We start from the raw sequence: 72,089 nt of genomic DNA, 5'->3' as shown, positions 1-72,089 counted from the left end.
ATGTATATTTGTTCAAGACTTCAATGAAACAATGACATATTTAAGTTATATATATTCAACACAATATTTTGTTTTCTTTAGCAGGGGACTCTGTGCGATGCAATATGAACAAAGTTATTATGGAAATTAAACGTTGTATGACCAAGGAATGTATTGATGGTAGATGACAAAAGACAGAACAGAATGAGATTATAAGTCATTAGTAGAAAGGAGTTTCCTGGTTACTGAAAACATGAATTACAGAGCAAGCACATCTGGTAAATTGCTGTAATATAGTGTAGGTTTAACGGTGGTCCCCATCCCTAAGCAGTTTAAATGACTCAAATAGGTTTAAATATGTTGTTATACTAAATATGATTGAACTTTGCAATGTATTTCAGTAGAAAAATACACAGAATTTGTTATAGTATTTCAGTGTCCTGGTCCCATTGTTGCCTTTTTCTTTGTCCTTATCCCACCAATTATGGCGCTGCCCAGACATGGGCACACACATGACGTAGTAAAAATTATAAGTGTTTAAAGGGTAGATGGAATTTTTTTTGCCTCTCGATAATTCAAATAGAACTCTTGCCTGAAATTGCCTGCTGAAGACCCAGAAACACATCATTGCTGGTATTTAACAGATATGTTCATAAAAACGGACCTTCTGTAACCATGGTTTTGGGATAGACAGATAGATAGATAGATAGACCTGATATAGATAGATAGATAGATAGATAGATAGATAGATAGATAGATAGATAGATAGATAGACCTGAGATCGATAGATAGATAGATAGACCTGAGATAGATAGATAGATTGATAGATAGATAGATAGATAGAAAGACCCGAGATAGATAGATAGATAGATAGATAGATAGAAAACAAACAATCAGATATATAAAATGGCGCTCACAACCACAACGTAGTCACAATATTGCAGTATAATAAGCAGAAAAGTTCCAGACGTATAGATAGCTCAAGTATGAGCGGCAGCCACGATACCCTGTAGCCAGATGGTTAATCCGGAAATGAAGACACTGTAACAGAAGACAGGCAGGGCGCCTCAATGTGTATTACCACTTGTATAGTATAAATGGATATAATATCATGCGTACCATAAGGTATTGGTAGGTCGTTTAATCAGAGAAGGAAGATCCTCTTCATAAATTGTTCCTCCCAGTTGGTGAAATAATGGACAATGCAGAAAACAGAACACAACATAGAGTAGTATTGTCAGGATGTGCAATCACACCACCTGTGGAATATACACCACCTATAGGACTTCCTTATCGTGCAGAAACACATATGCCCAGAAATCAACAATTATGATATATAGGACACCCGTGTGTACCAGCCCAAAAAAGGGTATAAAAATATAAACTGCGTACCAGATGGTCTCTTCAAATTGGCACAAAATCAATCCTTTGGAGGATCAGTTGTATAGTCCCTTTCTTCAAATCTCAGTCACATGTAAATCAAAAATTGCAGAGTCTGCTGCAAATGTGTGCAACTGAGAATCCTGCATTTTTATGTACAAATAGAAATAGCAGCTCCTTTGCTGTTTATAAGATAGATAGATAGACCTGAGATAGATAGATAGATAGATAGATAGATAGATAGATAGATAGATAGATAGATAGATAGATAGATAGACCCGAGAAAGATAGATAGATAGATAGATAGACCCAAGATAGATAGATAGATAGATAAATAGATAGATAGATAGACCTGAGATAGATAGATAGATAGATAGATAGACCTGATATAGATAGATAGATAGATAGATAGACCTGAGATAGATAGATAGATAGATAGATAGATAGACCCGAGATAGATAGATAGATAGACCTGAGATAGATAGATAGATAGATAGACCTGAGATAGATAGATAGATAGATAGATAGATAGAGAGATAGACCCGAGATAGATAGATAGATAGAGAGATAGACCTGAGATAGATAGATAGATAGATAGATAGATAGACCTGAGATAGAGAGATAGATAGGTAGATAGATATATAGATGGACGGATAGATAGATAGACCTGAGATAGATAGACAGATAGATAGATAGATAGACAGATAGATAGATAGATAGATAGATAGATAGATAGACCCGAGATAGATAGATAGATAGATAGATAGACCTGAGATAGATAGATAGATAGATAGACCTGAGATAGATAGATAGATAGATAGATAGATAGATAGAGAGATAGACCCGAGATAGATAGATAGATAGATAGATAGATAGATAGATAGATAGATAGACCTGAGATAGATAGATAGATAGATAGATAGACCTGAGATAGATAGATAGATAGATAGGTAGATAGATATATAGATGGACGGATAGATAGATAGACCTGAGATAGATAGACAGATAGATAGATAGATAGACAGATAGATAGATAGACAGATAGATAGATAGATAGATAGGTAGATAGATATATAGATGGACGGATAGATAGATAGACCTGAGATAGATAGACAGATAGATAGATAGATAGATAGATAGACAGACAGATAGATAGATAGATAGATAGATAGATAGACAGATAGATAGATAGATAGATAGATAGATAGATAGATAGATAGATAGATAGATAGATAGATAGATAGATCTTTGTGTGCAGACACTGTTATTTGTACCTGTTTTTTGGCCATTCGTTCTGGTGTATGTACATATACAGAGTGTTTTCATTATGACATTGGAGAAGCTGGTGGAACTATATGTGATAATCACATTAATCTTTAACTTGCATTTTATGAATAAATTGTTATGGTCCATTAAGCACATTTTTGTTATCCACTTATTATTATTATTATTATTATTATGATTATTATTATTGTTATTATTATTATTATTATTATTATTATTATTATTATTACATGTGAAGGATATTCTGCAGTGAAATAAAATGCAAACAAATTGCACACAGATCATGTAATAACGCTGTCTCTGCCCTCAGGGTTTTACAATCTACATCAGTGTTGACAATTATTTCAATTATATTATCTAATGATAAATCTAATTAATTTTATTGCTAATTCCACTGACTTCTTATTTGATAGAATTATTCAGGATACATGTGACTGGTGAGATCTCGCAATGATTTCTGGCCAGTTTTACTCCACAGTTGGATCAGTAAAACCTGTGTCTTTAAATACACATATTTTGCCTCGTGAAGAATTGGCCGTAAAATGGGCAGATTTCACATTAAAAAAAAGCCGGAGGTAAAAGAGCGTCTTTATGCCCATATGCTGATTAGCGCACACCTTAAGATAGCATATCCGAACAGATAATGTCAGACCCAGAATTCACCTCTAGGCATCAATACAGTTTCAAAAACCTCTCTAGTACAGCAGAAACAACTTATGTACAAAAAACAATAAATTTGTTTACTTCAACACGTATACAAAAGCATAATATACAGCCATGTGCATAGAAAGTGCTGATCAGCATCATCGGAACAATCGCAACTGGACAATCACAAGTGGTTCGCTAGTTCTGGAGACCGTCATCATCATCATCCGCTATCTGCAACCTGCCCCTGACCACCCGCAGATAACGCGGCTTTCTCAGGCATTTCTCTCCCCCTCCACTCCACTGAAACTGCCTTGGCCAAAGTCACCAATGACCTCCTATCAGCCAAATCCAGGGGTCACTTCTCCTATCTTATCCTTCTTGACCTCTCCGCGGCCTTTGACACAGTGGACCACCCCCTCCTTCTGCAAACTCTTCTCTCTCTCTGCCTCTCTGGTTCTGCTCTTAGCTCGCAAACCACACCTTCTCTGTCTCCACGTCCGGCTCTTCCTCCACCCCTCCCCCCTCCAAGTAGGAGTCCCCCAGGGCTCCGTCCTCGGCCCCTTTCTCTTTTCGCTCTACACTTCCTCCCTTGGTGCGCTCATCTCCTCCTTTTGTCTTCAGTATCACCTCTATGCTGACGACATTCAACTCTACATCTCCTCTCCTGATCTCTCGTCCACCCTCCTCTCTCGTGTATCTGACTGCCTCTCTGCCATCTCCTCCTAGATGTCTTAACGCTTTCTCAAAATTAACATCTCTAAAACGGAACTCATTGTCTTTCCTCCTTCCAGACTCCCCTCTCACCACAACCTCTCCATCGTTGTTAACAACACAACCATCTCATCTGTCACCCAACTCTGTTGCCTGGGTGTCACCCTTGACTCCTCTCTCTCTTTTGCCCCCCACGTCCAATCCCTTGCTCAAGCCTGTCACTTCCAACAGCGCAATATCGCCCGCATCCGACCCTTCCTCTCACAAGACGCCTCCAAAACCGTCATCAATGCACTCATCATCTCCCGCCCGGACTACTGCAACCTCCTCCTCACTGGCCTCCCTCTCTCCCATCTCGCCCCGCTCCGATCTGTACTCAATGCAGCTGCTAGACTCATCTTTCTCTCACGCCGCTCCTCCTCTGCCTCCCCTCTCTACCAGGCCTTACACTGGCTCCCATTTCCCTACAGAATCCTCTTTAAACTCCTTACTACCACTTACAAAGCTCTCTCCCAGTCTACTGCTCCCTATATCTCTAACCTCCTTACCATTCATACTCCTGCCGCTCCCTGTGCTCTGCAAATGACCGTCGCCTCTCCTTCACTCTTATTACCTCTTTCCACTCCAGAGTCCAAGACTTCTCCCGAGCTGCCCCCCTGCACTGGAATGACCTCCCTCACTCCATCCGTCTCGCTCCCAATCTGTGCTCCTTCAAATGGGCACTCAAAACTCACCTGTTCCTGAAAGCCTACCAACCATCCACTTTACCCTCTTCCACCCTGCTTGTTCTCCCCCCTCTCCCCTGGTCCCTTTTTCTCCCTTGCACCACTGCCTCCCTTTGTGCCTGTTTTGTCCACCCTCCCTTAGAATGTAAGCTCGCATGAGCAGGGCCCCTCTCCCCTCCTGTCTCCATACCGACTCTTCTTCTCCGCCCTCTCTCCATTTGTCTGCCCGGAGTTTCTGAAGCATTGGTACTTAGTGTTTATTGTTCTGTAATTTTTTACCCTGTATGGTCTACTGTTCGTACTATGTAAGGCGCTGCAAAAACTCTGTGGCGCCCAACAAATAAATGATAATAATAATAATAAAAATACATGCGTGTTTTTCCCAGGATGCATGCGTTTCCAATTATACGAATACGACCTTACTGGGCCCACATTACAACGCCCCCATCAGTCACAGGCTGGAGTAAGTGGCAGAGTCACGCCAGTCTGCATTAGCGCATATAAGTGCGGCCACTGTCTGGCATGCACAGAGGGAAGATAAACTACATAGACTGGCTCAGTCCTGGCTCAGCTTAAACCCCATTGTTAATAATATTTTAATCCATTGCTCCTGAATGAATGGGGTTCCAGAATGGTATATTGTTATGTTGAAACTATTAAGCAATACAGCAGATTGATATTGGTCTTTCAATTATAGCATGCAATATAAAGTATATAAAGCATTCATACTGCTAGAAGTTATGTAAAATACAAGAGACAAAGATAATTCTATACAAACGTGCCAATTTCTATGGAACACAGAGGGCACAGTAATGAAAAACTAAAATTAAGTATCGTTTAATAATATATTTTTAATGTGAGGCAAAAATACAACATTTCTCTATATATAACATATAACATTTTAATCCAGAATTTGAGGTAATATTTTGAACCTCAGTTTGTCATTTTGCCTATTTGTGCTGTTTTCTTCATTTTGTTTTTCAAAAATTAAAGTTGAATGTAAAAAAAAAAAGTTAAATGTTACAAAGCACAGGTCAATTAGTGAAAACCTGGTCCAAAATGAATCTGTAAGCTCCTTGGGCAAAGCTTGTCTTCTGATCTAAGATCTGATCTTGCTGCTGTCTTGAAAAGAGCCTGAATGATGAGTAACATAAATACATCGGTATTCTCTCACATGTAAGTCTATTCTTGCTGTTTTTTCCCTCTCCAGTGTTTATTCCAATATCACAAAGTTTCCATCCAAATCCCCTGCAGACTGCTACATCATACCTGTAACATCAGATCATTTATTTTTTAGTTCAATTATTTGACCAAATAAATTGCCACAATTTAGACTCCAACGGTTCAAACCTCGGTCTTACAGCTTGGTAGATTATATTATTATAACGAGACATCATCATTGTAACATAAGAACATTGTGGATTAATTCATTCTTGGTTATTTCCGTTTTCTGGACACCACCTGTGTTTTGAGCAATGATATTCTAATGTAACTAGTAAAGATCCCACTGTATAACTTGTAGCGTCATGTTTTGGAATATGCAGTAAAAGTTTGACCAGTATTTTGGCAACATACAATACATGACAATGGATAGTTCACAATAACGTTTGCGGAGATATGAAAATAGATGCAGCTGCAGGTGGAATATTTGCGTGATTTTATGGTACTTTGTAACACCCGTAGCATAATGTTCCAGGTGTTTCCTTAGACATAAGTCAGACATATGGTAACTCCACTGTATAATCACAGCTTCACCATGATAAATACTAAAGATCTGTTGAAATGTACAACAAGGGTTTGTGACCATTTTAGCCAAGACACAAATTATGTATTTGCATCATCTTAGAAACTCATGGTTCATTTTCTATGAATAATGCACCACTTTTTTCTATATTTTACTGTTGCATACAAATTGAGTATATTACTGTTATTAAACATAGCTAAAAGAAATGTAGGAGTTTTAATACATTTTATAATATACAATTAGCCTTCAGATTATTTATTGGTAGTAAGTACAATAATCAGTTTGACACAAATGGTTCATGATGACCTATGGTTTGCAGTAAGTCCCGCCAGGATTGGGGTCCCGACAGACAGGATATAAACATCACAGTTTTTTTGGCAACAGTTTCATAGTATAATCTAAATCTTATCACAATATAAAATAAAAGTAATCTTTAGAGGTCTGGCTTTAAATTGTAATAGAAATCTGAAAATATAACTTTTGCAAATATGTATGGTATAATGCACTCCCTACTGTAAATTATATAAAAATAAGAAATTACTGAGCAGTTCTGTTATCATATAAATGCACAAAGCTGCAACCCGAATTCTTTTAGAGAGGTCACAGGGATCTAAGGTGACTTCTAATATCCATATAAGATACAGTAACATTATTCCTTATAACACGCACCTGCCTGATGAACACGGATGTGATGACATCATTACTCACTGATCATAGGCTGTTTTTTACACGGATATTGATTACAGGATTTTATGCACATATGGGGTCTGGTTCATCTTTCAACATAAGTCCATTTGTGTGCAATATTTTACATGAAATTGCTCTGCGCATACGGCAGAACAGGACTTAGGCCAGTGAATGCAACTGCATGCAATTCATGGACGCACGCGAATGACACTTCATACAGGCTACGACCTATGGTTAGGTCGGGCTAATATAGGCAACGTACAGTAAGGGCGTGCGGAGGTCTAGCGCATGTACATGGCGCTGACTCAAGCTCTGGTCATCTCTGAGGTACGTGTTTATTAACCTTATCACGCGCACCAGATACAGGGTAGGTGTCAGTGCCGACTGATAGTGATGACTACACGTATGCATGCCAGAGCGTGTTTTGCAAAAGAAACCATAAAAATGCATTTTATGTACAATACGCATTAAGAACACCCTGATTTATGTATTTCATGTAAAGAGAAAAAATGAAGAAAAACTTTTTTTTAACACACATTTATTTTATTAATGATGATAGTATTAAGAGTTGTAAATGAATTCTATGAAATCTTATATTTTTGCATGCGCTCTTTATATTGCATATATGCAAGTCCGCATCCTGCACTATGTTCTGTCTGTCTGCATACAGCAAATAACTTATAGGCAGAGCGCACTTATACCTAGGGCTGCCAAGAGGAATTCAGGGCCCCGGTACAACAAATTCATGGGACCCCCATCATAGTCGAGTAAGCCCAAAAATTTTTGCGACGCCTGACGGCGGCCCAAAACAGTTCGGGGGTTTAGTCATACATTCAGGGGCGTGTCAATGCACAGTTGGGGCGTGACTAGCTTAACGGCGGTGCAATTTTTTTTTGAGGGTGTGGTCATACGTTTGGGGGCGTGGCAATGTGCCGTTGGGGCGTGGCTAGCACATCAAAGTCAATAGGTCCTGATTTCACCAGAGCGTGAAATATGTCCCAGCACTCCTGACTTTTATGACATCTAGCACCACTTTATAGTATAGAAAGAATGCAGTGTGTACACAAAGAGTTCAGTCTTGGCCTGCACCTTACATTGGGCACAACACTCACCAAAAATTGCCATTGTCCCTACTAGAATCACAACATTTCACACACTCTGCTGCTCTCTCCTACCTGTTCTTCTCACTTTCACCACCTGTGACTGCTGCTTTCTTTAGTTGTGTCTTGTCTGGATCCTGGAATGTTGGAGGACCTTTTTGGGGAAAAAAATATCTACATTTAGAAAATTACAGCCAGCCCCAGTGTTAAATCAATAGCACCCATGATTAATATTTAGGCCTTCCTCCAGCCCCAACATTAAAATAATAGTAGGGTCATTCCATGTCAGTTCAACCAGGATTGTCCACCACCCGTCTCAGATTTCTACGATTTTTTTTTAGTTAAGAGAGGATGTCAAAACAACTATTTCTGCCAAATATCTCGACTGTCTGACAATTAGTTGATTATATATTGATTTTTCAATTTATTAAATAATTTACTAATCGCGGCTTCTTTATCCAGTTTATTTGAAGTATTACGGGTGTTTATTAAGGAATCGACACAAAATTTGGACCCCTAAGGTAACTCTTCCTCCCTAATGCAAAAATCCAAACCAAATTACTGTATCTGCCTCATGTTTAGCGTTACGGCAAAAACGCACATTTTTCAAATATCATTAAAAACGCTAGATTCAATTGACATTAGGGATCCCATTTTTTTGGGGGTGTTTAAAAAAGGTATAAATTACTAGCAGAAAAAAAATCAGCCGGGTACTCTGTTTCATAGTGGAGAAAAAAAATAATGAAGTTGATGCTCGATTACTGTTGTACAGCATACATAATTTACACATTGTTAAAAACCATACCAAAAAAAGTGAACTAAACTGAGGCAATGGGATAAACCTCCCATACAGGAAATGAAACAAACAAACTGATATGAAGGGGATTCCCTTTAGAGAGACCAAAACTGAAACTTTCCAGAGAAAGAGAGAGGGAGACACAGAAAGAGTCAATCATGGCAGCTGCTCATTTGGTAGTCTTTTAAATACGGACTGCCATATTACTATCTACTCAAAAACCATTGGATTACATATCTGGGACCACTCTACAGATGAAGAAAAATAACTTTTGATTCTGAGAAATGAAGTTTCAAATGCAGTAACCAATGATCCTGAAACCTCAGTCTGCTACCATCATGAAAAGCTTCTGCTGCTAAGATCATACTTGCCAACTCAAAGGGGGCGTGACTGGAAGGAGGGAGGGGGAGGGGCAAGGCCAATTGCACCATTTTGGCCCCGCCACACCAGCCACCCACGGGGGTGGGGCCATTTTGACCCCGCCCACTCCTGCCCTCCAAAATGGCGTGAATCACAGAGAATCGCGTCAAATGACGAGATTCTCAGTGAAACCTGGGATGCGGGAGAAATGCCAGCTCGCCCGGGAGCCCGGGAGACTGACCCAAATTTCGGGAGTCTCCCGGACTTTCCGGGAGAGTTGGCAAGTATGGCTAAGATATGAAGAATTTCAGAATACATGCTGTAATCCTTTTTTGGACAAAAAGGAAAGAAAAGAAGTGTATAGAAGGGGCACTCCGATTAGGTCTATAATAAAATAAATCTTTATTGGATATGCATTAAAAAATATTCTGGTTAAACAGGAGCGAAATATTTAAAAATACACATATAGGACAAACAAGTGTGGAGGTGAATTAAAATGCAAATACAATTTGCATTGCCTCTGCTATCTATCAGAATGCACCTTTATAAGTGCAAAGATCCCACCCTGAGTAAATGCTCCAAAGTTGGAATAATTACCATATGAGGTCACAAGAGCCAAAAGGTGATTCTAATAATATTACTAGTTAGTGTAGCCCAATAATAGTGGCATAAATAAGTTCCCTACGATCGCAAATATAAGGGAATCCCTGCCTGAATAGGTAACTTAGAGCGATCAGGGAGAGATATGCTACCTATCAAACTGCCCCATAATAAGTGCAAAAATCGAGTAGATACTCAAAAAATTAGCATGGTTGCCATATAAAGTTTGAAAAACCCAAGGTATTTCTAGTAGTATTAGGTAATATAGCCCAATAGCATTGGCATCAAAAAATGAATGAAGAGACAAAGTATTATTAAGTCCCCTATGATCGTGGGTTTATGTGAAAATCCCTGCCTAAGTAGGTAACTGGGGAGCGATCATAGGGAGAAAGGTGCAGGCTGGATGATGAGGATAGAGAGACAAAACGCCAACGTGCGTTTCGCTCTGTAGCTTTTTCAAGCCTGACTGTTTTTTCATGTAGCACACAAATATCAACTTTAAATTTCAGTGTACAAATAAGCTATCAAGTATTTGTGTGCTACATGAAAAAACAGTCAGTATTTAACTTATGTGCAAAACAGAATACTAATTTGCACCCCTTGCATTGAAACATGGTTTGGTCCAGGAGACTGAAATAAGAAGTTTCTCAAGTTAAGATCCTAAATGAATCAGGCCCAAGATGTGCTGATACACTTAATGAAACCAATCAACAAATGTGCTGTCCTGGCCTTCAAGAGATAAGTGTTTTGTTCCGTTTATTCACGTCCTCTGTGTAACGGAAGTGCACACTATCCAAGGAAGTACTGAAAGGCAGTATACACTTTCTGCTGACACTTTAAGGAAAATTACAGACCGTTACAAAAAAGGGAAAAATAATGAGATTGTTGACTCAACTTCAGTTATGGACTTAAGTTATGTTAAAGGTTTTAAATTTCATGATTTCTTGTGTTAATTATGTATGCGGTACAACAGTAATCGAACATCAGCATCAACTTCATTATTTTTTTTCTCCACTATGAAACAGAGTACCCGGCTGATTTTTTTTTGTGGTAGTAATTTATACCTTTTTTAAACACCCCCCAAAAAATGGGATCCCTAATGTCAATTGAATCTAGCATTTTTAATGATACTTGAAAAATGTGCGTTTTTGCCGTAACGCAAAACATGAGGCAGATACAGTAATTTGGTTTGGATTTTTGGATTCGGGAGGAAGAGTTACCTTAGGGGGTCCAAATTTTGTGTCGATTCCTTAATAAACACCCGTAATACTTCAAATAAACTGGATAAAGAAGCCGCGATTAGTAAATTATTTAATAAATTGAAAAAATCAATATATAATCAACTAATTGTCAGACAGTCGAGATATTTGGCAGAAATAGTTGTTTTGACATCCTCTCTTAACTAAAAAAATGTCAAAAAAATCTGAGATAGGTGGTGGACAAATCATGTTTTTTTGGGTGATCTGATGTGGAATGACCCAGTATTCACATTTAATAAATAAACCTATTTCCCTTCCAGCAAACAGCCCCAGCAATACCTATTTCCCGCAACCATCGCTGCCATTAAATAACTCATAGTCACATTTAATAAATAGACCTCATTCTCCCTAAACTCACCCCAAGATTCAATAGCCCCCAAACCACCCCATCTTAAATTAATAGTCCCCACTATTAAATTGCCTCACCATCACCCTACAAACAAAATAGCACCAATTAATTAGCCACCACCTACCTCACACACACTACATTGCAACAAGCCCCTGTGCCATCACACACACATTACTGTGCCCCTTCATCACAACTACACTGTGCCCCCTTATGCTCACACTGCGCCCTCCATGCTGCTCTCCACCCTTCTTTTTCCCTCTGTGCCTCTGTCACCCTTTTATTTTCCTCTGTGCCTCTCTCCCCCTATTATTTCCCTCTGTGCCTCTCTCCCCCTTTTATTTTCCTCTGTGCCTCTCTCCCCCTATTATTTCCCTCTGTGCCTCTCTCCCCCTTATTTTCCTCTGTGCCTTTCTCCCCCTATTATTTTCCTCTGTGCCTCTCTTCCCCTTTTATTTTTCTTTGTGCCTCTCTTCCCCTTTTATTTTCCTCTGTGCCTCTCTTCCCCTTTTATTTTCCTTAGTACCTCTCTTCCCCTTTTATTTTCCTCTGTGCCTCTCTCCCCCTTTTATTTTCCTCTGTGCCTCTCTTCCCCTTTTATTTTCCTCTGTACCTCTCTTCCCCTTTTATTTTCCTCTGTGCCTCTCTCCCCCTTTTATTTTCCTCTGTGCCTCTCTTCCCCTTTTATTTTCTTTAGTGCCTCTCTTCCCCTTTTATTTTCCTCTGTGCCTCTCTTCCCCTTTTATTTTCCTCTGTGCCTCTCTCCCCCTTTTATTTTCCTCTGTGCCTCTCTCTCCCTTTTATTTTCCTTAGTGCCTCTCTTCCCCTTTTGATTTCCTCTGTGCCTCTCTTCCCCTTTTATTTTCCTCTGTGCCTCTCTTCCCCTTTTATTTTCCTCTGTGCCTATCTCTCCCTTCTTTATAGTACTGTCCCTTTCTGTTCTTTCCTCCCCTTGCCTCTCCATTTCTTTGCTTACCTTCGTCAGTTTCTTTATTTTCTCTTCTTCTCTTCTGTCTTCTCTTCTTTCTTCTGGCTTGGTCCTGGCTGCGGCGCTCCTCACTGACTGCTGGACGTCAGTGTGAATGGATAAGAGAGCAGAGGATGGATGCTGCCGCCGCGATCGCGTAAGTATGTTTTTTTTTTCTTTCTTCCAGCTACTGCCACCAACGGAACAGTGGCAAAAATATGTAGCAGAGGGGCATGATGACACAAATGTGGAAATAAACAAGGGGAGCAAAAATATGGAGGGCACAGTGTGATGGTGAAGGGAGTACAGTGTACTAAAGGGGAAGTGTGAAGGAGGAGCAAAAGTGATCAAAGTGATGAAGGAGGGGACATTTTTTCTCTTCTGTACTTCAACTTATTTGGCCAAATACATTTTTTGTAGGAGGGAGCTGTGAGAGCTTACACAGGCCCAGTGTGCTTGGACTGGGTGTGCAGGGACTGAAGTGACATCATACAGAGGATCAAGGTACAGTGCGCAGAGTTGGACCAATAATATCAACTGTCTGGGACTGAAATAACCTTTCTTTTCATCAGCAAACGTGAGTAATGAAAAGTTATCATTCTAACAGATTATTGAAAAAACTCCTATTATTTAAATGTAATTAATTAAAGCTATGTATAACATTATTTGTGCGTTGTTTTATGTAAGGATTCAATTAAAAGTTAATATTTATTGGTATATCATTGTCTGCACTATCTTCTCTAGTAGGTATTAACAGTTAATATAATCTATGCTTTTAAGAAAAAAAAAAAAAAAAAAAGCATTCCTATGGATTGTTTCACTGGGGGAGGGGGGGAGGCGGCGGCAGGTGGGGGGGGGGGGGGCAAACCAGTATCTTGCCTAGGGCCCTATGAGGTCTAAATCCGGCTCTGTGTGGGGGCCCCAGAACCAGGCTAGCCCCCACTGATGGATACATTAGATACAGGCAGGGCATCTGGGTAAGGTACAGGTCACAGAGCAGGCTGGGGGTTTTCTGATTGGTGGAGGCTGCAGGCGAGAAGGAGAGGTGACATCTATGACACAGTAGATGCTCAGCACCCTCAGAGGCCAGACTCTGCCATTGGCTGCTGTACAGGAGACGCGCTGACAGCCTGTAGGTGGGACACTGTGTATACTGTACACTGACTCAGCTGCATGCATCTAGCACCCAAGCACCCAGCAAAGATGAAGCACCCTGCACTTAGCTGGCTATGTCTCTGCTGTTGGTTCCTTCTCATCTCTTTCTGTGCCACAGGTAAGCAGGTGGGATGGATGAGAGAGATATCTAGGGCATCTTCTGTCAACAGACAAAGTGACAGCGTTCCACAGAGCGACAATGTATCTTTGTCATTCCACATAAAACTTGTGATCCACGGGGCTTTATTGACATGTCACTTACACATCCATTGCCAGAGAGGGTTTGTTAATATATTATTTTCCTAGCGTGACTATTCTTGTGCTTGTCATGTAGGCAAGATAGTTTTTGATTGTTTAAAAGATGCATAAACCTACAATACAATTTGTCTTACACAAAAGAGCTACAAATAGCTATATATGTAAAAATGACATTCATCAGAACAGAACAGATATTTCTCTATACACAGCAGACTTCCTGTCAGTAATACAGTGAATGGACACCCAGCCTCTTTTTAGCTGGACAGAAATGGTCCAAAGCTGTTACACAGTCAAATCGCTGAATGACAGGATCCATTTCCAATTGGACAGATCTGGCCATTCGGCCGAGGAACCGGTTGACATATGAGCCGTTTAGTTCAATCGCCAGATGACCGAACGCGCAGATAGTGGCTGACCGGAGTTACTGGCATCGCGGAAAAATCTCGGAACGATTTTGGTCTCATTCTTTGCAGACATGCTGATAATTTTGGGCAACCCCTATGGAAATATAAGGCCTATCTGCAGGTATCTCTGGAGATATTACTGAATGTACGGCTAGCATCAAACTCTTCTCTTTCTTCATAGAACAATAGTTTATACTCAACTTCTTCACTATTTTAAATACAATGTCAAATATCTCAAGTTCTTACAAGGTATGGCAACTTTTAATGACATATATTTGTGAATGTTATCAGTACCTCTTTTAGATAAAGCAACTTTTAGCCTCTAAGTAGTTGTTTGTATCTCCGGAGGTAGAGGAAAGTGTTTTATTTAAGGAGGACACAGAACCATTTAGGATATGGAAGGAATGGTGATTTTGCACAGCAGAATGTAATACATTTGCACTTTGTAAATAAAGGATTATAATCATGAGATGGGATGATGTTTACACTGTCAGAATGTTTTGCATTTGGAAACAGCTAATTTAGTTCTTGCATCCGTCGAGTTTATAATATTGAGTTAAATTGCAGACCTTAAATTGCACTAAACTGCAGCCCAAAGACAATGTATTAGTATAAGTAGTACTTGCAGCAATATTGCCCAGAATTAATGCAATATGTAAATTGTCACTTTACTTCAAAATAATCACCTTGATATTAAGTTTATATTTACGCTCCACAGAAATAATCATATCGAGGCAGTGCCAGAGTAATTATACATTTATCATGTGCGTCAGGAATGTAAACAGTTTAATTATTGTTTACTAACAAACATTCTTTTGTTTTGAAATTCTATAGAAAGATTTCTCAAAAAGTAAAAACAGCATCTACCACAGATGAGCTTTTAGTCTACGGTGATTTTTTTATGATGAGTTTAGAATGGTCAAAAAGATTAAAGTTTTTGTTTTTTTACTAATGTTCGTTACTAATGTACAAAAATGTGACTTCATCTGTGCAGATGTTTCTGGGCACGTTTGAAGCTTAACAAGAAAATACTGTGCAATTTATCCACAATAGTCCAATGAACGTTGGTTCCATTTGTTTGTTGCTAAAATGAAACTTAAATGAAAACGTCTGTTAGTCTGATAAACCCTGCTTACATCCAGAATTTTTTTTTTTACTTAATCAGTTTTTTTTAAATAGTCACTTTTGCTGTCTATGAACATGAGTCGATTACTCCCACATTGGGCCTGCAAAAACTGGGCAGCTGTCATTCTGAAACAGAATCAAACCCAGAAGACATTATCTGTGATGCTGCAATCAGACAAATATATCCCTGTGCTTAATAGAGAGATCACAAGGCAACCGAGCTCAGCATTGTCTAGGGGGTATATTTACTAAACTGTGGGTTTGAAAAAGTGGAGATGTTGCCTATAGCAACCGGATCTAATTAGATTCTAATTATCATTTATTTAGTACATTGTACAAAATGCAGCTAAAATCTGATTGGTTGCTATAGGCAACATCTCCACTTTTTCAAACCCGCAGCTTAGTAAATATACCCCCTAGGTATTATAAGAATACAATATGCAGGGTAATTTCTGCAGTTTCGAAGCCTTAATGAAACTATGTATATTTTAATAGGAAGTTGTTATTTTAACAACTAGAAAAGAGGTTAAAAAAAATTGAAACTTGATCATCTAGAAATTTGTGATTTGTGTGAATTTATTGCCCAATTTTGTTACAGACATAATAATGGCGACATAGAATTACTTCCCATTGTTTTTTAAGGTTTAAGAGTGATCATTAAATTGCACTTGTTCAGGATTTGACAAGCGTTCATCTTTAGAACGATGTTACAGCAGAAATCATTGTTGCAGGATTGGTTTACAATAATAATGTTTTCAAGTAAGCAGTTTATTGGTAAATCAGTGAGTGCCAGAGAGGGAATAACAGGATTTATGTGGATTAACAGTGTGCGGGAACCTTGTTACGGCTCTCGGTAGCGGTATCATCATAATAGACAGTAAAAGCACTGAAGGGCACATGTTCAATACTAGCAAACATTTATTCTTCAATGTCTTCCATAGATTGTAAGTTTGTATGTATTACCCAGTATTGTTTATTACTCTGTTTGTCCCCAATTGTAAAGCGCTGCCACTATATAAATAAATAAATGATGATGATGATGATGATGAATGTCTAAACATGAAGGGGCCTTTATATATATATATATATATATATATATATATATATATATATATATATATATAATGTTATAAATATGTGCTTATGGCCAAATTTTTGAGGATGGTGGAGCCCCAAAAAATTGCTTCCTACGGCCAGGAGGCCTCCAACTGCACAGCCTTGTTCTAAAGCAATAATAGCATCCTCCCTCTTTATAATACCAACATAAATCACAGGCCAAAGCTAACATTATAGGGTGTGGTATTATAATATAATGGATTAATACAGTGGAATATATTTTTGTGCAGACAATACACCTGGTGGTGAATTAGAGTGGCTTCATAAGGTGCAGATCATTTGATATAAAAATACTACAATGGCTGTAACACTTCAATTGTGCATTACGGGCCTGACTTAGGGTTAGGAGCAAATCCAGATAAATGAGGCAAATTTGCACATGGATAAGCCATGTTGTGCTACAAAGGGGGGGGGGGTGCAAATGTATTATTATTCTTTGCACGCAGGGGATGTACAGCCTGCTCCTGCATGTAGCACACGAATACTGGGCAGCTTTATTTTTATTGCTACGTTAGGAGGTGCCTGACACCCAAACTCTAAATGTATCCATACATTTTAATTTTGCCCCCCCCCCCCCGAAGTGTAGCATGTTTTTGCCAAGGTGCAAATATTCACCTTCTACCTGAATTTACTCCTGACTCTAAATCAGACCCCAAATGTGTTCTAACTAGAAATGTTTGTATAGTATATCTTCTAGTGCAAAACTCCACCACTCTCCTTCAGATCTTACACACCGGTCTTATAAGACCAGGAGATACACCACACATGATGGGGATTTAGTAAGGAATCTTGATTTTGTCAGCGGGAAGGTAAAGGTAGGCCTTGGAGAAGCTCTGTGTGCTGACAGATATCAATAAATGTGGGTCAGATGTTGCTTTGTAGAAAAAGATAAAGGAAGAACAAAACAGAAAACAGTAGTAAAGTATAAGACATAAACAAATAAAACAGTAGTGAAGGAACAGCTGCACAGAGAAATAATACAAAGCACAATAACTGCAAAAATGCACACCAGCAAATAAACATAAATACTATGTTAATAGAAATACTAGGGGCATATTCAATTGTCCTGTTTCCGCGGCGGGTTAAAACTATTACCGTTATTACGGTAATAGTTAGCTGGATTTCAGCTCGCAGCTCCCTGAGCCGCGAGCTGAAATCCAGCGAGAAAACTTCAGTAATAACGTTTTTTTCTGCGCACTATTACTGTAATAAAGGTAATAGTGCTCGGACCGTGAGATTTTCGGCGTTTCCACCGACAATTGAATATGCCCCTAGAAATCTATATCTATGACTCATGTAGTAATCTGTCTTCAAAAGTAACATAAAAAGAAAACCAATAATAATAATGTAGTAATAACAAATAAACATTCTGAAAGTGCAGAGGGGGCTCACAATTCACTTACATGGACCTCCATAGAAAAGTGCCCAATATTATATCGCCTGACACACAAACCGTAGACTTAGTATCTCCGTAGTATAGTTATTGAAGGTGAAGAAGTTTTTAAAATGTAATGAGGAGCGCAATAAATTCTGCCGACAGAATATATCTATGGAGATACAATAATATAAAAAACAAAAATTGGGCAGTTAAAATAAAACATATTATTTTTTTCTACTCCAGAGTGTGTGTTTGTGACATTCCAACACTGAACAGAAAGGGAGAATTATGCTCAATTTCGACAGTACTCTATGGGGCCCATTCAATTAGCCGCGCAGTTCCATGGTAACCTTGCGGCTGTGTATCTGAGCACGTTGCCGGCATTTATGGTAATGAAAACTTTGCTCATTTATGATGGAACCATTATGAGTTATGAGCAAGAATGAGCAAATATTATTACCTACAACATCACGCAGTAACATTGTTATTATGGAACCTCACGGCTAATTGAATTAGCTCCATTATATTAAATATAGACTTAGTGAGAGATGCAAAACTTGGACTGGCCATTAAACTTATCAGAGGATCCAGCAAGCAGCATAAGCAAACCCACTGGCAGAGAAGAAAATATGGGAAAATTGAGTTTATTTTCACAATTTTTTATATTTTGAAAAATAATTTCCACATAATCTCTGTTATATATTATTCTGTGTTTACCGCAAGCTTTGGCAACCTCTCACACTCTAGCTGTCGTACAACTACAAAGAACATGTTGTCTACAGTACCGCTGAGTATAAAGTGCTTTGTGTATAATTCTGGATTTAGAGGTGAGAACCTGTAGTTAGATATCCTGATGTTCTTCATCATCATCAGTGTGTTATTGATACATTTCCAATATCTACATCAACACCATAAGTGAATGTTTATCACAGCCTTGTGATTTTACTCTAGTACCAGTTACTTCAGCAATATTTCCAGCTAATTGTGGATATGATGCTGAAAACTCATAATCTATTCTTAATTTCCTATTTTAGCCCTGGTACCACTTTACACAATAGTTCTGTCTTTGTGTTATTAAATAGCAAAGAATCCAGTAGCCAAGAAATTGCTTATTGTGTTGGTGATCTCTTACGTTCTGAACACAGCAACCAAATCGGTCAACGATTTTACTACGTGGGGGCTCGTCCTAATTAGTTAAGATTTCATTGTGCATTGCAGAAAATCTCTAAAAATGTTGAGCCTCCCTTTGTTGTGCTTGTGGGGTCAACATTCGACCCTGAAGTACAGAAGCTGGAAGCATTGCTATAGTACGGTAGCTCAGTGTGATTCCTGCACAACCACAATTGTGACTTTTTGGCTACCTGGCCAAATTTCTCACTGATTTGGTTGTTTGGCAACTAAACCAAACAAGTCCATCACAAAGTGTATGGTGTGAGTTTCAAGGAAACGCTCAGCCTAATTTACATTTATATTACATTTCATGATCATCTTCCAATAAGTATTGCTTAATGTGAAGATATCTAAAGATAAGATACAATCCTTCCTTTTTACTGTAATCATAGCAATCATAATAGTTCAGTAAGTAAAAGATTATAGGGTCTTGAACTTAGTGGACTGCCGAAAATATGGTTTAAAGAGCTTGCAATCAAATAGCATTAAGGAAAAACAACAATTTTCCGCAGGCTGTAATAGCATCAACCAGCAATAAACAAAGCTTAACTAAACATCTGTAAAGTGTGTCCCATTTTTTATCATTAAATCCAAAACAAGTTGCTGAGACAGAATCTCAAAATGCAAAGATTGCACTCAAATAATGTTTTTCTAACTAGTTTTTAGCATGACAATATCACACTGTCTCACTTTGTGTTACATATTTTGACCGTTAGTTCTTAAAAAAAACTAAAACTTATATATGCATTTTTTATAATTTGAAGATCTATCAAATCATTGTGCAAAATATTGGGCAGCATACCAAATCCAAATTTAATATGCATATTAAAAGTAGGGGTGTCCTAAATATAGTGATTTGGGATAAGAGCAGGACCAATTCCCCAAGTCTCAAGTACAGTGCTATGGATTCTTATTTTTCTTATTATTTTTTTTACAACTGATTTATATTGTTTACAAGTGATTTACATTTAATTATTGATTGATTGATTGATTTTTATTGTTTTTTTAATTATATTTTTCTCGTTTGACTCCTATCTATAATATACTACTCCTGTATACAATATTGTGTGTCTCCTATCTATAATATACTACTCCTGTATATAATATTGTGTGACTCCTATCTATAATAAGCAGCCCTTTCTTCTTCTGTAAGTACCACTTTAATACGATGTTTGTGTACATTGTAGGAGAAAATTATAAATAAGTACAGTTGGATTTTGGGGATGGGCCCTAGGACTTTTCAGAACCTAGCAGTAATGCTCCTCCCTAAATGATATCATTTGTTATTTTAGTTCATGAATGTGCATCAAAGGTCATTCAGAATATAAATACAGTTGGCTGAAAACCAAAGTATTAAACCGAATCCCGAGTCAAATCCGGTTTATTATCAAAGAGCATTATGTAAGTGCTGTAAAGCACATTGTAATGCCTGAAAATAACATGACTAGTTGTGATTGGATCATTATGGGGCTCACAGATTTTTGGGGCGATTGCCCATATCGGTGCCGGTGTGGCCGACGTAGGTGTCTGTGTTGCCTTTTATGTTTCTGTCGTCGTACAATCGTGGCTTATATTGAAGCGTTTTTTAGATAGAATATATCAGCCTGTGTAATATTAAATAGCGCCATTTTATGCATTTGGATGATTCTGGCTTATTGATACGGAACTCCTACTATTCCTACACTGTTTTAAAGGTAATCAAACATGAAAGATAGATAAGGATTATTTTTATTTGTGTTGATAAATGGACATACGGTACATCTGATTCTTCTGGCTGACCCCTTTTTACCTCACATCATGGCGGTCCACTGATCTTATCGTGGTGTGGACGGAGTAATGTGAAAACATTTGGGCTAACAAACCATAAGCTGGGGCGAAACATTCCATCTCCGGGTCCATGGCAATTTTTTTTTTGGGGGGGGGGGATTTCAGCGATGTTGGTCCATCGTCCTATCTCGAGGTCTCCACTCCGCTCTCCTGACCCCTTCAACTCTGACCCCATAGCCAATGACCCCCCCCCCTCCCCTGTAGTTCAACCACTGATATACTCCTGACCACAATAAGTGCTGGAATTCAACAGTAAAATCAGGATTTACATTCAGTTGCCTAGATTTGGCTAAAAGCCGTAGGCTTAACCAGAGCCCTGCGCCATAACCTGGGTGTGGCACAGCTCTAATTTTAATATCAAATAACATTAATAAGGTGACTAGCATTTGCTATATAAATATATTGTAATGGGATGGAGAAGGGGCCTTTCCTGGCTCAAAAATATCCATCACCAACAAAGACCATGTGGAGGTGTGAAGGAGAAGATAACCGTATAATACACAAGTGATGTTAATATATGTATAATATATGTATAAACTTCCGTAACTTATATCTGTTCAAACAGTGAGTTCTGACAAAAATGCCAATAATTGGTGAGTTCTCCGGTTTTCATTAGGAAAAGTTGTATATTATGAGGAAGAACGCACCATGTAATATAATTATGGATATTAGAGGTCATCTGTAATCAGAGCGTTCCACCTATAGCTTTATGATTTTATATTGTAAAGCGCTACGGAATTTGCTGGCGCTATATAAATAAGTGTTGATGATGATGATTATATGGTCATGGATCATTTAAGTGACTTCTAATATCTATATAATTTACAGTAGGGAGTTACTTATTCACAGCAGCACAAGATTCCGGGATCGATGTTTGTTTGTTGGTGTTGTAATTCCCAGAGTGCTGTCATATTACATAGATGTCACTAACTGACGGAAATAGATCTATGGTAAATATTAGACAGAATCAGAACTAAGAATGATATCCATCCAGCCTAGAGAACAAACAGAGGGGAACGGAACAGTTGTCTTCACGTACGGAATAAAAGCAGAATCCTGAGCATTCTAACCAGGCGTCAGGACAATGGAAGTGGTACTGTGCATTTATCCAAATATACAGAATAAGAAGATATACAGATATTATTTACAGGAGTTTATACACATATAAACATCACCTGTGTATTATAAAAAAAATAACCACAAGAGAACAGGTATTTGGGAAGTTGTCCATATACATGAAACAACAACTTTAGTGCAGAACAGAAATAAACTTGTAAATTTTAAGCAAAAATAAAATAGCTTCTAATAATGAAAAGTCCCTGCAAAATAGCTACTCTTGTCAGCTGCCTCATAGCTAGGTCGTCCCAGGGAACCCTCACCATTATTCACCATGAATCATATTGATCAACGTACGTGAAGCAAAACTCAGGGGTTCCATGAATGTGGGAGAAACTTATCTTCCTAACACCCAAACCCAGATAGGTGAGTAACAGCGAGTTCTCACTTTCTATATCATTGTAAAATAGCAACAAATTAATACTTTTGTGTATATTGTAGAGATGGGCGGGTCCGGTTCTCCGAGAACCGAACCCACCCGAACTTTGGGTATCCGAGTACCGAGCTGAGCAGCTCGGTACTCTCCCGCCCATTCCGAATCCAAATCGAGGCCGAACGTCATTGTGACGTCGTCGGATCTCGGGGCTCGGTTCTCGCGATACTTCAACTTTATAAATACACGCCTCCACAGCAATCCATCGCCATTTGACAGAGGGAGAGAGCAGGGTGTAGTCATAGGCTAATTAGAGCAGGGACAGAGAATACCATATTGTTCTTGCAATTGCTCTAACCAAAATCGCTAGTGCAGAGAGGAGGATAGAGGTTTATTATTTTTTCTTCATATTTGGCACTCCCCAGCGCTTTTGGGGTGTCCCCCATAATTGTGCATTAATATTTCTGGCTGTCAAAAGTCATATCTGTCAGCAGTATCTACTCAATAATTTGTAGCACACCTCAGTGTTTTTGGGGTGTCCCCCATAATTGTGCATTAATATTTCTGGCTGTCAAAAGTCATATCTGTCAGCAGTATCTACTCAATAATTTTTAGCACTCCTCAGTGTTTTTGGGGTGTCCTCCCTAATTGTGCATTAATATTTCTGGCTGTCAAAAGTCATATCTGTCAGCAGTATCTACTCAATAATTTGTAGCACACCTCAGTGTTTTTGGGGTGTCCCCCATAATTGTGCATTAATATTTCTGGCTGTCAAAAGTCATATCTGTCAGCAGTATCTACTCAATAATTTTTAGCACTCCTCAGTGTTTTTGGGGTGTCCTCCCTAATTGTGCATTAATATTTCTGGCTGTCAAAAGTCATATCTGTCAGCAGTATCTACTCAATAATTTTTAGCACTCCTCAGTGTTTTTGGGGTGTCCTCCCTAATTGTGCATTAATATTTCTGGCTGTCAAAAGTCATATCTGTCAGCAGTATCTACTCAATAATTTTTAGTACTCCTCAGTGTTTTTGGGGTGTCCCCCATAATTGTGCATTAATATTTCTGGCTGTCAAAAGTCATATCTGTCAGCAGTATCTACTCAATAATTTTTAGCACTCCTCAGTGTTTTTGGGGTGTCCTCCCTAATTGTGCATTAATATTTCTGGCTGTCAAAAGTCATATCTGTCAGCAGTATCTACTCAATAATTTTTAGCACTCCTCAGTGTTTTTGGGGTGTCCTCCCTAATTGTGCATTAATATTTCTGGCTGTCAAAAGTCATATCTGTCAGCAGTATCTACTCAATAATTTTTAGCACTCCTCAGTGTTTTTGGGGTGTCCTCCCTAATTGTGCATTAATATTTCTGGCTGTCAAAAGTCATATCTGTCAGCAGTATCTACTCAATAATTTTTAGCACTCCTCAGTGTTTTTGGGGTGTCCTCCCTAATTGTGCATTAATATTTCTGGCTGTCAAAAGTCATATCTGTCAGCAGTATCTACTCAATAATTTTTAGCACTCCTCAGTGTTTTTGGGGTGTCCTCCCTAATTGTGCATTAATATTTCTGGCTGTCAAAAGTCATATCTGTCAGCAGTATCTACTCAATAATTTTTAGCACTCCTCAGTGTTTTTGGGGTGTCCTCCCTAATTGTGCATTAATATTTCTGGCTGTCAAAAGTCATATCTGTCAGCAGTATCTACTCAATAATTTTTAGCACTCCTCAGTGTTTTTGGGGTGTCCCCCATAATTGTGCATTAATATTTCTGGCTGTCAAAAGTCATATCTGTCAGCAGTATCTACTCAATAATTTTTAGCACTCCTCAGTGTTTTTGGGGTGTCCTCCCTAATTGTGCATTAATATTTCTGGCTGTCAAAAGTCATATCTGTCAGCAGTATCTACTCAATAATTTTTAGCACTCCTCAGTGTTTTTGGGGTGTCCTCCCTAATTGTGCATTAATATTTCTGGCTGTCAAAAGTCATATCTGTCAGCAGTATCTACTCAATAATTTTTAGCACTCCTCAGTGTTTTTGGGGTGTCCTCCCTAATTGTGCATTAATATTTCTGGCTGTCAAAAGTCATATCTGTCAGCAGTATCTACTCAATAATTTTTAGCACTCCTCAGTGTTTTTGGGGTGTCCTCCCTAATTGTGCATTAATATTTCTGGCTGTCAAAAGTCATATCTGTCAGCAGTATCTACTCAATAATTTTTAGCACTCCTCAGTGTTTTTGGGGTGTCCTCCCTAATTGTGCATTAATATTTCTGGCTGTCAAAAGTCATATCTGTCAGCAGTATCTACTCAATAATTTTTAGCACTCCTCAGTGGTTTGCGCTCAGAATGGATTCAAAGCAGTCCACATATGATCTAAATGAGCAACCAGGTTCTGTCACCAGTCCTGATGTTAGTGTTCCCAGTACGTCATCTGGCCAAGGCGATGTCAAACAACAGAGTGTTTTCAAATTAGTGCAAAAAACAAAAACCAAAAAAAAATTTACTGTATTGAAGCGAAAAAGAAGTGTAACTGAGCAAAAGTTAAGTGACGATAAAAAAAAAATTGCAAGCATGCCATTCTACACACGCAGTGGCAAAGAGAGAATGAGGCCTTCACCTTTGGCTATTAGTGGCAGATCCCAAAAAGTTACCCAGGCTACAATTGGTGCACAACTACTGTTACGCGTCAAAGCTGAGCTGCAAGATACCAGTGAGGCATTACAGGAGAATATTTGCTCTGATTCACAAATGACAACAATCCCTGTGGAGAGTCCATCCAACAGTGGGATGTCTAATCGTGAGCATTCTGCTGATGTGTGCCTTAATAGCCCGAGTGTAGCCGGTGATACCCAAATTGAGGATGCCACTTTGGAATTAGAAGAGGATGAGGGGGAGATTTGTGTAGGCGACGAGGGCGCTAATGAGGATGTTGATGAGGATGAGGTTGTTTGTGTAAGTCCTGCACCAGTGGCAGCAGTTCTGGCACGTGACAAGAAAAAGGCCATTGTCATGCCTGGGCATAAAACAAAAAAATCCACTTCTTATGTGTGGAATTATTTCTACCCAAATCCAGACAACAATTGTATAGCCATTTGTAGTGTATGTGAAGCCACAGTCAGTCGAGGGAGGGACCTTAACCATCTTGGAACCTCGTCTATGTTACGCCATTTAACGAGAGTTCATGGCAAAGTGTTGGGAAAAGCTGAAAGTTCTTCCCAAAAGAATACAAGCACTCCCTCATCAGCTAAGACCCTCCGCTCACCGACATACCGACGGCTACAAAATACACCCACCACACCATCCTCATCAATATCCTCAGTAGCGCTCGGAGTTAGCCCGGCATCCCACTTAAGGCTGGATGACTCCGGCACTATTATTGATTCCTCTGAAGAAAGCGTTAGTCCTGCTGCTGCTGTTGCTGCTGCTGGGGGTGAATCGTCATCCCAGAGGCAGGTGAATAAAATGAGCAGTCCTACATTTCAGCAATTAACTGTGAAACAATCATTTGCGAGGGGAAGCAAATATGACAGCAGTCACCCAGTCGCCAAGCGAATCACAGACGCCATGGCTGCAATGTTAGTGTTAGATCTGCGTCCAATCTCCACAATAAACGCAGCTGGTTTTTCACAGTTAATTGAGGTTTTGTGTCCGCGTTACAGAATTCCATCGCGACACCATTTCTCCCGTAAAGCTATTCCACAACTATACCAAAAAGTGTGTAAAAATGTAGAGATTGCGCTGAAAAATGCCATTCTGCCCACTGTTCACTTAACCACAGATATGTGGACAAGTGGAAGTGGCCAAACCAAAGACTATATGACTGTGACAGCCCACTGGGTTGGTCATTCACCTTCACCAGCAGGAACAGCAGCAGCATGTACACCACTACGTAACATTTGTCACAGGCAGGCCACTCTTTGTATCACCGGCTTCACTAACAGGCATACGGCTGACAATTTGTTACGCAAACTGAGAGATGTGATTGATGCATGGCTTATACCACTCGGACTCTCCCCAGGGTATGTCATTTCAGATAACGCCAACAATATAGTGCGAGCATTACAGCTGGGTGATTTCCAACATATTCCCTGTTTTGCTCACACCATCAACTTGGTGGTGCAGAGCTTCCTACGAAATAACCGTGAGGTGCAGGAGATACTTTCGGTGGCCCGTAAAATTTCAGGCCATTTCAGGCATTCAGCCACAGCATGTAGGAGATTACAGCAGCTCCAAGAGCAGTTTAACTTGCCCTGCCACCAACTTAAGCAAGAGGTGGTAACTCGGTGGAATTCCACCCTGTACATGCTTCAGAGGATGGAGGAACAGCGCAAAGCCATCCAAGCATATTGCACAAGTCATGACATTGGGAAAGGAGGGGGGATGTATTTCACTCTTGCACAGTGGGGAATCCTTTCAGTGCTGTGCAAGGTGCTGAAACCATTTGAAGTTGTGACATGTGAGGTCAGTGCAGACTCTGCTAGTTTGAGCCAAGTCATTCCTTTAATTAGACTATTGGAAAAGCAGCTTGAGAAAATGAAGGAGGAGCTGAAAGCAAGCAATTCAGCAAAGTATGTTGGCCTTGTCGATCAAGTACTTAATTCGCTTCACAATGATCCTCGAGTTATTAAGATCTTGAACTCGGATCAGTACGTTTTGGCCACTGTGCTTGATCCAAGGTTTAAAACCTACATTGAGTCTTTACTTGTAAATGAGCGAGATGTGAACTTTTGCAAGGAGCTATTGCTCAGCAAGTTGGCCGCTGAACTGGGCCTCGGCTTGACGACGTGTCCTCCTTCACTTTCTCAAGCTGTTGCTCGTAAAAAATTAAATTTCCAAAAAAGAAGCAGGGAAGACACAGGGGGCAGACGAGAACAATTTAACATCTGGGCTGGTTTGAAGGATTTTTCAAAAAAAAGTGTCACTTTGCCCATAAGTCCATCCAATATGAGTATAAACATGCAAAGGATGGTGGAGGATTACTTTCAAGAGGTAGTTGATATGGAAATGTCAGACAGTCCCTTTCCTTACTGGGAAGAAAAGCAGGCCATTTGGAAACCCATGTACAAACTTGCTTTGCAATACCTAAGCTGCCCACCCTCCAGTGTGTACTCTGAACGAGTGTTCAGCACAGCAGGGAACTTAGTCAGTGATCGCCGTAGAAGGTTACTTCCCAAAAATGTGGAGAAAATGATGTTTATAAAAATGAACTACATCTTCCACGAGGAAGGCCTTCACCATCCAAGACATCCAAGCACTGACTGTTCTCTAATGGCGGATTCAAGCGGCGATGAATTGATAGTCTGTGATGATGACGTACACACTGATGAGGGTGAGGATGAAGCTGAAGATGATGCCGATAACATCTTTTTAAAACTTTCTATGTAAGTGTAGGGTGCAATCTACCCCCAAAGAGGAAAGGGACTTGTGGCATTTCCATATCACATACCATCTTGAAAGGCTGCTGTTAGGGCAATTTATCCTTAAGGGTAGGGTGTCATAGACAGAGTGACCCTAAACTGGCTTTGTCCATTTTTCATAATATTGTACAGTCTATAATGGCTGAATTTTTTAGTATTTTATACAAGTGGAGGGGGGCCTAGAGAGACAGAGTGACCCCAAACTGTCTTTCTCCATGTCAATTAATATTGTACAGTCTATAATGGCTGAATTTTTTTGTATTTTATACAAGTGGAGGGGGGCCTAGAGAGACAGAAACCAAACTGGCTTTCTCCATGTCAATTAATATTGTACAGTCTATAATGGCTGAATTTTTTAGTATTTTATACAAGTGGAGGGGGGCCTAGAGAGACAGAAACCAAACTGGCTTTCTCCATGTCAATTAATATTGTACAGTCTATAATGGCTGAATTTTTTGGTATTTTATACAAGTGGAGGGGGGCCTAGAGAGACAGAGTGACCCCAAACTGTCTTTCTCCATGTCAATTAATATTGTACAGTCTATAATGGCTGAATTTTTTAGTATTTTATACAAGTGGAGGGGGGCCTAGAGAGACAGAAACCAAACTGGCTTTCTCCATGTCAATTAATATTGTACAGTCTATAATGGCTGAATTGTTTGGTATTTTATACAAGTGGAGGGGGGCCTAGAGAGACAGAGTGACCCCAAACTGTCTTTCTCCATGTCAATTAATATTGTACAGTCTATAATGGCTGAATTTTTTAGTATTTTATACAAGTGGAGGGGGGCCTTGAGAGACAGAAACCAAACTGGCTTTCTCCATGTCAATTAATATTGTACAGTCTATAATGGCTGAATTTTTTGGTATTTTATACAAGTGGAGGGGGGCCTAGAGAGACAGAAACCAAACTGGCTTTCTCCATGTCAATTAATATTGTACAGTCTATAATGGCTGAATTTTTTGGTATTTTATACAAGTGGAGGGGGGCCTTGAGAGACAGAAACCAAACTGGCTTTTTCCATTTCTTTACATATTTAACTATAAGTGTAGGGTGTAATATACATTCAAGACGATGGCTGCATTGCCAATATGCATAGATGGAGAGGAAGACAATCTGTTTTGTGTGTAGAATAGGCCTACCAACGAAGAATTAAACTGTTTTTTTGGATGATTTATTACCTCAACAATTAGATTACTTGTCTCTAAAACAGTTGGAGCACTAAATTGGGTTAATTTAGGCCCAAAAACATGGATTTTCCCAAAAAATAGCAAAACAAAACCAAACAAAACCAAAACCAAAACCAAAACACGCAATGGCGGTTTTGCAAAACCAAAACCAAAACCAAAACACGACGGTAATCCAGATCCAAAACCGAATCCAAAACCAAAACACGGGGGTCAGTGACCATCTCTAGTATATTGTAACATGTTCAACTATTGGCAGAGAATAATCTTCTTACAGTGTTTATTCCTCTAAGACGTGTACTACACAACTGTGCTAACATACTCTACTAACATTTCTTTTTGTCTCCCTCTTTATTTCTGGAGTGGCGTATAGATATCTCTAAGCACAAGAAGATGTTACAATGACTTATTTTAATTTAGAGTTCTTTAATGCATGCACTTATTAAGCACATTTGCCGTGTGCTGTAATGTTTGTGGCTCTGTATGTAAAGTTGAGTCTTTTGTATATTTCCATCCAGAGTTGATGCAACCGACCGTTAGTTTGTGAAGCACACACAGACCAACACTGGTCACCTGCCAATTGGATTCTTGGGCAGATCTGAAAATAATCTCTATGGCTTTGCTGGGATCATTGTCAGGCTAGCAGATCATCTGGGTCAATTTGCTGATTGCCCATAGCAAACAATCATATTCTAGCTATCGTTTATCTGGAACATTCTAGAAAATGCTCGAATCCGGCCTCACCACCTCCACTTTTCCTCTGCTGTCATAAATTACTTTTTGGAATAGTAAAACAAATAATTAAGCAACACAATTAGTAAAATAATGTTTTTCTTTTTTTATGTTTTTTTAAAGAAAACGTTTTGTCAAACGCCATGTTATATTACATTATGTCCACCAATCACATCGCTTTCTGGATGAAATTCTTACCCCGGTCAAGTGCAGGCAACGGGGGCCATCTTTGCTACCATCTTGTTCCTATACTCTGTAAATATATACGGTAGGTAGATGACATTTCTACAGCAAACAAACTTGTACAGATCCAACTGCAAGGAAGAGACAATGTTAGGGCTCTGTAAATAGGTTCCTGCTGACAGTTTTATGAACATTTACTGACAGACAACATTTTTACTGACACACTGCTATATAATCACACAATCTCTGCATTAGAAAGTAGTAACAGCATATTTAAGGAGAACTAGGTACAGCGCAGGTAAAGGAAAGGTTTAACGCAATACAGGGTCTGAAAATCATTAGTTTGGTAATTGTAGGTGTATTTACTGACCTCTACTTTTTGTGTTGATGAATGTCACTGCATTTATACTGAATGTCAGTAAATTTACTAGCGGCTGGAAACTATGGCAAAAGTTTCATTTTTATAAATAGGTCATTCAGCATTTGTAGCCTGGAAGTGGGTCCCACAACGCACCTTCACTTGAAAACATTCAGCAAATTAAGATAGCGCTGAGATACTCTAAAAATGGAGACTCATTCAGGTTTTAGCTGCAACATCCTGAATACAGTTGTTGTTACACAGGCTAGAAACTCACATACAGGAGATGCATTCACATTGACAGGTGAGTGTACCCCAATACAGCTATATTGTGCACAAAATCTACTATTTATGTAAATGCTGACACATAGTGATTTATGTATTGTTTTTTTTCTTTTCTCTCCACGTATAAGGAGGTAGCGGTTGTACAAACAGAGTTTTTTTTTCTTCTATCTTATTTCAAAGTTACATAATGTTTTTGCACAACGTAAATTAATATTTTTTAAGATAAGTTATTAAGTGTAATAATACAGAGCAACGTGAAGTAATGAGGGTGTTACAGTGAGCCAATGATCTATACAGGTAACTTTTTCGAAAGTAGATTTGTGACTTGGTAAGAGCATTCTGTGTGTCTCGCCCCATGAAATGCCTTTACGTTTTCATTAAACAAACCTCCTCCTGCAGTCAGTGGTCTTTTGGACAAGTGTGGAGTTTCTATGTTCTCCCCATGCTCAGTGGTAGAAGTGGGGGTGTATACAGTGGTATGTCATACCGCCACTTCTCCTACTGCCTTCATTGTAACACTATCACATTCCAGTCACTTACATTATATATACAGTATATACAGTGGTAGAAGTGGGGGTGTATACAGTGATGTGTCATACCGCCACTTCTCCTACTGCCTTCATTGTAACACTATCACATTCCAGTCACTTACATTATATATACAATATATACAGTGGTAGAAGTGGGGTGTATAAGGTGGTATGTCATACCGTCACTTCTTCTACTGCCTTCATTGTAACACTATCACATTCCAGTCACTTACATTATATATACAGTATATACAGTGGTAGAAGTGGGGGTGTATATGGTGGTATGTCATACCGTCACTTCTCCTACTGCCTTCATTGTAACACTATCACATTCCAGTCACTTACATTATATATACAGTATATACAGTGGTAGAAGTGGGGTGTATACGGTGGTATGTCATACCGCCACTTCTCCTACTGCCTTCATTGTAACACGATCACATTCCAGTCACTTACATTATATATACAGTCAGGGCCGGACTGGGACTAAAAATCAGCCCTGGCATTTGAAGCATACAGGCCCACCTCTGTTGATCAGCAGGACAAAACTGTGTGCCGCTGCGCAGCAGCGGCGCCGCCAGGGGCGTGCCCACATTATGTTGGGGGCGTGGTCAGCATGGGGCATTGATACATACATTATAAGAAAATATTACATTTATCAGGCCCTCCCTATCATATCACACCCCACCCCAGAAACACATTACAACACCCCCAGCCCACTGCACTTATCTATGCTTCTGATGCTGCTGACATCCAGCAGGGTGGGAACTTCCTGTAGAGTGAGCAGGGATGCACTTAGTCTCACAAGATTAATAAATCTCATGAGACTTAGAGCTCCTCGGCTTGCTCTGCAGGCTGTGTCCTATCCAGGAACTGGGAGTAGCTATCCGCTCCCTCCTGCTAATCAGAGCTGGATTAAGGCTCTGGGGGCCCTAGGCACTTAAGACAGGGGGACTTCTATGATGTAATATGGTTATTAAACACATTTTCAACAAATACACAGGCAATACTGTGAGCACTACTATTAGGTGCACACAGTTCTGTCTTCACAAGCAGTACAATGTGAAGCAGTACATACCTCCCAACTGTCCTTGTACTCACACCAAATCCTGACTAAGCGGGACAGTCACCCACCAAATTCAGGACAGTTGGCAGAATGTCCTGGTCTCTCTTACCTGTTTTGTCATTGTCTCCACTTGTGGCCGCTGGTGTCTTTAGATCAGTTGCTGCTTGTCTGGATCCTGGAATGTTGGGGGCCCTATTTGAAAAAAAAAATGGTTACATGAAATTTAGAAAACTCCAACCAGCAGCGGTGTTAAATCAATATAACACCCATGTTTTAAAATTAGGCCTCACTCCAGCCCCAACATTAAAATGATAGTATTCACATTTGAGAAATACATCTATTTCCCTCCAACTAGCCCTGACATTAAATAGTATATACATTTAATAAATAGACCTATTTTCCTACAACAAGCCCCAACATTAAATTAATAGTATTCCCATTTAATAAATTAACCGCTTTCCCTCCCTCCAAACAACCCCAGCAAGAAATTAAATAGCATTTATATTTAATAAAAATAAACATTTCCCACAACCATCTCAGGCATTAAATAATTCATAATTTCATTTAATAAATATACCTAATTTTCCCCAAACAGCCCCACATTCACTTAATAGCATACATTGGTCATATACTGTCCCCCATACACATTATAGTCATATACTGTCCCCCCCACACACATTATAGTCATATACTGTCCCCCCACACACATTAGTCATATACTGTCCCCCACACACATTATAGTCATATACTGTCCCCCCACACACATTATAGTCATATACTGTCCCCCCACACACATTATAGTCATATACTGTCCCCCCACACACATTATAGTCATATACTGTCCCCCCACACACATTAGTCATATACTGTCCCCCACACACATTATAGTCATATACTGTCCCCCCACACACATTATAGTCATATACTGTCCCCCCACACACATTATAGTCATATACTGTCCCCCCACACACATTATAGTCATATACTGTCCCCCACACACATTATAGTCATATACTGTCCCCCCACACACATTATAGTCATATACTGTCCCCCCACACACATTATAGTCATATACTGTCCCCCCACACACATTATAGTCATATACTGTCCCCCCACACACATTATAGTCATATACTGTCCCCCCACACACATTAGTCATATACTGTCCCCCACACACATTACAGTTATATACTGTCCCCCCACACACATTATAGTCATATACTGTCCACACACACATTATAGTCATATATTGTCCCCCACACAGATTAGCCATTTTTTATTTTCCACCTCCTACAGCCATTGCCCCCATACAGACATTTTCACTCCTAATTCCACCTGCAGCCATTGTCACACCCCCCCTTCCCTCTGCAGCCATTGTCACACACCCCCTCTTCCCCCTGCAGCCATTGTCATCCCCTCCCCCTGCAGACATTGTCACACACCCCCCCTTCCCCCCTGCAGCCATTGTCACACACCCCCCCTTCCCCCTGCAGACATTGTCACACCCTTCCCGTTCCCCCTGCAGCCATTGTCACACACACTCCCTTCCCCCTGCAGCCATTGTCACACCCCCCCTTCCCCCAGCGGCCATTGTCACACAACCCCCCCCTTCCCCCTGCAGCCATTGTCACACCCCCCCTTCCCCCTGCAGCCATTGTCACACACACCCCCCCTTCCCTCTGCAGCCATTGTCACACTCACCCCCCTTCCCCCTGCAGCCATTGTCACACACACCCCCCCTTCCCCCTGCAGCCATTGTCACACACACCCCCCCCTTCCCCCTGCAGCCATTGTCACACACACCCCCTTCCCCCTGCAGCCATTGTCACACTCCCCCTTCCCCCTGCAGCCATTGTCACACACCCCCCTTCCCCCTGCAGCCATTGTCACACTCCCCCTTCCCCCTGCAGCCATTGTCACACACCCCCCCTTCACCCTGCAGCATTGTCACACTCCCCCTTCCCCCTACAGCCATTGTCACACACCCCCCCTTCCCCCTGCAGCCATTGTCACACCCCCCTTCCCCCTGCAGCCATTGTCACACACCCCCCCTTCCCCCTGCAGCCATTGTCACACCCCCCCTTCCCCCTGCAGCCATTGTCACACCCCCCCTTCCCCCTGCAGCCATTGTCAATCACTTCCTCCGTGTATTTTTACTCATTCCCCTCCCTTGCAGTACCTGTCATTATCCCCGGACACACCAACTCACCTCAACAACCCCGCGAGCTCAAAAGACTGACGGCTCCTAGGCGGCTGCGTGACGTCATGACGTCACATCGCGCAGCCGCGCGGAAGTTAAAAAAAAAAAAAAAGAAGAAAAAGCTGCGGGACATGAAGCGCAGGGACCGGACCGGCCCATACAGCCATCGGCCCTTCTGGCAAATGCCAGAAGTGCCAGATGGCCAGTCCGGCCCTGTATACAGTATATACAGTGGTAGAAGTGGGGGTGTATACAGTGGTATGTCATACCGTCACTTCTCCTACTGCCTTCATTGTAACACTATCACATTCCAGTCACTTACATTATATATACAGTATATACAGTGGTAGAAGTGGGGGTGTATACAGTGGTATGTCATACCGCCACTTCTCCTACTGCCTTCATTGTAACACTATCACATTCCAGTCACTTACATTATATATACAGTATATACAGTGGTGGAAGTGGGGTGTATACGGTGGTATGTCATACCGTCACTTCTCCTACTGCCTTCATTGTAACACTATCACATTCCAGTCACTTACATTATATATACAGTATATACAGTGGTAGAAGTGGGGGTGTATACGGTGGTATGTCATACCGCCACTTCTCCTACTGCCTTCATTGTAACACTATCACATTCCAGTCACTTACATTATATATACAGTATATACAGTGGTAGAAGTGAGGTGTATACGGTGGTATGTCATACCGCCACTTCTCCTACTGCCTTCATTGCAACACTATCACATTCCAGTCACTTACATTATACATACAGTATATACAGTGGTAGAAGTGGGGTGTATACGGTGGTATGTCATACCGCCACTTCTCCTACTGCCTTCATTGTAACACTATCACATTCCAGTCACTTACATTATACATACAGTATATACAGTGGTAGAAGTGGGGTGTATATGGTGGTATGTCATACCGCCACTTCTCCTACTGCCTTCATTGTAACACTATCACATTCCAGTCACTTACATTATACATACAGTATATACAGTGGTAGAAGTGAGGTGTATACGGTGGTATGTCATACCGTCACTTCTCCTACTGCCTTCATTGTAACACTATCACATTCCAATCACTTACATTATATATACAGTATATACAGTGGTAGAAGTGAGGTGTATACAGTGGTATGTCATACCGCCACTTCTCCTACTGCCTTCATTGTAACACTATCACATTCCAATCACTTACATTATACATACAGTATATACAGTGGTAGAAGTGGGGTGTATACGGTGGTATGCCATACCGTCACTTCTCCTACTGCCTTCATTGTAACACTATCACATTCCAATCACTTACATTATATATACAGTATATACAGTGGTAGAAGTGAGGTGTATACAGTGGTATGTCATACCGCCACTTCTCCTACTGCCTTCATTGTAACACTATCACATTCCAATCACTTACATTATACATACAGTATATACAGTGGTAGAAGTGGGGTGTATACGGTGGTATGTCATACCGCCACTTCTCCTACTGCCTTCATTGTAACACTATCACATTCCAGTCACTTACATTATATATACAGTATATACAGTGGTAGAAGTGGGGTGTATACGGTGGTATGTCATACCGCCACTTCTCCTACTGCCTTCATTGTAACACTATCACATTCCAGTCACTTACATTATATATACAGTATATACAGTGGTAGAAGTGGGGTGTATACAGTGGTATGTCATACCGCCACTTCTCCTACTGCCTTCATTGTAACACTATCACATTCCAGTCACTTACATTATATATACAGTATATACAGTGGTAGAAGTGGGGTGTATACGGAGGTATGTCATACCGTCACTTCTCCTACTGCCTTCATTGTAACACTATCACATTCCAGTCACTTACATTATATATACAGTATATACAGTGGTAGAAGTGGGGTGTATACGGTGGTATGTCATACCGCCACTTCTCCTACTACCTTCATTGTAACACTATCACATTCCAGTCACTTACATTATATATACACTAAATATAGTGGTAGAAGTGGGGTGTATACAGTGGTATGTCATACCGCCACTTCTCCTACTGCCTTCATTGTAACACTATCACATTCCAGTCGCTTACATTATATATACAGTATATACAGTGGCAGAAGTGGGGGTGTATACGGTGGTATGTCATACCGCCACTTCTCCTACTGCCTTCATTGTAACACTATCACATTCCAGTCACTTACATTATATATACAGTATATACAGTGGTAGAAGTGGGGTGTATACGGTGGTATGTCATACCGTCACTTCTCATACTGCCTTCATTGTAACACTATCACATTTCAGTCACTTACATTATATATACAGTATATACAGTGGTAGAAGTGGGGGTGTATACGGTGGTATGTCATACCGCCACTTCTCCTACTGCCTTCATTGTAACACTATCACATTCCAGTCACTTACATTATATATACAGTATATACAGTGGTAAAAAAGTGGGGTGTATACGGTGGTATGTCATACCGTCACTTCTCATACTGCCTTCATTGTAACACTATCCCATTCCAGTCACTTACATTATATATACAGTATATACAGTGGTAGAAGTGGGGTGTATACGGTGGTATGTCATACCGCCACTTCTCCTACTGCCTTCATTGTAACACTATCACATTCCAATCACTTACATTATACATACAGTATATACAGTGGTAGAAGTGGGGGTGTATACGGTGGTATGTCATACCGCCACTTCTCCTACTGCCTTCATTGTAACACTATCACATTCCAGTCACTTACATTATACATACAGTATATACAGTGGTAGAAGTGGGGTGTATACGGTGGTATGTCATACCGCCACTTCTCCTACTGCCTTCATTGTAACACTATCACATTCCAGTCACTTACATTATATATACAGTATATACAGTGGTAGAAGTGGGGTGTATACGGTGGTATGTCATACCGCCACTTCTCCTACTGCCTTCATTGTAACACGATCACATTCCAGTCACTTACATTATATATACAGTATATACAGTGGTAGAAGTGGGGTGTATACAGTGGTATGTCATACCGCCACTTCTCCTACTGCCTTCATTGTAACACTATCACATTCCAGTCGCTTACATTATATATACAGTATATACAGTGGTAGAAGTGGGGTGTATACAGTGGTATGTCATACCGCCACTTCTCCTACTGCCTTCATTGTAACACTATCACATTCCAGTCACTTACATTATATATACAGTATATACAGTGGTAGAAGTGGGGTGTATACGGTGGTATGTCATACCGCCACTTCTCCTACTGCCTTCATTGTAACACGATCACATTCCAGTCACTTACATTATATATACAGTATATACAGTGGTAGAAGTGGGGTGTATACAGTGGTATGTCATACCGCCACTTCTCCTACTGCCTTCATTGTAACACTATCACATTCCAGTCGCTTACATTATATATACAGTATATACAGTGGTAGAAGTGGGGGTGTATACGGTGGTATGTCATACCGCCACTTCTCCTACTGCCTTCATTGTAACACTATCACATTCCAGTCACTTACATTATATATACAGTATATACAGTGGTAGAAGTGGGGTGTATACGGTGGTATGTCATACCGTCACTTCTCATACTGCCTTCATTGTAACACTATCACATTCCAGTCACTTACATTATATATACAGTATATACAGTGGTAGAAGTGGGGTGTATACGGTGGTATGTCATACCGCCACTTCTCCTACTGCCTTCATTGTAACACGATCACATTCCAGTCACTTACATTATATATACAGTATATACAGTGGTAGAAGTGGGGTGTATACAGTGGTATGTCATACCGCCACTTCTCCTACTGCCTTCATTGTAACAGGATCACATTCCAGTCGCTTACATTATATATACAGTATATACAGTGGTAGAAGTGGGGGTGTATACGGTGGTATGTCATACCGCCACTTCTCCTACTGCCTTCATTGTAACACTATCACATTCCAGTCACTTACATTATATATACAGTATATACAGTGGTAGAAGTGGGGGTGTATATGGTGGTATGTCATACCACCACTTCTCCTACTGCCTTCATTGTAACTAGAGATGGGCGGGTCCGGTTCTCCGAGAACCGAACCCACCCGAACTTTGGGTATCCGAGTACCGAGCTGAGCAGCTCGGTACTCTCCCGCCCGTTCCGAATCCAAATCGAGGCCGAACGTCATTGTGACATCGTCGGATCTCGGGGCTCGGTTCTCGCGATACTTCAACTTTATAAATACACGCCTCCACAGCAATCCATCGCCATTTGACAGAGGGAGAGAGCAGGGTGTAGTCATAGGCTAATAAGAGCAGGGACAGAGAATACAATATTGTTCTTGCAATTGCTCTAACCAAAATCGCTAGTGCAGAGAGGAGGATAGAGGTTTATTATTTTTTCTTCATATTTGGCACTCCCCAGCGCTTTTGGGGTGTCCCCCATAATTGTGCATAAATATTTCTGGCTGTCAAAAGTCATATCTGTCAGCAGTATCTACTAAATAATTTTTAGCACTCCTCAGTGCTTTTGGGGTGTCCTCCCTAATTGTGCATTAATATTTCTGGCTGTCAAAAGTCATTTCTGTCAGCAGTATCTACTAAATAATTTTTAGCACACCTCAGTGCTTTTGGGGTGTCCTCCCTAATTGTGCATTAATATTTCTGGCTGTCAAAAGTCATATCTGTCAGCAGTATCTACTAAATAATTTTTAGCACTCCTCAGTGCTTTTGGGGTGTCCTCCCTAATTGTGCATTAATATTTCTGGCTGTCAAAAGTCATATCTGTCAGCAGTATCTACCAAATAAATTTTAGCACTCCTCAGTGCTTTTGGGGTGTCCTCCCTAATTGTGCATTAATATTTCTGGCTGTCAAAAGTCATATCTGTCAGCAGTATCTACCAAATAATTTTTAGCACTCCTCAGTGCTTTTGGGGTGTCCTCCCTAATTGTGCATTAATATTTCTGGCTGTCAAAAGTCATAACTGTCAGCAGTATCTACTAAATAATTTTTAGCACTCCTCAGTGCTTTTGGGGTGTCCTCCCTAATTGTGCTTTAATATTTCTGGCTGTCAAAAGTCATAACTGTCAGCAGTATCTACTAAATAATTTTTAGCACTCCTCAGTGCTTTTGGGGTGTCCTCCCTAATTGTGCATTAATATTTCTGGCTGTCAAAAGTCATAACTGTCAGCAGTATCTACTAAATAATTGTTAGCACTCCTCAGTGCTTTTGGGGTGTCCTCCCTAATTGTGCATTAATATTTCTGGCTGTCAAAAGTCATAACTGTCAGCAGTATCTACTAAATAATTTTTAGCACTCCTCAGTGCTTTTGGGGTGTCCTCCCTAATTGTGCATTAATATTTCTGGCTGTCAAAAGTCATAACTGTCAGCAGTATCTACTAAATAATTTTTAGCACTCCTCAGTGCTTTTGGGGTGTCCTCCCTAATTGTGCATTAATATTTCTGGCTGTCAAAAGTCATATCTGTCAGCAGTATCTACTAAATAATTTTTAGCACTCCCCAGTGGTTTGCGCTCAGAATGGATTCAAAGCAGTCCGCATATGATCTGAATGAGCAACCAGGTTCTGTCACCAGTCCTGATGTTAGTGTTACCAGTACGTCATCTGGCCAAGGCGATGTCAAACAACAGAGTGTTTTTAAATTAGTGCAAAAAACAAAAACCCCAAAAAAATTTACTGTATTGAAGCGAAAAAGAAGTGTAACTGAGCAAAAGTTAAGTGACGATAAAAAAAAAATTGCAAGCATGCCATTCTACACACGCAGTGGCAAAGAGAGAATGAGGCCTTCACCTTTGGCTATTAGTGGCAGATCCCAAAAAGTTACCCAGCCTACAATTGGTGCACAACTACTGTTACGCGTCAAAGCCGAGCTGCAAGATAACAGTGAGGCATTACAGGAGAATATTTGCTCTGATTCACAAATGACAACAATCCCTGTGGAGAGTCCATCCAACAGTGGGATGTCTAATCGTGAGCATTCTGCTGATGTGTGCCTTAATAGCCCGAGTGTAGCCGGTGATACCCAAATTGAGGATGCCACTTTGGAATTAGAAGAGGATGAGGGGGAGATTTGTGTAGGCGACGAGGGCGCTAATGATGATGTTGATGATTATGATGCAGACAGATACCAAATTGCCTTTCTCAATTTCTATTTATATTCTAGATTATATAACGGCTGAATAGTTTTCTATTTTACTCCTAGTGGAGAGAGGATCTGATGCAGACAGATACCAAACTGCCTTTGTCCATTTCAATTTATATTGTACAGTATATAACGGCTGAATTTATTAGTATTTTATACAAGTGGAGGGGGGCCTAGAGAGACAGAAACCAAACTGGCTTTCTCCATGTCAATTAATATTGTACAGTCTATAATGGCTGAATTTTTTGTTTTTTTAAAAAAGTGGAGGGGGCCTATAGAGACAGAAAGCAAACTGTCTTTTTCCATTTCTTTACATATTTAACTATAAGTGTAGGGTGTAATATAGATTCAAAGACGATGGCTGCATTGCCAATATGCATAGATGGAGAGGAAGACAATCTGTTTTGTGTGTAGAATAAATGAAGGCCTACCAACGAAGAATTAAACAGTTTTTTTGGATGATTTATTACCTCAACAATTAGATTACTTATCTCTAAAACAGTTGGAGCACTAAATTGGGTTATTTTAGGCACAAAAACATGTATTTTCCAACAAAATAGCAAAACAAAACCAAACAAAACCAAAACCAAAACCAAAACACGCAATGGCGGTTTTGCAAAACCAAAACCAAAACCAAAACACGACGGTAATCCAGATCCAAAACTGAATCCAAAACCAAAACACGGGGGTCAGTGACCATCTCTAATTGTAACACTATCACATTCCAGTCACTTACATTATATATACAGTACATACAGTGGTAGAAGTGGGGGTGTATACGGTGGTATGTCATACCGTCACTTCTCCTACTGCCTTCATTGTAACACTATCACATTCCAGTCACTTACATTATATATACAGTATATACAGTGGTAGAAGTGGGGTGTATACGGTGGTATGTCATACCGTCACTTCTCCTACTGCCTTCATTGTAACACGATCACATTCCAGTCACTTACATTATATATACAGTATATACAGTGGTAGAAGTAGGGGTGTATACGGTGGTATGTCATACCGTCACTTCTCCTACTGCCTTCATTGTAACACTATCACATTCCAGTCACATACATTATATATACAGTATATACAGTGGTAGAAGTGGGGTGTATACAGTGGTATGTCATACCGTCACTTCTCCTACTGCCTTCATTGTAACACTATCACATTCCAGTCACTTACATTATACATACAGTATATACAGTGGTAGAAGTGGGGTGTATATGGTGGTATGTCATACCGTCACTTCTCCTACTGCCTTCATTGTAACACTATCACATTCCAGTCACTTACATTATATATACAGTATATACAGTGGTAGAAGTGGGGGTGTATACGGGGGTATGTCATACCGTCACTTCTCCTACTGCCGTCATTGTAACACTATCACATTCCAGTCACTTACATTATATACACAGTACATACAGTGGTAGAAGTGGGGTGTATATGGTGGTATGTCATACCGCCACTTCTCCTACTGCCTTCATTGTAACACTATCACATTCCAGTCACTTACATTATATATATATATATACAGTATATACAGTGGTAGAAGTGGGGGTGTATACAGTGGTATGTCATACCGCCACTTCTCCTACTGCCTTCATTGTAACACTATCACATTCCAGTCACTTACATTATATATACAGTATATACAGTGGTAGAAGTGGGGTGTATACTGTGGTATGTCATACCGCCACTTCTCCTACTGCCTTTATTGTAACACTATCACATTCCAGTCACTTACATTATATATACAGTATATACAGTGGTAGAAGTGGGGTGTATACTGTGGTATGTCATACCGCCACTTCTCCTACTGCCTTTATTGTAACACTATCACATTCCAGTCACTTACATTATATATACAGTATATACAGTGGTAGAAGTGGGGGTGTATACGGTGGTATGTCATACCGTCACTTCTCCTACTGCCTTTATTGTAACACTATCACATTCCAGTCACTTACATTATATATACAGTATATACAGTGGTAGAAGTGGGGTGTATACTGTGGTATGTCATACCGCCACTTCTCCTACTGCCTTTATTGTAACACTATCACATTCCAGTCACTTACATTATATATACAGTATATACAGTGGTAGAAGTGGAGGTGTATACAGTGGTATGTCATACCGCCACTTCTCCTACTGCCTTCATTGTAACACTATCACATTCCTGTCACTTACATTATATATATAGTATATACAGTGGTAGAAGTGGGGTATATACAGAGGTATGTCATACCGTCACTTCTCCTACTGCCTTCATTGTAACACTATCCCATTCCAGTCACTTACATTATATATACAGTATATACAGTGGTAGAAGTGGGGTGTATACGGTGGTATGTCATACCGCCACTTCTCCTACTGCCTTCATTGTAACACTATCACATTCCAGTCACTTACATTATATATACAGTATATACAGTGGTAGAAGTGGGGGTGTATACGGTGCAGAGCCGTAACTTAGAATTCTAGCGCCCGGGGCGAGAAAGACAAATGCCGCCCCCCTAGCACTCAATTTTAACCAAATGAACCTAAAATATTCCTAAATTGCGCCCCCCTTCAGCGTTGCGCCCTGGGCAATCGCCCCTGTCGCACAGCCCTAGTTACGGCCCTGATACGGTGGTATGTCATACCGCCACTTCTCCTACTGCCTTCATTGTAACACTATCACATTCCAGTCACTTACATTATATATACAGTATATACAGTGGTAGAAGTGGGGGTGTATACGGTAGTATGTCATACCGTCACTTCTCCTACTGCCTTCATTGTAACACTATCACATTCCAGTCACTTACATTATATATACACAGTATATACAGTGGTAGAAGTGGGGGTGTATACGGTGGTATGTCATACCGCCACTTCTCCTACTGCCTTCATTGTAACACTATCACATTCCAGTCACTTACATTATATATACAGTATATACAGTGGTAGAAGTGGGGTGTATACGGTGGTATGTCATACCGTCACTTCTCCTACTGCCTTCATTGTAACACTATCACATTCCAGTCACTTACATTATATATACAGTATATACAGTGGTAGAAGTGGGGTGTATACGGTGGTATGTCATACCGCTACTTCTCCTACTGCCTTCATTGTAACACTATCACATTCCAGTCACTTACATTATATATACAGTATATACAGTGGTAGAAGTGGGGGTGTATACGGTGGTATGTCATACCGTCACTTCTCCTACTGCCTTCATTGTAACACTATCACATTCCAGTCACTTACATTATATATACAGTATATACAGTGGTAGAAGTGGGGGTGTATATGGTGGTATGTCATACCGTCACTTCTCCTACTGCCTTCATTGTAACACTATCACATTCCAGTCACTTACATTATATATACAGTATATACAGTGGTAGAAGTGGGGGTGTATACGGTGGTATGTCATACCGTCACTTCTCTTACTGCCTTCATTGTAACACTATCACATTCCAGTCACTTACATTATATATACAGTATATACAGTGGTAGAAGTGGGGGTGTATACGGTGGTATGTCATACCGTCACTTCTCCTACTGCCTTCATTGTAACACTATCACATTCCAGTCACTTACATTATATATACAGTATATACAGTGGTAGAAGTGGGGGTGTATACGGTGGTATGTCATACCGTCACTTCTCCTACTGCCTTCATTGTAACACTATCACATTCCAGTCACTTACATTATATATACAGTATATACAGTGGTAGAAGTGGGGGTGTATACGGTGGTATGTCATACCGCCACTTCTCCTACTGCCTTCATTGTAACACTATCACATTCCAGTCACTTACATTATATATACAGTATATACAGTGGTAGAAGTGGGGGTGTATACAGTGGTATGTCATACCGTCACTTCTCTTACTGCCTTCATTGTAACACTATCACATTCCAGTCACTTACATTATATATACAGTATATACAGTGTAAGAAGTGGGGGTGTATACGGTGGTATGTCATACCGCCACTTCTCCTACTGCCTTCATTGTAACACTATCACATTCCAGTCACTTACATTATATATACAGTATATACAGTGGTAGAAGTGGGGGTGTATACGGGGGTATGTCATATCGCTACTTCTCCTACTGCCTTCATTGTAACACTATCACATTCCAGTCACTTACATTATATATACAGTATATACAGTGGTAGAAGTGGGGGTGTATATGGTGGTATGTCATACCGCCACTTCTCATACTGCCTTTATTGTAACACTATAACATTCCAGTCACTTACATTATATATACAGTATATACAGTGGTAGAAGTGGGGTGTATACAGTGGTATGTCATACCGCCACTTCTCCTACTGCCTTCATTGTAACACTATCACATTCCAGTCACTTACATTATATATACAGTATATACAGTGGTAGAAGTGGGGGTGTATACGGTGGTATGTCATACCGTCACTTCTCCTACTGCCTTCATTGTAACACTATCACATTCCAGTCACTTACATTATATATACAGTATATACAGTGGTAGAAGTGGGGGTGTATACGGTGGTATGTCATACCGTCACTTCTCCTACTGCCTTCATTGTAACACTATCACATTCCAGTCACTTACATTATATATACAGTATATACAGTGGTAGAAGTGGGGGTGTATACGGTGGTATGTCATACCGCCACTTCTCCTACTGCCTTCATTGTAACACTATCACATTCCAGTCACTTACATTATATATACAGTATATACAGTGGTAGAAGTGGGGGTGTATACAGTGGTATGTCATACCGTCACTTCTCTTACTGCCTTCATTGTAACACTATCACATTCCAGTCACTTACATTATATATACAGTATATACAGTGGTAGAAGTGGGGGTGTATACGGTGGTATGTCATACCGCCACTTCTCCTACTGCCTTCATTGTAACACTATCACATTCCAGTCACTTACATTATATATACAGTATATACAGTGGTAGAAGTGGGGGTGTATACGGGGGTATGTCATATCGCTACTTCTCCTACTGCCTTCATTGTAACACTATCACATTCCAGTCACTTACATTATATATACAGTATATACAGTGGTAGAAGTGGGGGTGTATATGGTGGTATGTCATACCGCCACTTCTCCTACTGCCTTCATTGTAACACTATCACATTCCAGTCACTTACATTATATATACAGTATATACAGTGGTAGAAGTGGGGTGTATACGGTGGTATGTCATACCGTCACTTCTCCTACTGCCTTCATTGTAACACTATCACATTCCAGTCACTTACATTATATATACAGTATATACAGTGGTAGAAGTGGGGTGTATACAGTGGTATGTCATACCGCCACTTCTCCTACTGCCTTCATTGTAACACTATCACATTCCAGTCACTTACATTATATATACAGTATATACAGTGGTAGAAGTGGGGTGTATACGGTGGTATGTCATACCGCCACTTCTCCTACTGCCTTCATTGTAACACTATCACATTCCAGTCACTTACATTATATATACAGTATATACAGTGGTAGAAGTGGGGTGTATACAGTGGTATGTCATACCGCCACTTCTCCTACTGCCTTCATTGTAACACTATCACATTCCAGTCACTTACATTATATATACAGTATATACAGTGGTAGAAGTGGGGGTGTATATGGTGGTATGTCATACCGTCACTTCTCCTACTGCCTTCATTGTAACACTATCACATTCCAGTCACTTACATTATATATACAGTATATACAGTGGTAGAAGTGGGGTGTATACGGTGGTATGTCATACCGTCACTTCTCTTACTGCCTTCATTGTAACACTATCACATTCCAGTCACTTACATTATATATACAGTATATACAGTGGTAGAAGTGGGGTGTATACGGTGGTATGTCATACCGCCACTTCTCCTACTGCCGTCATTGTAACACTATCACATTCCAGTCACTTACATTATATATACAGTATATACAGTGGTAGAAGTGGGGTGTATACAGTGGTATGTCATACCGCCACTTCTCCTACTGCCTTCATTGTAACACTATCACATTCTAGTCACTTACATTATATATACAGTATATACAGTGGTAGAAGTGGGGTGTATACGGTGGTATGTCATACCGTCACTTCTCCTACTGCCTTCATTGTAACACTATCACATTCCAGTCACTTACATTATATATACAGTATATACAGTGGTAGAAGTGGGGTGTATACGGTGGTATGTCATACTGTCACTTCTCCTACTGCCTTCATTGTAACACTATCACATTCCAGTCACTTACATTATATATACAGTATATACAGTGGTAGAAGTGGGGTGTATACAGTGGTATGTCATACCGTCACTTCTCCTACTGCCTTCATTGTAACACTATCACATTCCAGTCACTTACATTATATATACAGTATATACAGTGGTAGAAGTGGGGTGTATACGGTGGTATGTCATACCGTCACTTCTCCTACTGCCTTCATTGTAACACTATCACATTCCAGTCACTTACATTATATATATACAGTATATACAGTGGTAGAAGTAGGGGTGTATACAGTGGTATGTCATACCGTCACTTCTCCTACTGCCTTCATTGTAACACTATCACATTCCAGTCACTTACATTATATATACACAGTATATACAGCGGTAGAAGTGGGGTGTATACGGTGGTATGTCATACCGTCACTTCACCTACTGCCTTCATTGTAACACTATCACATTCCAGTCACTTACATTATATATACAGTATATACAGTGGTAGAAGTGGGGTGTATAAAGTGGTATGTCATACCGCCACTTCTCCTACTGCCTTCATTGTAACACTATCACATTCCAGTCACTTACATTATATATACAGTATATACAGTGGTAGAAGTGGGGTATATATGGTGGTATGTCATACCGCCACTTCTCCTACTGCCTTCATTGTAACACTATCACATTCCAGTCACTTACATTATATATACAGTATATACAGTGGTAGAAGTGAGGTGTATACGGTGGTATGTCATACCGCCACTTCTCCTACTGCCTTCATTGTAACACTATCACATTCCAGTCACTTACATTATATATACAGTATATACAGTGGTAGAAGTGGGGTGTATATGGTGGTATGTCATACCGCCACTTCTCCTACTGCCTTCATTGTAACACTATCACATTCCAGTCACTTACATTATATATACAGTATATACAGTGGTAGAAGTGGGGTGTATACGGTGGTATGTCATACCGCCACTTCTCCTACTGCCTTCATTGTAACACTATCACATTCCAGTCACTTACATTATATATACAGTATATACAGTGGTAGAAGTGGGGTGTATATGGTGGTATGTCATACCGCCACTTCTCCTACTGCCTTCATTGTAACACTATCACATTCCAGTCACTTACATTATATATACAGTATATACAGTGGTAGAAGTGGGGTGTATACGGTGGTATGTCATACCGTCACTTCTCCTACTGCCTTCATTGTAACACTATCACATTCCTGTCACTTACATTATATATACAGTATATACAGTGGTAGAAGTGGGGGTGTATACAGTGGTATGTCATACCGCCACTTCTCCTACTGCCTTCATTGTAACACTATCACATTCCAGTCACTTACATTATATATACAGTATATACAGTGGTAGAAGTGGGGTGTATACGGTGGTATGTCATACCGCCACTTCTCCTACTGCCTTCATTGTAACACTATCACATTCCAGTCACTTACATTATATATACAGTATATACAGTGGTAGAAGTGGGGTGTATACGGTGGTATGTCATACCGCCACTTCTCCTACTGCCTTCATTGTAACACTATCACATTCCAGTCACTTACATTATATATACACAGTATATACAGTGGTAGAAGTGGGGGTGTATACGGTGGTATGTCATACCGCCACTTCTCCTACTGCCTTCATTGTAACACTATCACATTCCAGTCACTTACATTATATATACAGTATATACAGTGGTAGAAGTGAGGTGTATACGGTGGTATGTCATACCGCCACTTCTCCTACTGCCTTCATTGTAACACTATCACATTCCAGTCACTTACATTATATATACAGTATATACAGTGGTAGAAGTGGGGTGTATATGGTGGTATGTCATACCGCCACTTCTCCTACTGCCTTCATTGTAACACTATCACATTCCAGTCACTTACATTATATATACAGTATATACAGTGGTAGAAGTGGGGTGTATATGGTGGTATGTCATACCGCCACTTCTCCTACTGCCTTCATTGTAACACTATCACATTCCAGTCACTTACATTATATATACAGTATATACAGTGGTAGAAGTGGGGTGTATACGGTGGTATGTCATACCGCCACTTCTCCTACTGCCTTCATTGTAACACTATCACATTCCAGTCACTTACATTATATATACAGTATATACAGTGGTAGAAGTGGGGTGTATACGGTGGTATGTCATACCGTCACTTCTCCTACTGCCTTCATTGTAACACTATCACATTCCAGTCACTTACATTATATATACAGTATATACAGTGGTAGAAGTGGGGTGTATACAGTGGTATGTCATACCGCCACTTCTCCTACTGCCTTCATTGTAACACTATCACATTCCAGTCACTTACATTATATATACAGTATATACAGTGGTAGAAGTGGGGGTGTATATGGTGGTATGTCATACCGTCACTTCTCCTACTGCCTTCATTGTAACACTATCACATTCCAGTCATTTACATTATATATACAGTATATACAGTGGTAGAAGTGGGGTGTATACGGTGGTATGTCATACCGTCACTTCTCTTACTGCCTTCATTGTAACACTATCACATTCCAGTCACTTACATTATATATACAGTATATACAGTGGTAGAAGTGGGGTGTATACGGTGGTATGTCATACCTCCACTTCTCCTACTGCTTTCATTGTAACACTATCACATTCCAGTCACTTACATTATATATACAGTATATACAGTGGTAGAAGTGGGGGTGTATATGGTGGTATGTCATACCGCCACTTCTCCTACTGCCTTCATTGTAACACTATCACATTCTAGTCACTTACATTATATATACAGTATATACAGTGGTAGAAGTGGGGTGTATACGGTGGTATGTCATACCGTCACTTCTCCTACTGCCTTCATTGTAACACTATCACATTCCAGTCACTTACATTATATATACAGTATATACAGTGGTAGAAGTGGGGTGTATATGGTGGTATGTCATACCTCCACTTCTCCTACTGCCTTCATTGTAACACTATCACATTCCAGTCACTTACATTATATATACAGTATATACAGTGGTAGAAGTGGGGGTGTATACGGTGGTATGTCATACCGCCACTTCTCCTACTGCCTTCATTGTAACACTATCACATTCCAGTCACTTACATTATATATACAGTATATACAGTGGTAGAAGTGAGGTGTATACGGTGATATGTCATACCGCCACTTCTCCTACTGCCTTCATTGTAACACTATCACATTCCAGTCACTTACATTATATATACAGTATATACAGTGGTAGAAGTGGGGTGTATATGGTGGTATGTCATACCTCCACTTCTCCTACTGCCTTCATTGTAACACTATCACATTCCAGTCACTTACATTATATATACAGTATATACAGTGGTAGAAGTGAGGTGTATACGGTGATATGTCATACCGCCACTTCTCCTACTGCCTTCATTGTAACACTATCACATTCCAGTCACTTACATTATATATACAGTATATACAGTGGTAGAAGTGGGGTGTATATGGTGGTATGTCATACCGTCACTTCTCCTACTGCCTTCATTGTAACACTATCACATTCCAGTCACTTACATTATATATACAGTATATACAGTGGTAGAAGTGGGGTGTATACGGTGGTATGTCATACCGTCACTTCTCCTACTGTCTTCATTGTAACACTATCACATTCCATTCTCATTACATTTTTCCTACCGTCGCTTTATAATTTCCACCATGACCACTGCCTGAACTCGTGTGAGTTTCCTCTGGGTGCTTCAGGTTTCCTCCCACAGTTCAAAAAACGTACTGGAAGGTTAATTGGCTTCTGATGAAATGAAACCTAATACATGTGTGTGTGTCCGTGTGGAAGGGAATATAGATTGTAAGCTCCACGGGGGCAGGGACTGATGTGAATAATTAAATATTCAGTGTAAAGCACTTTGTAATGTGTAGGCGCTATATAAATAAGAGGTTAATAATAGGGATTATAGGTTTGTATAATGCTAATGATTTTCAGGCTTCTTATTCTTTCATGAATATGGTACTAAATGTAAATAATAAAATAATAAAATAAAATAAAAAAACTATTAAATTCTGCCCAGGAATGTTTGTCACAGAAAAAGTGTTTAATGTCCACCAAAGTTTCTCATACGTTGTCATTTATTAACTTCTCAGATTACTTTTTACACATTAAAGGACACAAAGGGTACATGGTAAAGAGGTATAATTATTACATTATAAGGAGATCACAGTACTTCATAAATATTTTTGGAGCTAACGGGGGATGTAGTACAATTTACAGACATGAGGCTACTTGGTAAACTTTATAGATGTGAAGTGATGTTTACTAAACATTTATAGACAAAATAGTTATTTGGTAAATTTAAGGAGATGCTTAGTAAACATTAATAGACATAATAGATACTTGAAAAATATAGGGAGATACTTTGTAAACATTTATAGACATAATATATAAATATAAGGAGATACTTAGTAAACATTTATAGACATAATTTAAGGAGACACTTAGTAAACATTTGTAGACATAATATATAAATATAAGGAGATACTTTGTAAACATTTATAGACATAATTTCAGGAGATACTTAGAAACATTTATAGACATAATTTAAGGAGATACTTAGTAAACATTTGTAGACATTATATATATATATATATAGAAGGAGATACTTTGTAAACATTTATATACATAATATATAAATATAAGGAGATACTTAGTAAACATTTATAAACATAATTTAAGGAGATACTTAGTAAACATTTGTAAACATAATATATATATATAGAAGGAGATACTTTGTAAACATTTATATACATAATATATAAATATAAGGAGATACTTAGTAAACATTTATAGACATAATTTAAGGAGATACTTAGTAAACATTTGTAAACATAATATATATATAGAAGGAGATACTTTGTAAACATTTATATACATAATATATAAATATAAGGAGATACTTTGTAAACATTTGTAGGCATAATATATAAATATAAGGAGACACTTTGTAAACATTTATAGACATAATATATAAATATAAATATAAACATGATTGACAAAATGGGTATTTGGTAAGTAAGGTTCCCCGTATGCTAACCCTGTGTATACCACCATCTTCAGGTATATTCTATGCAGAAAAGTGCATTGAGGTGAATTGCTCCCAAAAGGTGTCACCCTCCTCTCTTACCATATCACCAGTCCTAGCCTGTGTTGTAGGCAGGAGTCATAAAGTGGAAACACTATTCCTGACATTAGAGATTAAGAGGTATATTTACTAAACTGCGGGTTTGAAAAAGTGGAGATGTTGCCTATAGCAACCAATCAGATTCTAGCTTTCATTTATTTAGTGCATTCTACAAAAGCTAGAATCTGATTGGTTGCTGTAGGCAACATCTCCACTTTTCAAACCCGCAGTTTAGTAAATATACCTCTAAGTATAGATTTAGTTGCATTTAAACCAGTGAAAACACATATCAAACACAAATACGTTTGACGTGTGACTGCCTTACTCATGTACGGGAAGTCATTGTAAGTCACTCCAATGCATTTATCTTGCATTAAATGCATTGAATAGAGCAAGCAGCGTTCGCGAAACCGAAACACTCCTGAATGTAAATAACATCATGAGTGGGTATGGGGTCATTGGAAACTATGATTTACGTTTTCACTTCACTTGTACTTCTGTTACATATACTAGTACAATGTGCATAATTGACACCAGTCTGTATGAAGCCATAAGGGGCACTTTATAAACATGTATAGACATAGGAGTGTAGAGAACAATACTTTGCTCTACAAATTCAGCCTACTATATAATAATTTATAGGAATACCTAATAAAGTGGCCACTAAGTGTATATTTTTGCTCAGTTGGGACTTTTAATATCTATGACAATAATTTACAGTAGAAGGAGCCTTATTCACCAGTTACTGTATCTTATGAACATTGAAGTGATGACATTAGAACTGACTGGTTATACATATATAATTTATAGCATTTCATACATATATTCACATCACTTGTGAATTATAGCAGTATAATCTCCAGTATATATGTTACACGCTACATATTCTTCTCTTTCTTTTTCTCAGAAATTCCTAAATTTGCTACAACATTAAGTCAGACACCAGTTTCTACAATTGAATTAGTTAACAATAATATAGAGATATCCTGTACCATAAAGGGGGAATCCATGGACAACCTGCGACTCTTCTGGTACAGGGAGACTTGGAGTTTAACGTAAGCGCTACAACCTCAATGGACAGATTTTCCTATGGCACAAACATCAGCCAGAGCCGCTTCTCAATAAGAAGAGTCAAGTTCCAGAATTATTTCACCTTGAAGATAATGAATCTGAAGTTCTCGGACATTGGGGTCTATTACTGCATGGCAGAGATGGCGTCAAAAGTCTCCTTTGGAGATGGGACGAGATTAAGTGTCGGTAAGTTGATAGCAATTGTTGGATAACGTGGTTATATAAGGATATATAAGCTGGACCTACACTGTTATTTGGGAATCCCTTTATCATGCCTGCTGGGGGACCAGATCTGTCCATCTGACTAACCATATGAATGGCCAAACTGCACAAACATTCGGTGATCATGTTGAGTGACTACTCATGCGGGTGGTCAAGTTGGACATATCTGGTCCCCCAGCAGTTAAGATAATTGGCAAGATACCCTCGGGCCTCATTAGTGGGATTCCCCAATAACCCTACACATGTATTAGCTGAATCCTTTTAATGGTTTTTAATCTTTCTTGACCATCAGAAGAAGCCCACACATCATAATATGCTCTACGTTGGCCAAGTTGGCTGATGAAATTTCCATGTGTGGCCAGGTGGTGGCAACAAAGTAACTGATAAGAAGAAGTTAAAGCAAGAAGCCATTTGGGCAGCACGGTGGCTTAGTGGTTAGCACTTCTTCCTCACAGAACTGGGGTCATCAATTTGATTCCCGACCATGGCCTTATCTGTGTGGAGGTTGTATGTTCACCTTGTGTTTGCGTGGGTTTCCTCTGGGTGTTCCGGTTTCCTCCCACATTCCAAAAACATACTGATAGGTTAATTGGCTGCTATTAAATTGCCCTTAGTCTCTCTCTGTCTGTGTGTGTGTGTGTGTGTGTGTGTGTGTGTATGTTAGGGGATTTAGACTGTAAGCTCCAATAGGGCAGGGACTGATGTGAGTGAGTTCTCTTTACAGCGCTGTGGAATTAGTGGCGCTATATAAATAAGTAGATGATGATGATGACTCTGTACTTATTTAAAAAAGTACTCGAATATCCTTAAAAAACTAACATATTTTTATTCTTTTCAGTTGAGACTCTACCTACAACTGTACAACCAATGACAAAGAAGCCACTTTGTAAATGCACCAAAGCGCCCCCGTCGAAGTCTAAGACATCAGGTAGAAGATATAAATGAATATGCAAAACGTTTCTTGGTTGTCCTTTAAATGTTTTATAGAGATTATTGTGAGGCAGGGAGGTCGCTGAACTAGTAGTGTAAAAAAATTGTTGAATTAGGTCATTTTATACATACTAACTTAAAGTTAATATCGCCCTGTAATCTATGCCACTAAGTTTTTATATGTAATGATTATTGACATGTTTGTATTGCGATTAAGGATATCCACACATGTTTTATTTTCATTTCAATAACCCCACAATTCATAATACGATGATTGTCAAACTTTTCTGCCTTATCCTTAAATAACAAGAACATAGTAAAGTTGTGTCTAATCTATATACTTGTTTAGCTGTGGATTTCGGCATTTCAAGTGAATTAGAAAGATGCTAGTCTGGTCTCTCTCTATCCATATAAACCATACATGCCAAATTTTAAGATTTCTCACCCGGGAGATCATAGCCCCAAAATTCACAGCATTGAATTGAGGGGGCGGAACTTAATGACACGGATAAGCCCCGCCCCCTCAATTCCCTGCTGTGAATTTCGGCAAATGCGGGAGCTTTGCCTACTCTTCCGGGAGTCCATGAGGACTCCCCAAAATTCGGGAGCCTCCCGGGTATTCCGGTAGAGTAGGCAAGTATGATATAAACTATGATAGAAATCAATAAACGAGGCAGATGCAAATACTCTTATTTCTTACTTTGTTGCAACAATGTGAATGCACTTTGTAAAACAGTTAACCCTTACTGCTCCAGAGTAGCTGGGAAGTTTAAAGTTAGTAATATGTTTCAATTGTAAGACATAAGACAATTCAGTAGACAATTTTTGCAAGTCATGTTATCATGAGGGATATAAATAAAATGTGGGCATCTCTTCTAACACACAGCCGTGTTATGACACATGTTTTTTCAACCTTGTTTATTTTGCTGTAGGCTGCAGTGAAGCTATCTGGGCCCCTCTCCTAGCGTGTGCTGTTATCCTGCTGATAGGCCTGTATTTATTGGTGTCTTACACATATCGTAAGTTTACGTTTCTTTATTTGTTTATTCTATATTAGATTTCTGCACCCTAGAAGGAAATATCACTCTACCTTCCCTACCCCAATATGACTAATTATTGTGATAATACAATTCCTGTGTGTTTTGGAAACCCATGTTCCATAAATCTTACCTAGAATTAATATGAGCCTATTATAATGCTTAGAAAACTAGATAAGTGACTCTGAGTAGTTACCTCTATATACGGAATGAGAGCGGATCGCCTTCAGCATTAGAAACACAGAATAGAAGAAACTGTGTCTTTGTAATTGTAAATGTCCCCTAATTAATTAAATATAACTTTTTAGATTTTAACCTAAAATATTGCTCAGTTTCTGGGTAAAATCAACAACATAAGTGAGTCATTATGACAAGTAGCATTTTTGCATGCTTGAAGCTTTTTGTTACATTAGGCAAAATACGTCTAGAAACGCGTTTCTTCGCCAACGTACTTGAGCGTGCTTGGACTGGAGTTGTGGGCACATTTTGCACCCGGCAAATTTTGAAATTCGGAACTCTGTAATCAGACACAATTGGATATAACATAACCATTGGTTAGAGAGAATATTTTGGAATAGAGGCATTTATCTCAAGATTATATTATGTATTTCCTCCATCATAAAAAATTTACTTCATGTCTGGTTAACAAAAAACTTTGAATCTTTCTCAATAAGCAAATGAAATATATTGTTTTATGCTCTGTCCTAGGTGTGTACAGGAGATCCCACATTTACTTCAGAAAGCAGTAAGTATGTTTGTGTTTGTTTGCGGTGACAACGTGCTGTGAGATAGATGTGATAACCGGCAGTGTGACCACATCACACCACACAACAGCAACAGCAAACACCTTATCTACAATGTGCTACATTATATGAGCATCTTGATTAAATCTGCTTTTTGGGGTTTTTTCCTCAAGTATCTCTAAGATAAGTCTAATGGTAAAGGAGCTCCCCAAAAGTTGCACGTTATCCAGTGCTCTCTTTTAGTAAAATTGTCCCTATATTTATATAATATATATTTAGTGTCACTTAATAGAGCTTTGGGTCTCTTTATTCGGCCTGTATACTGTGGCATAGTGTCTACCAATGTCTGGAACTCTCATTTATTTAGTACATTCTACAAAATGATAGCTACAATCTGATTGGTTGCTATAGGCAACATCTCCACTTTTCAAACTCGCTGGAAAACTCTCAGCTTGATACATTTATTCCCTGGTGACTGAGAAGGACACAATATACGAATAATGTCAGAGTCACACGATCTATGGTTGGCTACATTGTTATTCTGGAAGACAGTCTCCAATCAGGAACAGGAGTTCAAAATGATCACTAATTACCATTAAGTAGCACATGACATTGACTTTGCTTTCCAAGGGAATGACTGCACCCAAACCATGCCAAGAAAATGCACCTCTCGACATTACAGAGCCACACTCTGAGCTGCTGGGATTGGCACTCGCTAACCCGCTGAAGGATGACTCATCCGACCATATTGACTTCCTCCGCTGCTCCATAGTCCATAATTTAGGCTCTTTGCACCACCGAACAATCAAATGTGCATTGCTTGGTTAGGATATGCTGCATTGTGGATTTTTTGACGAAACAGGCTGCACTCACCACAGGCTAAAAATTGATCGGCAGTTGTTGCTCATCTGTCTTGCTTTGTTCTCTAAATAAATACACCATGATCCTTTAATGTGCGCCTCTGTCTTCTGTTGCCCTTTGCTGATAATTTTCCCCTTGGAGTTCCATGTGGAAATGTACTTAGACAACATTGCTCATGAAATATTAAGCTGTTGTCATGCTGACGCTTCACTTAAACTACATTGTTCTGTCACATATAAATAAAAATGAATGACCAATTTGCAAAGCAAAAACTCACAGGAAATGATATAATTTTGAAAATGAAAGTCAGCTTATCTGACAGCTGCTGAATGATAGGATAGTTAATCGCCACTGTAATCCACTGTTATCAGCAAGTGTCTACCATGCTGGAACTTCACCAACCAACGAACTGATCCGAGGACCGTGTCGAAGAAATGAGATCGGGAGAAACCAATATTAAAATACAAATTCATTTGTACACTTTGACATAATATCCGCTTACATATAAGTAAACAAAACCGCATCTAAAAGGTACAGATAGCCCATGCTAGCCTATGCCATCATTATCATCACTATTTATTTATATAGCGCCACTAATTCCGCAGCGCTGTACAGAGAACTCACTCACATCAGTCCCTGCCCCATTGGAGCTTATAGTCTAAATTCCCTAACACACACACACACAGACACATACACACACACACACACAGACACACTAGGGTCAATTTTGTTAGCAGCCAATTAACCTACCAGTATGATTTTGGAGTGTGGGAGGTAACCGGAGCACCCAGAGGAAACCCACGCAAACACTGGAAGAACATACAAACTCCTCACAGATAAGGCCATGGCCAGGAATTGAACTCATGACCCCAGTGCTGTAAGGCAGAAGTGCTAACCACTGAGCCACTGTGCTGCCCTGTGCTGCCATCAGACTGGAACCAGAAGTAGACCCTTGTAAAGGGTTTCTCCGTCCTTCCGTGTACTCCTAGACCGTCAACTGCATTACTGAGATACATTCCTTTATCAATAACTCTCGTTCGAGATGAATTAGTAATATTTTTATAATCAACAAGCAAATCTCATTGGTTAAGAGGCTTGCAACAAATTAAGGTATTTTATTTTAATATCAATAATATATCATTAATACCGAAATGACTCTAATCGATTGTCAGTCATAAAATCATTATGCGTTTTTTTAATATTATTTCATTAATCTCAACCTGAATCTGTTTTTACCACTTTAAATAAAGACAGATCACCACTGTGGACCCAGAATGTTCCAACACATACGTCAACACTTTATTTTTTATTTTCCCCTTTGGAACATTTTAATACTATTAGTTAATTAATACTATGCTCTAACAATCTATTTTTATGTTGCCTAAATGTGTTGACAACACACTGATGACCACAAGAAAAAGTTGAAAGGTAAATCTCCTATTCGGTTCGACAATTCACAACCAATGGTATTTAAACATTTTCTTTCCTCCTGTGTTCCTCCGCACGTTAGCAAAATGTTTTGCAAACTTGAAAATAGATTACTAATGCTAACTCTATTAAAAAATATTCCAACGAGGAAAATGGAAAATATAGTTCTGACAAAATATTAGGAACATTTTGATGGGTCTATAATTGTGATCCATCTTTTTTTAAAGTGCATATTTATTAAAGTTATCCAACCCAATGCCCAAGGAAGAATTTGTAAATAACGATTGTTAAGATTAGAAGGGGGGTATTCAATTGTTAGCGTTAACAAAAAAAAACGAGCGCTCAAAAATTCTTAGCGTTAATACGGTAATTACTCGCGGAATTTCAGCTCGCCGCTCCCTGCGAGCTTAAATTCCGCGAGTAAACTACCGTATTAACGCTTTTCTCGCGCAATATTACCGTATAAACGGTAATATTTTTTGAGCGCTTGTTTTTTTCCGTTAATGCTAACAATTGAATACCCCCCGAAGAGTTTTGGATCCATAAATCCATCCAGCTGGCCAACATTTATTTGGTCCTTTATCTTAAATAATTTATTTTTTATTATGTAATTTATGTTTTATTTTACGATTTAATATACAGTATATTTTTTATGTCAATTAATTTACAATTTTTTTTTTTATAAGATTATGAAAAGTCATTAGTGATATAAGGTTTCAGTAATGTTTGCTTGTTTTAAATAAAATTTGTCTTAAATCAAGTTTTTTAAATACGTTTTGCTGAAAATTGTAAAAATAGAACCAGACTGCTGTCAACTAAGTAATAAAAAAAATATATAATGATTTTATTACAGTTGATCAAATTAAATTTGGAATGAATTATATATTAGTAATATTAAAAGTAAATATATTGCGTTGTTGAAAGCAGGCATGTGCCTGTTAATCAGTGAGATTTGCTTGTGGTTTATAAAAATGGTACTAAAACAGATTGAATGAGAGCCATTGATAAAGAACTATATGTCCGAGACCTCATCTGGCCTGGGTGTGACACTGTGGAATGCTGCAACTTTTTCCATTAGTCTACTTCTGGTTCTGTTATGGCAACATAGCTTGGCCTGTTTCCACCTATAAATGCAGTTTTGTTTACTTTTATGTAAGTAAATATTATATCCAAGTGTGCAAATAAATTTGTATTTTAATATTCGTTTTCCATATTTAATTTTTTTATCTGAAAGCTGGATATGCTGGTGGCAATCCATTTGTTCTACACAGATGTGAAATGAGCAGATTTAGGTCCATTTTGGTGACATACATGCTAGGTACAGAGCCAGTTTTGTGGCTTGGGCTGAAGTATTGGATTGCAAGGTATCCAATGCTTTCTGGTCAGCAGCTGACCATCCCAATTACCAGATTTCCGGATCTGCCAAAATTAGACTACATTTTCTTCTTGGATACCCGCACAGAAATGTTGAATGTATTTGATGTAAGGCAAATTATCCTTGTGCGATGCTATCTTAAAGTGTACATGTATGCAGCCTGCCAATGTGCTAGGCGCTGCCTGACTAATATTCATGAGGTCTGAACATATTCATTAGATACTGATTCCTAGTGAGTTAATAGATAAACTAATATTCATGAGGATGTCACCTAAGAAAATGGATGCCTTCACTGTGTGCAGGTTAGAGATGCGAAACCTCAGGACCACAAGAGGTGTCCGAGAATCTGATTTTGGGGTCCCCTGTCAATGGCACACTGACATTTCTGGTCCTGGAACAATGGCACACTGAAAATTCTGGTCCTCGAACAATGGCATACTGACACTTCTGGTCCTGAAACAGTGGCACACTGACACTTCTGGTCCTGGAACAGTGGCACACTGACAATTCTGGTCTCGGAACAATGGCACACCGACACTTTTGGTCTCGGAACATTGGCACACTGACAATTTTGGTCTCGGAACAATGGCACACTGACACTTCTGGTCCCGGAACATTGGCACACTGACACTCCTGGTCTTGGAACATTGGCACACTGACACTCCTGGTCTTGGAAAAATGGCACAATGACACTTCTGAATTTGGACCACTGGCACACTGACACTTCTGGCTCTGAAACAATGGCACACTGACACTTCACAGAATAAATGCACAATGATACTTAAGGTCCATGGACAGGGTACATGTCATGTCAATGTATAAAATATCATAAAACACTTTGCCTACAATATATTGAATGTAATAATTACGGTATGCGGTGATATTTTTTCAAAACTACTGCAAAATAAGTAAAGGAAAAGGCATCTTTCATATTTACACTTGTATTGCTCTTTAATTACTTTTTTATTTGTGATCGAAAAAAATTGTTACTAGAAACAAGACATTTTTATAAAATATAATCACGCTATTACTTTATTTAAAGATCCTTTATTTACAAATGTGGTTTTGGTTTTACATATGAATTATCTTGCATTTTTTTTCACAATTATTATTTTCTACATTGTTTTAGTTAGTAAGAGAAAGCATGAATCTCACAAGAACTAATGTACACAGCGGTAGTCACTTCAGCTTTTAGTACTTTTGTAAAGAAGAAAAAAAGTTTTAGTTCCACTTTGCAGTTGCTGCCACTTCCTTAAAACAATGACATGTGTCAACGGCAATTTGAAAGTAATTTTACTTAAATGTTTAATTATTTCACTTCTGTAAAAATGAAAGTATGAAATTTTAAGACTTTCTAGACAAGTAGTTTACTGCCTATGTAGGCAAATAAATTTGATTTTATTTATTTTTTTCCCAAAAATGCTGTGGTCTTGTGTTGGTCAACACACTTATATTCTTATAAATAAGGCATGTGATGTCTTATCTTACTAAGGAATTGCAATCTAAAGAGCTAGTATTTTACTATACCTGTTGGTTTATATTGCAGGTACATAATGTACTGTAATCTTTTTTTTCTTTACAATATAAAGTAACCACATACATCGCAGACATTCGCCACGTCTGAAATGTTTAACATGACATCTGCCTACCCTACATCCCCGGCATTAACCAGATCAACGGGCTTCTTTGCCACAAACCAAACATGTTGGCATTAAAACAACAAAGCACACCTGTCAGATTCTGTAATACTTAGCAGGCATGAAATATGCACATTTTGGGCATTGTTCGATTTAATCGATTTTGCTTTGTTTCTATCCCTTTTCAGCTCTCCGAGATAAGCAAACATATCACCGTGTTTCATGAAGACTTACAGTAATTGTTACAACATGGACTTCTGTGACGATCTCTGTGTATATATGTAGAAAAATATATGGTTATATGTGTCGTACTCCAGAACATGATCTGTAAGGAGGACAATCAAACAATACGCTATACAAAGAAAGACAAAACAGCATTGGAAGAATTCTGGATATTCACTCTCTCATCTATCAGTCGGTAGAGGAACCTACATGGGACAGGAGCACTGTAAATACAGCACTAAAATGTGTGCACTGTGCTAACAAAACAATGTATTTTTAAATCCTGTTTTGTGTTTATGTTGTCTTTGGTGGCTGCATCTATGTATCTATAAGTTGTAAAATATTCAACAAATAACTCTGCAGGCTCTCGCTATAACAGTGCCGTAACTAGACATTTCGGTGCCCTGGGCGAGACAGGGCTCCGGCGCCCCCCTTCGAAGTGGGAGTGACATTTGCCAAGTGGGTGTGGCCAACCTAATGTGGGGGTGTGGCTAGAACTTTACTGAAAGTATTCTGTTACACATATTTGCAAATGCCTGATATATATATATCTATCAGAGCCAGATTTACACCTCATGGGGCCCTAGGCAAGATATTGGTTTGTTTGGGCCTCCCCCTTCACACACAGTGGCCCCTCACATACACATAATACACACACACACACACACACACAGTGGCCCCTCACATACAGAGCTGGGTTAAGGCTTTGGGGGGCCTGGGGCACTTAAGGCAGGGGGGCTCCTATGATGTAGCATGGTTATCATTTTAGACAAATAAACAGGCAATACTGTGTGCACTACTGTTAGGTGCACACGGTTCTGCCTTCACGAGCAGTACACGGTGAAGCGGGACATACCTCCCAACTGTTCTAAGCGAGACAGTCACCCAAATTCGGGACTGTCCCACCAGATTCAGGACAGTTGGCAGACTGTCCTGCTCTCTCCTGCCTGTTCTTGTCACAGTCACCACTTGTGGCTGCTGGTGTCTTTAGCTCATTTGCTGGTTGTCTGCATTCTGGAATATTGGAAGCCCTATTTGGGGGGAAAAAAATGGGTACATAAAATTTAGAAAACTGCAAACAGTCCCAGTGTTAAATTAATAGCACTCACGTTTTATAATTAGGCCTCCCTCCAGCCACAACACTAAAATAATAATATTCACATTTGCTAAATAGATCTCTTTCTCTCCAACCAACCCTGCCATTAGATAGCATTTCCCACAACAATCCCAGGCATTAAATAATTAATAATCACATTTAATAAATAGATCTCATTCTCCCCAAACAGCCCCACAATCAACTAATAGCTCACCACCCCAGCATTAAATTAAAGGTCCAATTACTCCATCTTAAATTCATAGGACCCACTATTAAATTAAATAGCCCCACCATCACCCCACAAATAAAATAGCACCCAATAATTAGCTGCCACGTGCACTCCACAATTAAATTAATAGCCTACCTACATTATATTAAGACCCCCCTCCCTCCCTCACTACATTAATTCACTGCCCCCCCCCCACACACACACAGTGCATTAATTCACTGGCCCCCACACACACACACACAGTGCATTAATTCACTGGCCCCCCACACAAGCTACATTCATATGCTGACCCCCCACACACACATATATATGCTGACCACACACTCTGCATTGACAAAACATAACATAATCAACTCTTTTCATTCACAGAGCTTCAAAACCTCCCTTTTACACCAATCCGCACAGCTATTTAAAAGAAAAACTGAAAATGTAATAAAGAAGGCAGAACTGACATTTGTATTTTTTTTTTAATATGCACAATCCCATGCGCGCCACAACGCCAGAAATGGTCATGCAAACTCATGTGTGCATGGAAAAAGTTCCCAAATGCGTAATTTTGGCATGGATCTTGTTATGTTTACGAATAAATATACATATTTGTGGAAAAGTAGGTATGCGACATATCTTACAAGTAAGTAAATTACCTGTGATGTCCATTATAAAACTTAAACTTAAATTTTTCTTTCTGCTGTTTTTTTATGCACTTAACACTCAATCTATATACAAAAAAGCAACAATCAAACAATGAATTTGATGCAATCAGCAATCAAATGGGACAACTATAGATAGCATCAATCAACTTGTAAAATACTAAACAGCTGTCAACAGAATCATCAATTTATATTTGGATAAATGTGCACAAATGCGGGAATAAGATGGGATTTACAACTGTACAGATATTTTATCTTTCCCTTTTTTATTAAAACACACACACTAACACTCACCTTCCATCCGCGCCACGCGCTCTCTGCAGCACATGGGTCATATGTCATGTGATGGCCACCACACTAGCCCCTCCCCCGACTCGAGGCACCCCCCCCCTCCCCCGGGGGAGGGGCCACAATTTTGTTTTAAAAAATAATATTTTTTTTCTTAATTTGATTTTTTACTCTGTGCCAGAGGGGAAGGTAGCGGGCGGCTGCTGCGCCCCCCTCGTGCTTGCGCCCTGGGCGACGGCACCGCCCGCACCACCCTAGTGACGGCTCTGCGCTATAATATTACATTTATTTTGGTTATTATACTATAAATGTCTTATATTGTAAGGCTTCTTTTTATATTCCCTGGTATGATAACTGGTCTTTTGGCAGTATTTACATTAATATTAATTAGAGATGAGCGCACTCGGATTTCTGAAATCCCAGCCCACCCGAACGTTGCCGATCCGAGACGGATCCGAGACAGATCCGGGTATTCCCGCCAATTTCAAAACTGAAACCGAGGCTCTGAGTCATAATCCCGCTGTGGTATCTCTCGATACTCGGATCCTATAAATTCCCCGCTAGTCGCCGCCATCTTCACTCGGGCATTGATCAGGGTAGAGGGAGGGTGTGTTAGGTGGTCCTCTGTCCTGCTATATCTCGTGCTGTTCAGTTCTGTGCTGTGCTGTGCTCTGTGTTCTGCTCAGTCCAGTGGTGCTGTGTCCTGTGCTCTGTCCTTCTGAGTTCAGTGGTGCTGCTGGGTCCTGTGCTGTGTCCTGTTCAGTCCAGTGGTGCTGTGTCCTGTGCTCTGTCCTTCTGAGTTCAGTGGTGCTGCTGGGTCCTGTGCTGTGTCCTGTTCAGTCCAGTGGTGCTGTGTCCTGTGCTCTGTCCTTCTGAGTTCAGTGGTGCTGCTGGGTACTGTGCTGTGTCCTGTTCAGTCCAGTGGTGCTGTGTCCTGTGCTCTGTCCTTCTGAGTTCAGTGGTGCTGCTGGGTCCTGTGCTGTGTCCTGTTCAGTCCAGTGGTGCTGTGTCCTGTGCTCTGTCCTTCTAAGGGCATTGTTATTTCCCCATTATTCCCAAATTATAAAAAATTTCCAAAAAAGTTATAAAAAAAATTACAAAAAAGTAATTATAAAAAAAATTAAAATAAAAAAATATCCCAAAACAATCCTGCAGTATAAGTCCATTGGTACTGCTATATTACAAAGTTCACTGATTCAGCAGTATAAGTCTAGTGGTACTGCTATATTACAAAGTTTACTCATTCTGCAGTATAAGTCCATTGGTACTGCAATATTACAAAGTTCACTCATTCTGCAGTATAGGTCCATTGTTGTTACTGCCATATTACAAATTTCACTGATTCTGCAGTATAAGTCCAGTGGTACTGCTGTATAACTCCAGTCCAGTGGTACTCCCCTGTGCCGCATATAATTTTTAAAGGCTTTGCCGAGTGTGTGTGGCTTCGGGGTACACTCTCTTGTGCTACATATAATGCAGAACAAAAATTTGGAGGATAAAGTAGGGAAAGATCAAGACCCACTTCCTCATAATGCTGAAGCTGCTGCCACTAGTCATGACATAGACGATGAAATGCCATCAACGTCGTCTGCCAAGGCCGATGCCCAATCTCATAGTAGAGGGCATGTAAAATCCAAAAACCCAAAGTTCACAAAAATTAGCAAAAAAAGAAAATTAAAATCATCTGAGGAGAAACGTAAACTTGCCAATATGCCATTTACGACACGGAGTGGCAAGGAACGGCTTAGGCCCTGGCCCGTGTTCATGACTAGTGGTTCAGCTTCACCCAAGTATCTAAGCCCTCCTCCCCCCCCCCTCTAAAAAATTTGAGAGAGTTAAGCTGTCATCAACAACACAGCAAACAACTCTGCCTTCTAAAGAGATGTCATCACAAATCTCCAAGGCGAGTCCAAGGGTGTTGGTGGTTGCGAAGCCTGACCTTCCCATCACTGTACGGGAAGAGGTGGCTCCTTCCACCATTTGCAGCACGCCCTCTGCATATGCTGGAAGGATCACTCACAGTCCAGTTACAGATTTGGCTAATGAAGGTGTGAATGTTGTACACCGGGAGGAGGATATTGATGTAGCTGGCGCTGAGGAGGAACTTGACAAGGAGGATGCTGATGTGGTTGTCTTAAATGAGGCACCAGGGGGGGAAACAGTTGTTGTCCATGGGAAGAAAAAGACCATCGTCATGCCTGGCCAGAAGACCGAGAAATCCACCTCTTCGGTCTGGAATTATTTCTGTCCCAATCCGGACAAAAAATGTATGGCCATATGTAACTTATGTAAAGCTCAAATAAGCAGGGGTAAGGATCTTGGCCACCTAGGGACATCCTCCATTATACGTCACCTGAAGAACCTTCATAATTCAGTGTTTAGTTCAGGAACTGTGGCTAGGACCGTCAGCAGTCCAGGGACACCTAAATCCCTTGGTCCTGTTGTATCCACACCAGCAACACCCTCCTCGTCAATTTCCTCCTCAATCTCGATTGTAGATAGTCCTGCAGGCCATGTCACCGGCATGACTGAGTCCTCTTCAATCCGGGATTCTTCTGGAGGATCCTGCAGCGCTACTCCTACTACTGCCGCTGCTGCTGTTGCTGCTGGTAGTCGGTCATCTTCCCAGAGGGGAAGTCGTAAGAACGCTACATCTTTCACTAAACAGTTGACCGTACAACAGTCGTTTGCCATGAGCACGAAGTACTACAGTAGTCATCCTATGGCAAAGCGGATAACTGCGGCCGTAACAGCTATGTTGGTGTTAGACGTGCGTCCGGTGTCCGCCATCTGTGCAGTGGGATTTAGACGGTTGATGGAGGTATTGTGTCCCCGGTACCAAATCCCGTCGAGATTCCACTTCACTAGGCAGGCGATATTCGGGATGTACAGAGAAGTACGAAAAAGTGTCCTCAGTGCTCTAAAAAATGCGGTTGTACCCACTGTCCACTTAACCACGGACATGTGGACAAGTGGTTCAGGGCAAACTAAGGACTCTATGACTGTGACAGCCCATTGGGTAGATGCATCGCCTTCCGCAGCAACAGCTGCAGCTGCATCAGTAGCAGCATCTCCAAAACGCCTGCTCGTTCCAAGGCAGGTAACGTTGTGTATCACCGGTTTTAATAAGAGGCACAATGCTGACAACCTCTTAGAGAAACTGAGAGAAATAATCTCGCAGTGGCTTACCCCACTCACACTCTCCTGGGGATTTGTGGTGTCGGACAATGCCAGTAACATTGTGCGGGCATTACATATGGGCAATTTCCAGCACGTGCCATGTTTTGCCCACACAATAAATTTGGTAGTGCAGCATTACCTGAAGAGTGACAGGGGTGTGCAGGATATGCTTGCGGTGGCCCGCAAAATTGCTGGACACTTTCGGCATTCTGCCACTGCCTACCGCAGACTCGAGCAACATCAAAAAAGCCTTAACCTGCCCTGCCATCATCTCAAACAAGAGGTTGTGACGCGCTGGAACTCCACCCTCTATATGCTGCAGAGGATGGAGGAGCACCAAAAGGCCATTCAAGCCTACACAGCCACCTACGACATAGGCAAAGGAGTGGGGATGCGCCTGAGTCAAGCGCAGTGGAGACTGATTTCCGTGTTGTGCAAGGTTCTCCAGCCATTTGAACTTGCCACACGAGAAGTCAGTTCCGACACTGCCAGCTTGAGTCAGGTGATTCCCCTGATCAGGCTGTTGCAGAAGCAGCTGGAGAAAGTGAGGGAGGAGCTGTTAAAGCATTGCGATTCCACAAAGCATGTAGCTCTTGTGGATGAAGCCCTTCGTACGCTTTGCCAGGATCCGAGGGTGGTCACTCTTTTAAAGTCAGAGGAATACATTCTGGCCACCGTGCTCGATCCTCGGTTTAAAGCGTTTGTTGTGTCTCTGTTTCCGGCGGACACAAGTCTACAGCGGTGCAAAGACCTGCTGGTCAGGAGATTGTCCTCTGAAGAGGACCGTGACATGTCAACAGCTCCTCCTTCATTTTCTTCCACACCTGTGGCTGCGAGGAAACAGCTGAGATTTCATAAACGACCCGCTGGCGGGGATGCTGAGAACATCTGGTCCGGACTGAAGGACCTGCCAACCATTGCAGACATGTCTACTGTCGCTGCATTGGATGCTGTCACCATTGAAAAAATGGTGGAGGATTACTTTGCTGACACTATCCAAGTAGACATGTCAGACAGTACTTATTCTTACTGGCAGGAAAAAAGGCAGTTTGGAAGTCCCTGTACAAACTGGCTCTATTTTACCTGAGTTGTCCCCCCTCCAGTGTGTACTCCGAAAGACTTTTTAGTGCAGCGGGGAACCTGGTCAGTGAGCGGCGAAGGAGGTTGCTTCCTCACAACGTTGAGAAGATGATGTTCATAAAAATTAATTATCAATTCCTCAATCAAGTACAGCACTGGCCTCCAGATAGTACAGAGGGACCTGTGATTGTGGAGTCCAGCGGGGACGAATTGATAATGTGTGAGGATGAGGAAGTACACACTGAAGGGGGCGAGGAATCAGAGGATGAGGATGAGGATGACATCTTGCCTCAGTAGAGCCAGTTTAGTTTGTACAGGGAGAGATGAATAGCTTTTTTTGTGTGGGGGCCCAAGCCACAGTAGTTTGGTAGGCCCTGTCGCTGAAATGATTGGTTTGTTAAAGTGTGCATGTCCTATTTCAACAACATAAGGGTGGGTGGGAGGGCCCAAGGACAATTCCATCTTGCACCTCTTTTTTTTCTTTGCCAGCTCGTTTTGTGGGGGTCCAAACAAACCAATCATTTCAGCCACAGTTTTGTAGGCCCTGTCGCTGAAATGATTGGTTTGTTAAAGTGCGCATGTCCTATTTCAACAACATCAGGGTGGGTGGGAGGGCCCAAGGACAATTCCATCTTGCACCTTTTTTTTTGGCAATATGTGCTCTTTGGGGCCTAGTTTTTCAAACTGCCATCCTGTCTGCCACTGCAGTGCCACTCCTAGATGGGTCACGTGTTTGTGCCGCCCACTTGTGTCGCTTAGCTTAGACATCCAGCTACCTCGGTGAAACCTGTTGCCCTAAAAACAATATTGTGAGGTGTGAGGTGTTCAGAATAGACTGGAAATTAGTGGAAATGATTGTTATTGAATGTTATTGAGGTTAATAATAGCGTAGTAGTGAAAAAAAAAAAACAAAACTGTTTTTTAGGACTTTTTATGCTTTTTTTAAAAAAAAAATCAGAACCCAAAACCCTAAATCAGAACCAAAACCTTGAGTGGGGTGTTTTGACAAAACAAATCAGAACCCAAAACCTCAAGCTAATCAGAACCCAGAACCCAAAACCCTAAAAGTTGCCGGAGCACACCCCTAATCTTAATGCAAGTGTGATAGATTTGTTCAAGTATATATTCACGTAATAAAATTCTCAATGAGCAAGATGTGAAAACTTTGCCATCTAGTGGAGGATAGGTGGATTGACACTTTCAACATAAACTGAGGTTAGATATTGCTCGCCATGTGCTGTTTGTGAAATGATTAGCTGATTTAGCAATCTGTGCAATGAGCGCAACATAGAGTGACTTTGTGTGAAAGGCAGTTCTTGGAGCTTATTTCAGCAAATGGTGCAGGTGTCTGCACAGGCACTAGAAGCTGTCAAAAAATAGGTTACTAAATATGACGTATACTGGATTATTAAGAGTATCCTATATCTGATAACAGCAAGGCTGTGAGCACCAGACAGTAGCACCCAATACACTACACTACAATACACTACAGAAATCATTAAGAAGTCCAGGGATGGACGTGGATATCCCCCATCCATGACTATAAACTCAGGGGTATCCTCATTTGAGAGTGTCCCCTCATTCAAATGATGTGCCCCCTTGTAGTAACTGTCTGGTGATCACACTACATTACAGAAAGCGTTAAGAGGTCCAGAGATGGGGGGTTATAATGCATATATGGGTGTGTATATGCCTATACGCTAACACATTTTATGCATTTCATTCAAGACAGTGCAGTATCATTTTCAAATGCAGATGGATTGATGCCAAAGCACGAACCCCAAATTTTTTGTGGGGTGTTCTTTAGAGAAAAAACACACACTCATTGCATTTTCAAATTAAAGAAAAAAACAATAACTTTCTTGGCCATTTTGGGTGGAGTTTCTTTGTTGTGTTAGAACATATAAGAAAACTTTGCTTTGTACTTTCTGAAGATTTAAAGTCTTCTGAAAACATGTATAATTTGTGTGGGTACTGCATGAACAAATTACTGATACTGATGCTGGAATATGACCAGACCAAAAAGTGCCGAAATAGACTCGGCACAGGAGTGAGAAAAGCCTCAGCGACGAAGGGGTTAATGTAGTTGAAGATCAACAAATCTTGATCTTGAAAATGCAGATTGAACGCTCCTTCAAAATATTGGAAACAATTAGAATATTCCCTATGTATAGTCATTTTAATTAACACAGAATAATTATAGCAAATTTAATTAACAGAGACACCCTAAAGAAGTCTCAGCAGGTAATGCTATCAGAAAACATTATGGCAAAGTGAGAGGAATCCAGGAATCCAGGAACTGCAGAACAAGGAAACAGGGAAATCCTCAGAGGAGCTGAGGGATTACATTTGCTGACCATGCCCTTGATTGGTCCAGAGAGAACTTCAGGTGCAACTGATCAATCAACCAGGTTCTGTGAAACATCAAGAAAAAGGAAATAGGAAACAATCAACAGAATGTTACTTAAGTTAAAGGCTGCAGTCTACAAGTTTGGAATCAACGATCCAATCCCATTTTTTAGACATTAATAGGAACAACCAAAACATTTGTGTACCTTTTGTACTTTAATGTCCACAGTCATGAAAGTCAGGTAAGCAATATGTAAGGATGCCAAGGGTAAATGGAAGTAAGAGCAAGGAGAGTTGTTATACGAAGCTAAGAGGAGCTCAAGTCTAATGAACTGAGTCAATAAACTGTCAGTCTGCTGGTTCCAGGAGGCAGTTTATATAGGCCTGTTATAACAAGTCTCAGGTGTTGGTAATTCATAATTAGTAGCAAATCATTAGGACCTTCCTGATGTAGATATAAATTGACTGAAAAGCAGCAGGGTTGTTAGCTGAGCTTGTGGCTTATGGCACAAGGTCCTCACTGCTGCAACCAAGGATTCTTGGATGAATTAGTATTAAGTCTTCGGTCGCAAGTGACCAAGCCATCTAAGAAAATGGAAGCGATCCCAGACTGCCTGCCCAGTGTAAATAGAGAACGGCCCTGAGGGCATGTAAGATTTGAAATAACATTTAAGAGAAAGGCTGAATTAACAGAGGACCTAACACTCTCTTTACACATAATGGGGACCTCCAAAAAAAACTATTATTCTCTCCAACCACCTCACCAAATCTATTTAATTGATTTGTAGACATCAATCAAGATAAATTTCCTCAGGGACATTATGTGTAATATAACAAAAGTACATGCTTTATATAATGAAGCAAATTACTTACCCTGTACCTGTGTGTACTGTGGTGTCCCACCAACGCTTTGCTCTGAGACGTCCTTGGCACATGCACCAATATTGCTATGTAAACAAACTATGATGATTGTGATGTGCAGGAGATGAACAAACATAAGTAGGAGAATGTGTAACAAAATAAAAAATAGTCATATCCAAAAACTGACCTAAATATCATCATCATCATCATCATCATCATCTATTTATATAGTGCCACAAATTCTGAAGCGCTGTACAGAGAACTCACCAACATCAGTCCCTGCCCCATTGGAGCTTACAGTCTAAATTTGCCTACATACAAATATATATAGCAGGAACACTAGTTAATTAAGTACTATCTGTGGGAAGAGTCAAGGTGCAATCAGAGAATCAGAAGCAGCTAGCTAGTGCTGCCAATCATCATCAGCATCATTGCATCTCGTTGCCCCAGCCCTGCAAGACCTGCAAGAAATATGTTGTCCTACAGATGTATATGCATTTGTATCCAGGTTTACCTCAGCAGCAATTATGTAAGACAGCCTTACTGTGCTTGCCTATGCTTGCCTATGCTTGCCCGCCAGTTTCCTCCCCCATTCCATCTCACCAAACTTAAGGAGTTGTAAGTGTAAGATGCGACTAAATCTGCTTACGGATGTATCCATGTGCATATACATTACAGAAACGCATATTTTACACAAGAAAAACAGACTCTACAAGGGCTACATTTATAC

At 39.9% G+C, this 72,089-nt stretch overlaps 1 protein-coding gene across 1 annotated transcript; it reads left to right on the top strand.

Moving 5' to 3' along the window:
• The first annotated feature begins 13,685 nt into the window (after positions 1-13,685).
• On the top strand, positions 13,686-62,261 carry LOC142104095 (T-cell surface glycoprotein CD8 beta chain-like). The gene is given in 7 exon segments (XM_075188579.1): positions 13,686-13,859; positions 53,008-53,133; positions 53,136-53,357; positions 54,232-54,321; positions 55,256-55,342; positions 56,069-56,105; positions 61,593-62,261. Coding segments are annotated over 7 exon segments (675 nt in total). The 5' UTR covers positions 13,686-13,759; the 3' UTR covers positions 61,606-62,261.
• The last annotated feature ends 9,828 nt before the right edge of the window (positions 62,262-72,089 follow it).

This window comes from Mixophyes fleayi, chromosome 1 (genome assembly GCF_038048845.1).
Source record: "Mixophyes fleayi isolate aMixFle1 chromosome 1, aMixFle1.hap1, whole genome shotgun sequence".
Taxonomy (NCBI): domain Eukaryota; kingdom Metazoa; phylum Chordata; class Amphibia; order Anura; family Limnodynastidae; genus Mixophyes; species Mixophyes fleayi.
The sequence above is the reverse complement of the archived record's forward strand: the minus strand, read 5'-3'. Positions and strand labels throughout refer to the sequence as shown.